Genomic DNA, 72089 nt, shown 5'->3' with positions numbered 1-72089 from the left:
TCCAACTTTCTAGCCTGCTCCATCAAGTACCATCTCAATACCTCTTTTCATCCAGTCCCAAAGGAGGGGATCGAATGTATAATCTCCTATGAAAGGAACAAGCCCTCCAAGCTGATACGGTGTCATACTTAGCTCAGGTCACTCAGTCCTGCTAACCTAGCCATCCCCTAGGGTATGTCTAGACAACGCTGCCTCCCTCAACCCAATGTGTAAGGGTGGGATAATAACGTTGTAGATCCCACCAGTGTGCCTCTGAAGCGAACTATGTTGGAATCCCAATGTGTGGTATCTATGTTGCCCCTCATCAATGGTTAACCTAAAGGATGGTTGCACATCCTTCTCCATCATGGAGTCAACACAAGCCTCTGACTTCTCCTCCATAAACAACCCAACACACGAGACATGTTCACCAGTTAGTTGTAGGTGACTGTCGTCTGACAAATCTGTCACAGATTTGGATGCCTTTGTACCTATTGGCTACTCATCAATAGTGGAGATGTCTCCTGACACCTCATCAACTTGTGGTGCACTACTATCACTGAGAACTCGGTCACAACCCAAGATACCTCAACAACAAATGGCATCTCATTAACGAGTGTATGATCAATTGTCTCCTTGCCAACCATGGCCCATTGAACTACTCTCTCATCCTCTTCCTTAATCCTCCTCATCATCCCTGCATAATTCTACTAAATCCCCACTAATTTGTGCATGCCTCTTAGTTTCATAACTCCCAAAAAGAGAGGGATGCCTGAATGCCATTACCCAATAATTGTTATTCCCTCCAATTTGCTTCCAATAACTCCACACCAGTTGCAATCATGTCTTGCCATCTTGATGCGATACCCATAATTTTGGGCATAGTGGATTTGTTGTATAATTAAGAATTTCCTTGATTCCCAATTGCAGAATGAATCAATTGCTCCCCCACATCAATCATCATTTGTCGCATCCTAATCACCCCATTCAAGGATACTTCCATCTTTTTTATTGTAATCTTTCTTTGGATCCCATGATTTCTTAGCTTTTTATTCTGGTATTGTCATAGAATGAAGGGTTTCCCACAGGTTGAGCCAAGATTATGGCTCTGATACCACTATAATATTCCTAATTGGAATTTAACAGCTAATACCAAGTAATGGACTAGGAACAATAAATAAACTGGAACTCATACACAATAATTAAAACTCCAAAATGTTGAGCAACACAAACTGAGGCATCTTATTTAATTTTATGACAAAAGAGCACATAAAATGAGCTGAAGTTTTGGAACCCAGGTTTGCTATGCAAACCCCATGTAGTACAACTCTAATCTGGAGGAAATATTGGCCCAAACTGGTACTGTGCACTACCTAGAAAATTACTGCTACTGTTGCTGGAATGGAACTGAAGATTTTGCCTTGAAGAATACTTAGATCACCCTAAAATTGCAGCCACGAATTCCCCTCCAAAACAACAAAACTACCCAAAAATGGTTTGGCCCAACTCCAAGCCAAAACTAAGCCCACCAAGTGATGCAGATTCCCTAGTTAACTAGCAATTTGCCCTGCTATAAGAATGAGAATTTTAGGCCTGAATATTGCCCAAAAATTATATAAAATTAGCCAAAGACTCCTCTCAATAAACCCATAAAAACCCAGAAAGGGTTTGGGCTAAATCCAACGTGCCTCGGTGACCCCAAGAAATGTGTATGGTTCTAACTAGTTGGAAAAATGCCTTGTAGAAAGAATCATGTTGTAGAAGGCCAATCAATTACTGGAAAAATCTCCTCCAAGCCTCTTTATTTCTCCTTAGCCCAAACTCCCCAAATCTCCTTGTCAAAATGTATGCACAATAGTTGTTAAAAAACCACTGAAATAGATAAATTTGACCCTCCAAAATGCAGCACTCTCGGCCCTACAAATAACCAAGGAAAAAATCACCCTTCCTATGGATAAATCTATGCAAATTCTCATGTCAAAACTCTACTCTTTGCTAGCTTCTCTCATCCCCTTCGAATTTCCTTATGCGCCCTAAGAAAAACGCGCTCCAGATGGAAATGGTTTGCAATGTAGCTCCTAGTGAAGCCCTGAGATGGACTCCTTCTTACTCCCCTAGGGTGACACTCGAAGTTCACTGAAGGTAGAGGTGGAATTCTCGCTCAGAAATTCCTTGTGTTGAACAACACGGTTGTCTTGGCTAAGCAGCTCAAGAGAACTAATGTTGAAATTGTAAAATGACCAAAGATAATCCACAAAATGAGTCCATCCTCCTTTTATAATTTCTCCTCATGCCTCTAGACTCCTTTTTTTAATATTATTTTATTGGTGGGGGCCATTTTCCACTAAGTCACTTTGCTACCATTTAGTAAAATAATAATTTGCCACTATTCTTGGACAAAATAATACTAGCCACATTTCTCCAATAATATTTGCCCCTTTTTAATTAATATTACTAAAATTGGGCAAAACTCCTTAGTCACTCTCATGCTTACAAAATTGGGGATATTACAAATTGTAGAGTAATGAGGTTCCATCTTCTCATTGTTAATATCACTATTGGGCTCTGCATCGCACTCTGAAATCTTGACAGATCTTCTTAGTTCTTCGATGCCTACCTTCTCTAAAGTGTTGGCATTTTGTTTCTCTGTGTAGTGCATGCTCTTAGCCTTTTTAGTGACTTGGATTTGGAGCGACCAACATTAGCCATGATAGATTAAATGAACTCAGAAGAAGGAAAAAGGTGCCAAAGAACAAGTAACATCTCTAGGGATATTTGACCTCTTTGGGGATCTTAGTCACGATTGGTGTGGTTTACATGACCATAATGGGTTTTTGGGAAATTTACTATTTTGAAGGGAGGAGAAAAGAGGGTCTTGGCCCTAAATAAAGTTAAGTTTCTAAAGTTTAAATAACATGAAGTAACCCTCAAACAACCACATAGATACTCTCTAAGAGATATTCATATTTCAACTTGGATATGGGAGTCATGGCATGATATTCTACATAAAGAGCCACAAAAATTGTTAGTATGTATGGTTTCTAATTATAATGTGTGCACATTCTAAGAATGTGAATGCACTATTAGTATTTGTGCACATTTTTGTAATGCATGTATTTGTAGAATTATTTATTGAATAACGTGGATTTAGAGTAATCTAAATTTATCTTAATTGACCAAGTTTAAATCAACATACTTTGAATTCACATTAATAAAATCATTGTCTCTATCATTCTAGTGCAATAATCAACCATGTTATGTAACAACACCACAAAAAGTCCACAATAAATAGTCTATCGTCTCTCTAAGATGTGGGGAACAAATTCCTATTAACCCTTAAAACCCTTCTATATCAGTTTCAAACTCTCTTTCTTGTCCCTCCTTCCAACGAGAGTATAAAACTATTATATATCGGAAACTTATACGATATTGTATAAAATTGTTATAATTTCCGCATTATAAATGGATTCATTGACCCCTTTGAGGGGGTCGTTGAATCTATTTACTTAAATTTTAACATTGCAAATGGATTTAGAGACCCCGTGAAAGGGGTCTCTAAATTTAAAAATTGTAGAATCTATCTGCAATGTTAAAATTTAGTGAAATGTAACACTTCAATATCAAAATTGCAATTTTCCATTTCCAGAGTGACACAATTAAAAATGACTAGCATAAATGACTAATTCATATACTTGTTGTACTTGTTAGTTGGTCATATTTTTATTCTTGAACTATAGTAGTCATTTATGTTAATCATTTTTTATTTTGTCACTTATCATCTAGTCACATATTTTATTTCTAGACTAAATTAGTCATTTAAGTTAGTTGCTTTTAGTTAGGTCACTTATTATCTAGTCATGTATTTTATCCCTGGACTAAATTAGTCATTTAAGTTAGTCGTTTTTAGTTGGGTCACTTAAAATTGCTCAAATTTAGTAGTAATTCACTTGAAATAATTGTGGTGACTAACTTTTTTAGTCGCGTAGTCACTAATCTCTCATTTTGTACTAGTGGACCAAGGTCATGGGACACATATTCCAAGTTGAATGTTGGGTAAACCATAGTGATGGGTATCACTCGTGATTAATAAATGGCTATGGAAATAGGCAAAGACAAAAATGCATTAATTGATATTTATTTAAGAAAATAAAGGAAAATATGAGAAAACGGAGATGAAGGGTCACAAATTTTCATGAGGAGAAAATTGAAGAGAAAATAGAGGAAAGTGAAGAAAATAGAGGCATCAATAATAAAAAGGCATTAGAGGATTATTTGATGGCTTTTTCCAATTTTGGCTTTGGCTCTCTCAATTCATTCACTCTCTCTTACACTCTAGTACACTTAGAGTATTCTTGGAGCATGTTTGGAGCACGCTAGTATTCACTTAGATTAGAGAAAGAAGGCAAAGGAAGCAACGAAGCACAATGAGAAAGCGGGATCAACAACTGCAACTGGATTGCTTGCAGGTAATAGGTTGCATGTATAATATCCTTGTTGATTTTTGGATGCATTGTATATGCATGTGATTATTTGGTTATGTGTTGTTATTGACATGGAGGATTGTTTAGATTGACAATGATTTGAACCCTGCCTTGCCATTTCCTAGATAGTCATGGTGTTATGGGTTTTTTCCACTTGCTTGTTTTTTTTAGTGGCTCTTAGTTTTTCCCTATGTCTGTGGGTTGGAACAAATGCTTTGGAGCCCTGGATAACTTGAGTTGAGTTACTAGTCCTCGAGCCTAGGTTGGGACAAATTCTTTGGAACCCTTGGTGGGTTGAGTTACTAGTCCCTAAATTTGGGTTAGGAAAGATCTATGGAGCCCTTCGACAAATGTGGGTTGAGTTATTAGTTCGTGGAACCTTGGAAAACTTGGGTAGAGTGTTAGTGATGTTCGGTTGTGGAGGTGGAATCACTGTGGTTAAGGGTTGGGGTGGTTTGGTCTCTAGAAGACCTAGTTTGGTTTTGTTTTGGTTTATTCCATGAGATCCCACATTCATGCTTCGAATATGGCGTGGGGGTGATTGGATGAAAGAGATATTTGGTTCAGCCAAATCTATGGTCGAGTGGTATGTGTAGGTTAACATGAGGTATTTTCCTATTGTGGTTTATGAGAACTTGTGTTGGATATGATGTTGATGTTTACGGCTGGTTTGCCATGGTTTATATGTTGGTTATTAGTTGGTTACATGTTGGTTAGATGATGTATACCTTCTATGGCTCTTGTCATGTTTTGATAAATTAATGAATAGCTAATGAATGAATAAACTAATAAGTGTTATTGCAATTATGTGGAGAGGGCATAGAGCCTTCTTCATGATTCTTTGGTGATCTTATTGAATTAGTGAACAAATATGTATTTATAACCTATAGGTACTATGTACACAAAGTATTTGCATAAATAAGTAATTTGGACCTACAACTTCCTGGGGTCATAAGTTTGGCATATGATCTCCATTTGACTATCATAATACCTTGTTTTGAATATCTCCATGAGGAGTTGAGCAAAATGTGAAAAAAAAAAATTAAACACTTTTTGAGTGTCTTCGTTCCCTAAAAACATTGTTTAGGCTCTCAAAATGGCCTCGGAAGTTTATGACCCAAAAAACTGCCAAAAATAAGAAGTTGTGTTAAATTTAAGGAGACTAAACTTAAAGGTAATAGAGTTGGGTCAAGTTAGGATTATAATAGTGTGACTATGTGTCACTGGGTGTTTGCAGTCAGTTCTAGACATGTGGGCCCATTTTCCATAAGTGCATCTTGCATAGTAACTTTCATCTCATGTTTACCCTGGTGAGCAGGTCAAAGTGGGTAAATGTGGGGTGGGGTGTTAGAAATGGCATGCATGTAGTGATTGATTCTTTTGCGGGTGTGCCCCACATTTGGAATCCAGTAAACAAACTCTCTAGAAACTTTTATATCTAACAAGCAACCTCTTTCTCCGTTGATCTCTTGTTCAACGTAGTCAATTTCTTCCTAAATCTGCACTAACGTGTTTTCCTTATACTTGTTGGTTGCGGTCGCTGCTTTCTCTTGGGCCCGAGATCTTCCCATTTCCCTGTAGTAGATTTCCCCCCTTTACACTTTGGCTCTTATTGTGGTATAATGATGGGTAAATTGATACCCAACTCAAAGGTTCCAAGAGAAAGGAGAAAAACATAAGCAAGAAGGAGGAGGGGCAAAGAAAAATCTAGAGCACAATCTATATATGTCCAGTTAGATTAGAGTTTCCCTATATTCAAAAAGTAGAGAAGCATTGAGGGTCTCAGAGTGAAAACTATGGAAGAAAGGGCATGAGAGGGTGAGGTATCAGGGCAAGAGAAGGAGTGGGACAACGAGGAGGAAACTATGAAAGGGAGAGGCAAAACAAGCAAAGAAAACTATAAGTAGCAATGAAACTTGAAAAATTCAACATAGAAACAACTAGATGTGGAACCTATCAGCATCCAGTTCTTAACTTCATAGTTAAGCCCTTTTATTTGAACCTTGATAGTTTCAAGTGAAATATTGCCTCCATGAATGCTCATTTGTATCATTTGATGCCTAGATGGGAAAGGTAAGTGTTTCCCAACTTGGGTAGAACTCATTTTTGCACTGCTCTTTCACGCTTGTGCATGCAAAGTGAAAATGATGTGCTTCACAACAATTCTCAATGGTGCAGATGCAAGACATATCCCACATCTTCCTGACACCATTCATTGTGGAGTTAATGAATGACCGCCTAGTCATTAAGAGCCACCTTGACTATTAAACCTCTCATGGGTTGAGCTAAGTCCAACCATAATTGTGAGGTGACTAGAGTATTAACATAAGATAGAGGGCATTCTGCCATGCTCGCCAACTATATTGCTTGGTTGGATAGTGGTCATGTGCCCCCTCAACCTTCTCGTCCATACCACCCCATATTGGGGTAATAATTAATTTAAGGACATGGGGGTGGGATTTGATCCACTTATGTGTGCATGAGTCACGAGATCGATGAATATATAATATTAGTACTTGCTAGGAGAGAATCAACCTTGCCATTTAAAAAGCCTTTCCCACACGTGCTTGTCTTATTGACAACCACCAATAAAGACGGGGAAGCAACCTTGCCATTGGAAAAGGCTTCCTCACACGTTTAATGTTTTACACAGTGGGAGCTTGTGGCATGAGACTAAGGAGAAAATCTTGATACTTATGATAAAATAACTCGATTACTTAGGTGAGAGAGAAAAATCAAGTGGTGAAATTGAATATGAAGCCTAACTTCTCAATATAAATGGTTTATTGGAGAAAATGTAGTTCAATGACTATTTTGACTCTTATTTTGAATTCATTTATAACCAACACATAAAACCCTCATATGAAGGCTCTACTTTATGCCCCTGTGCCAAAAAATGTGAAATAACCTAAGTTATATCTAAAATCCTTTAAAAGAAATAATCCTGGCATCTAAGCATTCACACAATCTACAAAATTTTGAGATTATTAAATGAAAACTTATAAATTTAAAACCCTTATAGACAATCGAACACAAACAATTGATTGGTATTACCTTATTAAACATGCATATTGATGGAATGTGTAAGATTTTTACTTCTATATTACTTGACTTTATTTTGCAAAGGAAAGAATGCCCACTTCTTCTCAATTAATTAGAAAAATGGGAGGCCGGTATTTCAACACATCAACACCATGAAAACAATTAGAATTTGCAAATTAGCTATCTAAAAGTGTGCCCATAAAAGATAAAACATCTATTAAAAAATACCAAACAATACCAAAAATGTAAAACTACACACAAAACTAAACAAAAACCATGCCCTTGTTTTCCACAATGAGCATTCACAAGAAGTAGTCAATGGCTTATTAGAAATCATAACATAGCTACCTACTTGGGAATTTTTACTAGGAAGGAAACCCTAAATGACCTCAACTTTACTTGGTCACCCCACATAGGTAAGATATTTGATATAAGAAGGATAAAGGATTCTTGCGAGGTGATCTTACTATAAAAAAATAACATGGCTAGGGAACAACTATCAATGTTGATTTAGAAGAAGTTGGTGAAGAAAATAAATAAAACGATGGATTCTCAAACACTAAATGGTAGTGAGAATGCTAGTCATTCAAATATCTTAGATATTTAATTATTGAAAACCTGACCAACAATGAATCCTAACACATTCACTTTCAAAAAATGAATTTAGCCAATTTTTAACTCCACATTAAAATAGTAAAAAAGAAAAAATTGAAAAAATTGCAACTGCGCTATGTTGATTTAGATCTTGATCCTGGTTCTGATTAGCTCTTGAGACCTCTATGGGGGTGGGACAACCCCCTCCTCCTTCGTCAAATCTAGAAGCCCACGCCTTCATGACTCTCATATCCTCTCTTGGGTTGGCATGTAAATGCCTAGGAGTTTCCATATTTGTCAAGCACCTGGATTCAATCCCTAAAATAGACCTACCTCCGACCATTCCCTACAAAGTAGCTCTCTCTCTTCCTGAGCAAGGACTAGTTGGACAATTCACCAGACTCTGGCCTTCCCTAAAAGTGGTGCAAAAATGGATTGAACGCAACTAGTCTCCAAAAATCCAAGGGAAATTCTCAACCTGCTTTTGTGGAAGAGGATACTACACCCTCTATTCTTAATCCAAGGAAGACCATGATCTAGTATTCAGGAATGGACTGTATTTCATGCACTCGCAAGGAATCTATCTAAATAGATGGACTCCAGACTGACCCTAAACTCGATATCCCTAGTGCAGTCCCAGTCTAGGTTCATCTCCCAGTAGTCCTCTCCATTATTAGGGAGATGAAGCAGTAAAAACCATAGGGAATGAAATCATAAAATATATTGATCGAAGTGAACCAATGGAGAATATACATGCATGCACAAGGATATGCATAGAATTTTATCCAGCTAGAGGACTCCCTGATGTAGTGAAGATCAAACTAGACAGTTGGATGCATATTCAACAACTCGATTACGAACAACTTCCCTTCAAATGCAAGGTATGTCACGAATATGGACATTTTGCTAATAGATGCCCAAATAAAATAGTAAATGAATCTCCGAAGGCCAAAATGAACAACGGGAAAACATCAACGCAAAAATAATAATCCCAGTAGAGCCACTAAACAACCTCAGTGCTCTCACTTTGGATCATCTTCCTCTGTCCCCTCCTCTTCTAATGCCATCCCCTTGCCTCGATCTGGAACCTCTTTTCCTATTTCCTCTAATTCTTTTGGATCCTTAGCTAACCTCCCCTTTGATCCAAACCCTGATAGATCATCCCTATTTACACCTCCCCTTTGGTTGATCCTCCTATTGATCACTATTTAGGCCTCGCTGACTCCCCTTCCCCTCTCCTTGAACCCCTCCTTGATTCCTTGAACTCCTCAGTTCCATAATAACTAGAACCAAAGTTAAAGAATCCTCAACTCCACTAGGAGCTCTTCAAACGAAAACTTGAAGAAGGACCAACAAAGAAGTTTGAGATGAAGCAACTCAAAAATATATGACAATGGGCATTCAACAACCAGTGGACCCATATCTAGGTAAAGGGCCATCATCGAAGGAGACACAAACCCAAGTAGGAAGAGGCAAGGGCTCTACCACCCCTCCCATATCTAGGTAAAGGGCCACATCGAAGGAGACACAAACCCAAGTAGGAAGAGGCAAGGCCTCTACCACCCCTTCACAAGGTAAATAATGAATCTTGTCTCCTGGAACTTCAGAGCCCTCAGGCACGTCTAAAAAAGAAATGCAATAAAAGACCTGATAAAATTAGGGAACCCTGTGGTCCTATTAATCAAGGAGACCAAATTAAGTGAACACGAGATGTCATCCATAGTCAATCATTCAACATGAATTTTAAAGAGGTGACAATCAACGTAAGAGGGGCACTAGGAGAAATATGCACCATATGGGATCAAACAATTATGGACATCGAAAGAGTCCACAAAGAACAACATTGGATAAATATTGATCTTTACATCAAAGCAAGTAGGAAAAACTTCTTAGTTTATAACATTTGTTCATTATAACAATATATTAGGTGGCGACTTCAACCTTGTCATGAGTGTCGAAGAAAAAAGAGGTGGTCTTTTTCTTCCATGGCCTAATAGAGACAAGCTAGAAGCAATCATGATTAAGCACATCCTTCTGGATGTGAAACCAAAAAATGGAAAATACGCCTGGAACAATCAGTGAACAGGAATAGGCAACATAAAAGAAAAGGTTGGATTGATTTATAATTCATATGAACCTCAATCCAAGTGTAGTAGCAACATCTTCCAGAATCCTTTCAACAGTGGTATCTGGTCACAAACCTATCAACTTAATCCTAGACGAAAGCATCAATTTAAGCTCACTTCCATTTCAATATAACCCCCTTTGGTCCTCCAATAAAGAAGTCAAACAATTGATTAAGCAAACTTGACACTCTAGAATAGATGGCTCCCCTAGCTACATTTGGGAGACAAAGCTAAAGCATGTTAAAGCAGCTTTAAAGGTCTGGGAAAAAATGAGCTACAGAGAGCTAAACCAAGAGAAGATTGAACTACAAAAGGAACTGGAAGAAGTGCATAAAAAATGGAAAATGAAGAGGAGAAAACAAAGCTCCAAGAAAAAGAAAAAGAATTATATTGGAAGCCATACTAAATCAACAGAAAAGAAGAAGGGGACTAGAGAATCAAATCTAGAAGTTTATGGATATAAGTAGATGAAAAGAACACCACCTTATTTCACAATCAAACAAAAGCTAAAAAGAATAAAAGTCAAGTAGATTCAAAATATGGAGAAGGGGATGTTCTCATAAAAGGGCCAGGAGTAGTCAAAGAGGAAGCACAACTACACTTCAATAAACTTCTGACAACAGATCCTAAACCGACCAACTTTGAGGAAATTCTTTGGCCAATTCCAAAAATGGTAACATAAGATATCAATGTAGAATCAATAAATCCAGTGGCTAAAAAAGAATTGGAGAAGGCAATATGGAGTTTGCATCCTAACAAAGCACCTGGTCCAAATGGATTTACCATTGCCTTCTACCAATATTACTAGGAACTCATAAAAAAAGACCTTCTCAAGATGATCCACTGGGCTTAATAGAAACACAAAATTGGGGGCAACACTAATTCAACATTTCTTTCTATGATTCCCAAAGAAACCATACCCTCCTTCAACATATTTCGACCCATATCCCTGTACAATTCCTCTTACAAAATTCTAAACAAATTCTTATGAACCATCGTAAGAATCTTCTCCCTCATTTATTCTCTAAAAACCAAGGTGGCTTCATTCGGAAAAGAAAGATCGTGGTCAAGATTCCCATGGTGCAGGAAACAATTCACTCAAGTATCTCATGAGAAGAACAAGGATTCATTCTCTAGCTCAACATGGCAAATGCCTTTGATAGAGTAAGGCATTCCTTCCTCTTTGTTCTTCTAAATTTTTTTGTCTTTGCTAATGATTTTATATATATATTATTGTAGCTCGTATTCACATGCCATGGATAACTACCCTTGTAAATGGAAGACCAATATGCTCCAGAGCTCAAGGGGAATAAGGCAAAGGTGCCTCTTTTCACCCTTCCTACATATCATTACGATAGAAGCTCTCACTAGAAAGTTCGAGCATGATAGACAAAGAGGGTTGATCATTGGCATTCACTATAGCAGAGGAGTTAAAAATTTAAACCATTCCCAATTTGCTAATGTTACATTACTCATAAGAGTTGCATCCCCTACAATGGCTAGAAGAATCAAGCACAATCTAGACCTATTTCTTGAAGTGTTGGGAGGATTTCTCAATCAACTCAAAAGAAATATATATGGTTGAACACTCCTTCAAGAACTCTCAAGTGAATCTCTCAAATTTTTGAAATCCCTTTCAAATCTGAGTGGACCCACTTCAAGTATTTAGGAATGCCAATATTCAAGCAAAATATGAAGGTTGAGATATGGACAGAGATCATAAACAAGATGAAGAAAAACAACATTATTGGGGAACACAATGGTTAAATTTAGCAAGTCAGGTCATTCTAATTAAATTTATTTTAATTTATCTCCCCATATATCAATATGTGGTTTTGCAAGCCCCAACCAACATCCAAAAATAGATAGAACTCCTTCTAAAAAAAAATTATGGCAAGGAGGCAAGACTAACACAAAAAAATTCAACCTCCTTAATTGGAAGAAGGTCATAACCCCGCATGAAATAGGGAAGATTGGCATAAAACAACCAAAACTCATGAATATATCCATGGGAGCAAAGGTCCTATGGAGACTAATCTTAGAAGTTTCAGTATGGTGGAAAAATGTCTTAGAAGGAAAATACTTGAACACCGCTCATCAACATCTCGTTTAGTCCCAAATTCCCCCCAGATCCTACTCTTCAATTTGGAAATTGTGAAAAAAGACCCTCGCTCTCATCAAATTCCACACCTACGAAATCCTTGGGAGTGGACATTAGATAAGTCTTTGGGAAGAAAATATTCTAAGCAGGCCAAGCCTGTCCACCATCCCAGATATTTAACAATTCAGAAAGTGGTGTGTTGAAAGAGGCATTAAAATGTTGGTCCAAATCTCATCTTGGGATCAAAATGAATAAGTTTGGAGGGCCTAGAATCCACTGCCTTCCCTATTAGGGATTACACACCAATGTATCTCTCTCTTCAAACATATAAAAGGCATTTCCCCTATCCAAATCGCTCAAAAGGATGGATTTAAGTGGAATTTGACAGGAAAGGAATACATAGTTAGAGTGGTTACATTGTTCTTCAAGAAGAGAAGGAACAACAACCCATTTGGCCATTTTGGGAAATAGTTTGAAAATCAAAAAGCCTGCCTAAGATCAAGCTTTTCACTTGGAATCCTCTCAGAGGAAAGATTCTGACAACCAATAACCTTAGGAAGTGAAATATTCAGTGTCCCTCAAGGTGCCCTCTCCACATGAATTTTGAAGAGACGATCCAACACTTGTTCCTTTCCTGCCCCTTTTCCCAAATGTGTTGGAAATTACTGCTCCAACCCCTTCTTGCACATCCAAACTTTGATATGAGTCTGGTAGACTTCTTTGCACATTCGAATACTAGTTATCCTTATTCCTTCAAAAACAAAAACCTAATGAAACACTTATGGCTTAGCTTCCCAGCTTCCCTCTGCTGGAAAATCTAGCTAGCAAGAAGCATGAGCATCTTTGATAACAAAAGACCTGAGAAAAGATTTTTTTTTGGCTAAAGTGCAGGGCCTCACAACTGAAACCATTATCTTAAAGTGCAATGACAAACTAGATCCTTAAAGGCCACAGGAGGAATAAATCTAGTGGTTCCAATATGCTCTGGCCAAGACCCCTCATACCACCCGCAATCCTCCCAAAAGACCACCCCTTCTTCAAAAACGGGAAATAAGACTAAAGGACTGTGAATTCTTGGCCTAGATAAAAGAACGAAAACATGTCTGCCTCTTCTTTGATGGCACTTCAAAAAATAACCCGTGAAGAGCAGGTGTAGGGGGAGTCGTCATAGCTCCATGAGGAAAAGAACAAGTATCATTTGAATGGAGCCTTGGACAAGAATCAAATAACATGGAAGAAGCCTATGACCTACTCTTGAGTGCCTAAATCCTCCAAGATCTCCATATTTACAATCCAATTGTTTTAGGAGATTCCTCTTTGCTCATCCACCAACTAGTCAAAGGTTCTAACCCCAAAAATGTTGAACTTTGCAAAATTTTATCTCGTGTTCAAAACCACCTAACGTGCTTGGAGAATGTCTCCTTCTACCACATCTTAAGAGGAAATAATGCAATCACAAACCTCCAAGAAAATAGAGCATGGCAACGTCCACAGGGTGAAACACAAATTAACAATGACCTTTGAACCATCCACAACCCTTGATCATGTGCTCTGATATCTGTCTCTCTTTAGATTCTATACCACCTTCCTTCGAACTCAAGTCAACACATCATTCCACAATTGACATTCCTAGCAGCAATGATACCAAAAGGACTTTCATGGGCCAAATCACTCCCCCCTCAACAAATCCTTTCAACAAATAAGGATGATTTGCTTAGAAAATATTCCAACGTCTATTATTTCCCTGGATCATATGCAAAGATCTTAATATTTCGAGAACTGTACCTTATATGATCCCTCAAGCTAGCTCCTAATTAAACCTCTACTAGTGTTTGTATTGTTGTCCTAATCTAAGAATCCTCCTCCTCCCATCTTATTGCTCCTCTTTGATCCACCTCCCCTCATCGCATGCAAGCCATTCACGATGGACCTATTTGGATCCTCCATCACCCTCTACAATCATTGTGCCAATCTTAAAGTGGAGCTAGAGGAAGTCAAGGAGATACACAAGTGATGGGTTCAAGAATGCCAACAATCTTCCAGCATTGAGATCAGATATCAACAAGTCAACACAACCTCAATCAGGGAAGCGATCAACCAAAGAAATCAACAATGATTCTTTATTGAAAAAGTGATCTCCGCTCTTCACGAAGTCATCAATGCACACCATGGTCACATTGGATCATTAGAGCAACGAGTTTTAGTGCGATAAAGGGAAGCTGCAAAGAATTCATATTCCAATATCAAAGATCATAACCAACACTTGGAAAAGGAACAATCCATCAACAAATAACAGTATGGACAAGCAAAGTGTTACAACATAGAAGAAACAACAATCCAACAAACAACATTTTATCAATCACTGGTTTGAAATACATTTTGCTACTCCATCATGTTGAGAAATGGCAACAAGAAATTCTAGTTTAATTTGTCATTGAATTGAATTGAGAATTAAAATAAAATTCTATTCTCATAGCAACTTGTAAATAGTTAATTAAGTTTAATTAACTTAATTAGCTTAGGAATTTTGAGTTGGAAGTCTTTTTGTAGTCATGTATATGTTCTCCCTAAGTTTTAGGGGTCTAGTATAAGTTTAAATTGAGTTGGAAATTAGATCACTCAGTTTACTGAGTTAAGTTCAATTAAATTAGTTCTAAATTGTTTTTGGAACTAATAGAGGACTAACAGTCAATTGATGCACTAATGCATCCACTAGTGTTACTCTAGTCAACTTAAGATTCCCTCATGAGAAACTCATGCATGTCAGTTCAGAGAAAGACCAAGTTGAGACTAGAGTGCAGGGAGAGTGTACTATCAGTGGTATTATTTACTGGAGTGTAAATATCATACATGCATCAAAGATTGATCTTATGTTTGGATTGTGGAGTTTTGGAAGCATGAATTCCCTTTAAATACGGGTTATTCATCCTAGGAATTATGCAAGAGATTAAGAGCTTGGAGAGTTGTTGAATAAGCTAAGGATTTAGCTTGAGCTAGCTTGTGAGTTGAGAGATTTGAGCATATGTGTGCGGAATTGTTATAGTGAGAAAAAGCTTTGTATCTTCCCTCATATTTTTGATATATGCAATACATATAATGGGGTTTTGAGCAGTGGATTTCCCCAAACACATCTTGTGTTATGTGTCATTGATTTGTCTTCTTCTTGTTCATATTGTTTTCATCGATCTATTGGCTTTTGTTGGTTGAAAGCAGAAGTAGATTATTGTCATGTGCTTTAGTACATTGCATGAGCATGTGAATCTATAGGATTTTCTACATGGTATCGGAGTTGAGAACAATATACTAGAAGAGATTTCAAAGTTTTGAGTTTTGGGTTATAGTGAAATTCAAATTTGCAATACATACTTCAGGATCGGCAGATGCTGTTCTACAGTGTGCGCCTTGAGTATGCCTTGGAAGGAAGCTCAAATTTTATAGCATGGAGGGACAAAATAGAGGTTGTGCTAGAGGATAATGATTTGAAGGAATTTGTTGATCAAGAAATTCCGAAGCTAACAACATTGGATGCACGAAATTTGGCCAAGTGGAAAAAGTGTGTGGCGAAGGCGAGGCGGATAATCCTTGAGGGAGATTGAGACCACATTGTCTCGAGTCTCCATGGCAAGGAAACTCCATATGCTATGTGGAAAGCATTAACAGACTTGTATCAGAACAACAATGACCAAAGGAAATTGGCACTGAAGGACAAACTTTGAAAAATCAAAATGGAGAAAGGCGAGACTATTCCAAAATAATTGACCAAGTTCACTCAATGTCGTGATGAACTTGGAAGTGTTGGAATCACGGTTGCCGAGGATGATATGGTGAGTCTTGCTCTTCTAGGACTCCCAAAGAGTTGGCATAGTTATCAGGACTCTGTCAATGGTCGAGAGAAGTTGCCAGATTGGGAACGACTGTGGTTGGATTTGATGCAGGAGGAGATTAGGAGGAACACCATGGATGGCTCTTCCTCAAAGACTGATGATGAAGAGAATTGTGCCTTAGCGATTATGTAGTGGATATGACCTGCAAATATATGAAAATAGAAAATATGCCCATAAATAACAAGATCGAAATATAGAAATGCTTCTCCTTATTAATCAAAACCCTCTTCACCCAAGAAAGTGCTTTGATACCACTACAAATTAAGGCGAAAAAGGGGAAAGGGAAAGCTTCCCATTCCAAATCGGATTCTTATCAAGCAGGTAAGAAGAAAGACATGACAAAAGTTAAGTACTTTCATTGTCATGAGTTGGGCCATTTTGCTACAAATTGTCCACTCAAGAAGTCCACGAAGAAGTCCTCAGGGTGGGTGAGGATTTGGCCTCTCAATTCGAATTGGACTTTTCCATAATTGCATGCATGGTATCATCGATGATGGGAAGTGTGTGATACTTAGAGAGTGGAGCTTCATTCCACATGACTGGCGACAAAGAGTTATTCAGTGACTTGGAGGAGAAAGATCTCCATATGCATATCAAGATGGGTGACGACGAGAAGTATAGTGTTATTGGATTGGGCACGATTACTTTTCAGAGGGAGCATGGAGCTCCAATCACCTTGAAAAATGTTATGTATGTGCCCAGGCTAAAGAAGAACTTGTTATCCGTTGCCATTCTTGAGAATAGAGGCTATGATGTGATATTCTCAAAAGGAAAGGCATTCCTTCGACACATAGCCACAGGTCAAGTAAAGAAGATAGGGATTTGGGTGAAGAATCTCTATAAGTTGGAGGTAGAGGAGTGTGCTGATTTGAGCACAAAAGCAGAAAGGGTGCAGAGCTGAGACGTTGGCGAGTTGTGGCACAGGTGATTGGGCCACTTGCATCATGGAGCTTTGAAGATATTGCAGCAGATCTCTACCGGTCTTCCCAAAGGTATGCTTGAGCAAGTTGATACATGCAAGGGGTGTACTTTGGGAAAATACACCAAGTCTTCCTTTCACGACAGAGACAATCAAGTAGAGGCTATTCTAGAGTGAGTCCATTCAGATGTGTGTGGACCATTCTCGACAACATCCACGACCAAACACAGGTATTATGTTATATTTGTTGATGACTATTCTCGTAAATGTTGGATATTTTTCATGCAGAAAAAGGATCAAACTTTCACAAAGTTTTGTGAGTTTAAATCATTGGTGGAGAAAGAGTCAGGCAAGAAGGTTAAATATCTATGGAGTGATAACAGTGGTGAGTATGTCTCAAACAAGTTTAATAAATTCTGTGCAGCGGAAGGGATTAAACGGGAGTTGACGGCACCCCATAACCCTCAGCAGAATGGGGTGGCCGAGAGGAAGAACAAAAGCATAGTAGGGGCAACAAGGGCGATGTTGCATGATTAGGGCCTACCACTACACTTGTGGGTTGAGGCATGCAACACAATGGTTTATGTTCAGAACTATAGCCCACATCAAATACTTGAGATGAAGACACCAGAGGAGGCTTATTCCGGTAAGAGGCCATATGTTGGTCACTTCAGGATTTTTGGGTCATCGGTATATTTCCATGTGACTAAAGATGCATGGAAGAAGCTTGAGCCGAAAACAGAGTTGGGGATATTTGTGGGGTACACTGATACACCTCACAACTATCAGGTGTACTTTCCGACCAGCAGGATGACAATGGTTCGCAGGGATGTCAGATTCGATGAGGAGAAGGCCATGTGAGTTTCCCTTGAGAGGGAGCTTGAGCTACATGCAGATGAGGAGCTTTTAGCTCCTAAGGTTGAGGAGCTTTTAGCTCCTAAGGTTGAGGAGCCTCAGATTGATGTGGAGCAGCCACATGCAGAGGATCCGAGAGTGGAGACATCCACTTAGGCAGAGTCTTCCAGAGAGGGAAGAAAGCGCACGAGAGAGGCTGATAGATTGTTGGATGATGAACGAGAGAATGTGGGAGCACCCACTTCTTAGCACAGGTAGAGGATGTCACCTGAGAGGTACACTGGATACATGGTTCTTATGGGCGAATATGTTGTGACAAAACCATCTTCCTTTAAGGAAGCAGTGCAACAACCGATTTAGGTTGATGTAATGGTGGAGGAGTATGACTCCATACTTCGTAATAGTGTTTGGGATGTGGTCTCAAGACTGGAGAACAAGTCAGTGGTGAGGTTCCATTGGCTTTACAAAGTAAACCAAGCTATAGATGGTAGTGTGGAGAAGCATAAAGCTAGATTTGTGGCCCGTGGCTTTTCACAGGTAGAGGGGATTGACTATGATGAGACCTTTTCTCCTGTTGCAAGGTACTCGTTAATCAGATCTATATTGGCACTATTAGCACATATGGGTTGGAAGATACATTAGATGGATGTGAAGACAACCTTCCTTAATGGCATGATTGAGGAAGAGGTGTACATAGAGCAGCTTGAAGGTTTTGAGACCTTTGACCGTGAGTCGCATGTGTGCCGGCTCAATAACGCGTTGTATGGGTTGAAGCAAACACCCCGTGTTTGGTACACCAGGATAGATAACTACTTCATCGGGTTAGGCTTCATGAAGAGTGAAGCGGATGCGAACTTGTACCACATAGTGGTGGAAGGTAAGTTATTGATCATTGTACTTTATGTTGATGATCTCATACTGACAGGTGATGATCAATTGATCAAGTCTTGCAAGGAGGACCTTGCAAGAGAGTTTGAGATGAAGGACATGGGGCTCATGCATTACTTTCTTGGCATGGAGGTATGGCAGGGAGATGGGGAGTTGTTTGTGTCTCAGGGCAAGTATGCCAACGAGATACTCAGGAGATTCCGCATGGAGAGCAGCAAACCCATGGAGACTCCTTTAGCAGGTAACTGGAGGAAGGAGGATGCTACTTCAAGGGAAGTAGTGGAAGCTATTGTTTATAGGCATCTTGTGGGTTCACTCATGTACTTGGTGAACACATGACTGGATATGTGCTATGCAGTTAACCAGCTTAGTCAAGCGATGGTTAGGCCTACCAAGTTATATTGGAAGGCGACAAAGCATGTGTTGAGATACCTCAGGGGCACTTCTCAATATGGATTATGGTATAGACGGATAGAGGGAGTGAAGCTTCAAGGCTTCACCGATGCAGATTGGGCAGGCAATCCATCTGACATGAAAAGCACATCAGGAGGGATATTCAGTATTGGGTCAATGACAATTTCTTGGTACAACAGGAAACAAAGATTGGTTGCACTTAGTTCGGTAGAGGAAGAGTACATGGCTACGAGTTAGGCAGCAGGTGTGGCCATCTGGATGAGGAAGATCCTAGTTGGTTTGGTTAGTCAGCAGATGGATACAATTGTGATTTACTGTGATAATCAAAGTTGTATCAAACTCTCTGAAAATCCATTTTTCATGATTGGTCCAAGCATATTGATATTCGATATCATCATCTCAGAGATTGTGTATTGAGGCAGATTATGTTGTTAGAGAACATTCCCACGAAGGAGCAAGATGTTGACATTTTGATAAAGGAATTATCAAGATGTAAATTCGAGTTTCACAAAGACAGGATCGGGGTAGCTGATAATCCCTTTCTTGTTGAGAGTGGGTGTTGAGAAATGGCAATAAGAAATTCCAGTTCAATTTGTCCTTGAATTAAACTGAGAATTAAAATTGAATTCTATTCTCATAGCAACTTGTAAATAGTTAATTAAGTTTAATTAGCTTAAGAATTTCAAGTTGGAAGTCTTTCTGTAGTCATGTATATGTTCTCCCTAAGTTTTAGGGGTTCAGTATGAGTTTAAATTGAGTTGGAAATTAGATCACTCAGTTTACTGAGTTAAGTTCAGTTCAATTAGTTCTAAATTATTTTTGGAACTAATAGAGGACTAACAGTCAGTTGGTGCACTAATGCATCCACTAGTGCTACTCCAGTTAATTGACCTAGTTGAGACCAGAGTGTAGGGACAATGTACTATGAGTGGTATTATTTACTGGAGTGTAAATTTCATGCATGCAAGAGAGATTGATCCTATGTTTGGATTGCACAGTTTTGGAAGCATGAATTCCCTTTAAATACAAGTTATTCATCCTAGGAATTATGCAAGAGAATAGGAGCTTGGAGAGTTGCTGAATAAGCTAAGGATTTAGCTTGAGCTAGCTTGTGAGTTAAGAGAGTTGAGCATACTTGTGCGGAATTGTTCTAGTGATAAAGAGCTTTGTATCTTCACTCATATTTCTGACATATGCAATATAGATAGCGGGGTTTTAAGCAGTGGCTTTCCCGAGATACATCTTGTGTTATATGCCATTGATTTATCTTCTTCTTGCTCATATTGTTTTCATCGATCTATTGGCTTCCGCTGGTTCAAAGTAGAAGTAGATTATTGTCCCGAGATTTAGTACATTGCGTGAGCTTGTGAATATAAATGATTTTCTACAATCAATCTGCAAGAAGGTACACTAGTAGCACAATAGGAAAAGGTAGTCCCTCTATAGTCACTAGCACTTTTGTAATGGAAATTCTTCCATTAGAATTGCCCTTCCTCTTTGCAAAATGTATCAAGGCTCTTAGCCTTAGTTTTTTGAAATTAGTATAAAGATAGTCGCTTATGTTAAAAAGAAACAAAGCAAAAATTGAATTATAATTCACAGATTTTTTTTTTGTGAAATTTCGAACTCTCATGATTTTCCAAACATAACATGTGTGGAAATAAGTTTTAAAAGAAAAATATGCAAATGCCTAAAAGACACAACATAGTTTTCAAAACCTTGGAAATAAAATAAAGTATAATCAAGCAAGGTCAAAAAATTAGTTCACACTCGTTGAAAATCCTTGTAGAAAAATAAGTTTTGCAATGTTAGTGTAAAGCAACTAGAAACAAAAATAAAACAACATACTCCAAAGAAATGGGCAATTTTTTCCTTAATAGAGGTAGATGAAGTGAACCCTTGACCTAAATAACTTTGAACTCTAAAACTCCCTCCATTGACATCACAATTGCTATTAACCATATTCATCATATGCATTTCCAGACTACTACGAGATCAATTTCTTATGGAATGGGTGGCTGAAACAAGAACAAATTCTCTATTGCACATGTAATGTCACATAAGATAAATCCATTCCTCTACATCAAGTTGTACAAATAAGGGAGGGAATGATAACTACATGCATGGGCGATGCCAAATAATAGTGTTAGTGTGACCAATGTTGGGGAATTGTTTAAACACCAAGCTACCCTCCACAAACTATATCAAATATTCAATCCAATAACTAGGTGAAGAGCAATGTCCCAATTGCTTGAAGAGAACACCTTCATAATGAAAGTAGCATTTGAGAAATTCTGATTTAGTGTCTATCTACAACAATCTCATGACATTTGTACCATTAATACAAATGACACTCACAAAAATTTAGATCTATATAATTATCATATTACTAAAAAGAAAAAAAAGAAAAAAACTTTGTATATTTTTAACTACCTATCATGTTGTAGAGAGAAAGATTCTACAACCCAATACGAGGTAAATGTTGTAGTAGTGCATAACATGAGGCATGAGATCAAAAAATAATAATAAAACATAATATCAACTAAATTAAAAAACTAAAAATAATAATAATTCTATTCAATTCAATTTGTTATATTATAATATAGTTTTTATTAATAAAATTACAAACATATTTTTAAAGTAAAAATCATAATATCACACTAAAATAAATTTAAAGAATGATGATTCATATTCCTAACCACAATATTTCAGAACATATAAGAACTTAATAAATTTAATTATAAACATATGATTAAAAATAATAATATTTTTATATCTAGATGTGATATATATATATAAAATATAAATAATAATTCGTATTCGTAATCATTATTTTTCAAAACTTGATTTTTAAATTTAAATAATAAACATATAACAAGTTAACACTTACAATAAAATATTTTGTCTAAGCGTTTTCTATAAAATCAATGCTATCTATATCACATAAAAAATCAAATAAATGGGTGGTAGGAGGGAGATAGGTGTTTTAGGATCCCAAGGAAACTAAATTTCTGAGTATTCATGGGGTTCAGGACATTTGATGAACAACCAAGCATAAGCCTATGGTCTCTTCCAAGGCCTTCAATTGGCTAAAGAAAATCAAGTCCATTCACTCACAATTTTGGGAGATTATCTTCTCATACATCAACCTATGGTTAAAGGTCCACTCTGAAGGATAAATCTTTAGAGATCCTTATGAAAAGAATAAGTGGCAAAAGAAATACATTCAATAACATATTTTCATGTTCTTTGTGACTTGAATAAATAAACTAATTATTTTATAATGAAGGTTGTAAACCAGGGATGGGGGAGTTGAGAGTTAAGGGTTTTTTTCAGACCTTCTATAATCTCCTGATTAAACTTGAAATCAATCTCTCTTGATTAAAAAAAAAATCACTACATGAAAAAATTGGTGGGGGGGGCATGGGCAATGTGGCAATCCAAATGATTAGTAAACATGCAGACAAGCCAAACACTTACATCCCATTCACTATTCAAATTGTGTAGTACAAGATTATAATCCTTCTCTGGCATCGAAGTACAAAGTTCCCTTCATTTCAAATCTAACATAGGTGGGTTGATATCATTCTCTAGCAAGGGATAATTATGAAGAGTAATGTTTCTCAATGGTCTCTCAGATGTGGGATTCATGCGAAGGGTTGGCTCGGGATTAGCTCGTTGCCACCCTTCATTGGACATCAAGCAACAAATGTAATAAATTTATAACTAAGGTGACAATAATGAGCGTTTTTTCAGCGTTGGAAAGTTTCCCCGAGTATTAGTGATTTTTGGTTGACGAGAGGACAATTTTCCTTTAACCCAGGCTCATGCTACGACAACGATAGGGAGACGACAAACTTTATTTCTATACATATTTGTCCTCTTTGTAGTGTAAGTAATGCACATGTTAGTTATAAAATTATTCTCTTAACTGTTCAATTAAATGCATGTACTATGGAGAGTAATCTGGAATGAGAAAAAAACTCAAAATAGGGTGAAAAGAGCCTCTAGTGCCTATTTGAAATTATGGAATAGTGTTCTATATTGAATTAGGGGTGTTCCTTGGTCGAATTGGGGAGATTTTGGTGGTATATTTTGTTCAAGGAAAATTATCAGTTAAGGGAATCGACTACCAACCTACTAATTGGTTGGTGGTGAGATTATGAAAACTTCAACAAGGTTTCACCTGATTACACGTTGGCTTTGGTGAGAGGCCTCAGGGGCTCACACATTTTGAATGTTCCTTAGTTGATTTGAGGAATCTATTCAGGTAGAAAAATTACATTCTTGGAAAACTTGTGATCGGGGAAGTCGACAATCAACCTAGTAATTTGGTGGTTGAAGAATTGTGGCAAACATGGGGTGTTTCCACCAATTTGCTTGTCGGGTTCGATGAGAGGCCCCAAGGGCTCTTATCTGATACAATTTCAAGCTAGGTTTTGTGGGCTTTATGTTGATCTCATAACATTATTCAAAAAATTGGATTGTTGTATTTTCTACTTGATGAAAGTCATTGTTGCTCGAAATATTCAGGGAATATTTTAAGGATGGAAAATTGTCTTGAAGTTTAAAAGCATTAGCGAATCTCACTAGTCCCTAATATGCAAACTATAAAATGTTTATTGATGTGTTTGTAAATTAATTCACATTTATAATGATTTTATATATAGTCTCTATATAATGTTGGCGATTTTTAAGCTAAAATAATTTTATATTGTCAAATTTGGGCAAATCATTTTTATAAAAAATGGAAATTGGCTATTTTTGTTGTTGTTGAAAAATCATGGAAAATTAACCCACCTGCGAATATTAGCCCCTAAAATTTTCCATGGACATATTGTCAGTGTAATCATGGGGTGCAACCATAAGAAGCTGATAGCCCAACTTGTAGAGAAGATAGATTCTCTGCAACTGGATGTCTCGACTCTTAAATTAAAACACAATAAACACATTGCATCAAATTCCTGGGTGATGGAGGATCTACAAGGAGTGAAAACAAAAGTAGCAAAAAATGGAGAGGAAGTGGATGCTTTGCACTGACAGATTGAGGAGCTTCAAGCACATGTAAATAGTTTAATTCCTAGTTTGAATGACACTGCCACTTCATGCAAACCAACATCTATCACCTACCTGGACTTAGATGAACTCGTTGAGGACTATAGTAGATTATAATGATAAAGGATTATAATTAATCAATAGTGGAATGGTATGTAAAGTTTGTTTTTTGTTGGGGAAATTTTGTAAGATGTACACCTACAAACCCCCACTTTTTCATGTTCAGAATAATGATCCTCTAGAGGAGGTTGTCAACTCATATATGTACTCGACGTATTTGTTGTGATCTAGACACATAATTGAATATAATACAAAATCCTAGTTCTGGTTAAAAAAAAAGTAAATAATTTTTTTTACAAAATTTGTTAAAAAAATACCAAGTATTCACACACACAAAATTAATTATATATAATTAATAAAATGTATTATTAAGTTTTGATAAAATTAAAAATAATAATATTTCTCTATATAGAGATGTGAAATTTATATAAATATAAATAATATTTTTAAGAACTAGCATGGATCCATCTTAACTCTTGATCTACCAAGTGCAAGGTGCAAACATTTTATTGAGTTTTGCATTTGCATTTTGAAAGATTTAATCCTTTGTACGCTTGATAGATCTGAAATTAAAATAAATCTATATAATTGATTTGTGTGGGGTTTAATCCCCACCAGGTCATAGGTTCAAATATCATGGGGAGGGGTTGAATATGGGAGCCACCTCTTGGAGAATTAAACTATCCCAAGGGGTGTCCAAGCTTGATCAAGGTTTGCACAATTTTTGTTGAGCCGAGAGCCTCATTCTACAACCTAGTATGAGGGGATGTGTAAGTTTGTCCGTCCTTCCGTTCCCCTTGAAAAAAAAAAAAAATATGTTCTAAACAAAAAAATAATGTCGACTATAATAAAAAAAAGGAATGAAGGCAAAAAAATGTATGGGTAAGATGTTTAAATCTTATATTTTTCAAAAATATTTCAACAAGAGATTTAAATAAGGGCTACATAGTAGCTAGTACATGCCACTTAGCTTAAATATAACTTAATTAAACAAAAAAATAACAAAGACAAATTTATTCACAAAAATAAAACAACTAATAAAATATTGTATTGCTGAATGACATCACCTAAAATTAAGAAATGTGATTAACTAATATTGATTATATTAAGGTACACACACACACATATAAGCGTTTATAATTAAATTTATTAAAATATGTTTTTAATACAATAATAAGTCATCATGCTCAAAGCCCCACCAAGAAGTAGGCTGCTCATGTGGACCATTCTAAGAAACAAAATACCCACGGGAGACAACCTCCTCAAGCGATCACAACACGGCCCATTCTGGTGTTGTCTCTGCAAATGCTGCAATGAATCTGTCTCACATTTATTTTTGGAATGTTCTGCGGCAAAGAATCTCTGGAATACTATTTTACCTTCGACTGCTCCTCACAATACTTGGGAGGGCGCATCTATCCTTGAGGCATGGACGAACTGGTGCACCTTTGCCTCCCCTACCAGGCTACATAATATCCCTCTTCTTGTCTGTTGGGCCCTTTGGATCGCCCAGAACAGACTCACCTTCCGGAATGACTCCCCTCACTGGCCCTCCATTGCTGCCTGCGTGCTGGCTGATTACTCCCTCATCCCCAAAGATGCACCACCCCCTCGACCGTGCAACATTATACCTGAGACGATTGATTATCAAAGGTCGTGGGCTTACTTTGACGATGCTGCACAGGAGAATGGGTGTGGCAAGGGTGCCATCCGTCATATTAATGCACATCACTCATACAATATTATTATGGGATTCGACAGAGGCACTAATAACTATGCCGAATTATCCACAGCAAAATTCCTCATTCAATTTGCATTGGAGAAAAACTGTAGAGATCTACAAATATTTGGGGATTCAAAAGTTGTTTGTGATTGGCTAAATAAATCTTCTAGATGCAATGCTTATACTTTGAGTCATATTCTAGACGAGGCACTGAGATTGATTACATCATTTGACTCTTTTACATGCCATCATATTTACAGGGAGCAGAACACAGCTGCTGACAGGCTATCCAAAGAGGCTGCGAACAGGGATCCGGACAACTGGTTGATCTGGGAACAGCGTGATGGTGCACATTACCAATTTTACCATCGACCATTTATGGATATCGCTGTATAAATTTAATTTTTGTTGATCTCACAGGAAGAACAAACTTCATATATATGTCATCTGTAAATATTCATAGTTTCTTTTTTGACATTTTATCTACACTCACAAAGTGCCAGATTAATATATAGAACTCCTATTCAGTATATTTATAGCCATTGATACCTCCCTACGTGGACACAAGGTATCAATGTTTTGATCACATATGTCCCTGAACATAATTTTGTTGAAGATAGGTAGTGCCTCTCTATTTGAATATGCTTAAATGCATTTACAAAATGTAATTTCCTTTTAATAGAAATTACGATTTTTCCTATGGGAAACAAAAAAATAACAAGTCATCATAAATTGAAAATATGGTGAAAAAATTATAATTCATGAAAATATAAATAATAGAAAAAAAGGAAAAAAAAATAAATTTAAATAAAAAGGAAATAAAACTAAAAACAAAAAATTAGTAACTAATAGAAATGGAAGTTACTAAACAATCTTACCTCAACCAATCATCTTACAAATAAATAAATTTAAATAATAATAAAAAAGTAACAAAAATTGAATTCTCAATATTAAACTATGGATAAGTGTCATAATTCTCAATGTTAAACTTGGATGGAGTTCCATACATGTTGAAAGGGAAGTCATGGCTATTACCCCAACGGGGGGCCGAGATTTTTTAAATATTGCCTTGTTCCTTGATAGCCATATTTGCCAACAGACATACTTAGGAAGAGCAGACCATATTTCTTTAAATTTTCTTTTGGCTTGAAGGGAGCCCAAATAAGATTTGGGCCAAGAGCTAAAGAAGATCAGGATGTCTGAAGGCCAGGCAGTTATGCAGTATAGAGGCCCAAGGACTACAAACCAAACTTATTTAGCCACATGACAATGGAGAAAGAGGTGAGGGATAGATTCCTCCACGGATTCACATAGCGAGCATCTTGAGGGGCCGATTTGTCCCTCTTCCGAAGATTTTCCATAGTAAGAATTTTTTTATGCAATAGCAACCAAAAAAAAAATTGACTTTTGGGATGGCATTTGTTTTCTAGATTTTTCCCCAAATAGAGTTTTTGGAGGTAATTGGGAGTTTAAGAGCATGTGAAAATACCCTTCTTTGACAGTATAACTGGAATTCTTCCATCCCCACTTGTCTGCCTCTGTAAGAGCTATGGGGGCACAACCTCTTAACTTCTTTAATAGATTATCTCTTTGGAGGAGAAGAGCCTCCGGGATATTTTCGAGCTTCCAGCCCTTCCAACCTCCTTGCTGGTTCCACTCTACAATCTGGCCCAGATTTTCCTCCCCCTATGTCTCAAGAAGTTTTAAGATCCACCAGGGAAAGGTCAAACTCCAAGGGATGGAGTCCCAGAATCGAATCGGAAAAAATCTTGGTGGAGGCTCCATTTCCTGGAATTTTGGTGATAATGTCCCTGGAGGAGTTATTCAAACGCCAAATCAGGGAACCCAATCCAGGGGCCTCGTGTCATTCATGGTCAAATTTGAGGTAGATATTTAGCCCGAATCACTTGGGACCACTATTGGCTCAAATTTGTGATCAAACTCCAGTACAATTTAGCTCCCATTGCCATATTAGCTATCAACGAGTCCCTGATTCCTAATCCCCCATGCTGTTTCGGAGCTCTGACTGTTTTCCAATTCACTAAGTGGTATTTATTTGTTTCTGTTTTACCTCCTTCCCACATGAATTTTCTTATATACATACCCATTTGGTGAAGCACACCCTTGGGGACTTGTAGGGCGGTGAACTAATACAAAGGGATCGTTGACAGGACTGACTTAATAAGGATTTCTCTACCTGCATAATTAAGCCAAGTCCCACCCCAGTTTACAATTTTGGTTTTCATTTTATCTTGCACTTTTTGCCAGGCATGGGGAGCAACTCTTCCAAGGAAGATTGGGATCCCTAAATAGTTGAAATCTTTCCACTCATGGACTGCTTTAAATCCCAGGATTTATTTGATCTTTTTTTCCTTATTTCTTGAGATGTTCTAGCTGTAGATGTGGCTTTTGCAGTCATTCGTAACACCCCCAGATGCACGAAGGAATCTATCTAAGGTTTTCTTAAATCACCGAGTGATTGTGGTCAAGGCTCCGCCCATCAAAATAGTATCATAAACAAACTGACCATGATTTATACTTCTGATGCCATCCTTATAACGTATGCCCGAGAGGTTGAGGGAAGCTCTTTCTAGTTCCAATTTCCTGCTCAGGGCATTAACCATGATGATATATAAGAAAGGAGAGAGGGGGCACCCTTGTCGAAGGCCCCTCAAGGCTTTGAAGAAGCATGCGACCCTTCCATTCACCAGCGAAGCAATCCAAGGAGAAGCAATACAAAGATTTATCCATCTAATAAAGGTCTCATCCAACCCCATTTTTCTGAGGACTTTTAACAGGAATCCATGCCTAACACGGTCAAAAGCATTTTCCATGTCCAGCTTAATGATCATTCCTTGGTCTCCCCTGCGCCAACTTGAGTCTAGAGCTTCTTGGATTAGGATAATATTATCGAAGATTTGCCTACCTGGGACAAACCCCCCCCTGATTTTCAGAGATCAGAGAGGGAAATAAAGGTTTAAGATGACAAGCCAACAACTTCAAGAAGATTTTGTAGGAGACATTACAAAGGGAAATAGGGCGGAATCCGGAGAACGAGGGATTCAATTCTTTAGGGATTAAGGCCATGAAGGAAGAGTTTATGCCGCCCCCCATAACAAAGCATTTGAATGAGTATCCCACCAATCTGCAAAGGTCCTTCTTAATAACATCCCAAAAGGAGTGATAGAAGCTCATCGTGAATCCATCCGGACCTGACGCCTTATCTAGGGGGAAGGAGAAAATCACCTTTCGAATTTCCTCCACCGTTGGAGGGGAAATCAGAGAGCGATTCCACTCCTTCGACACCATTTGAGGGATGTTCTCGAGAAAGAAGTCTTCGCTGGCAAGATCCCAAGTATGATCCTTAGTGTACAGATTTTTATAATGCTCAATTGCTACTCTTTTGATTTCCTCAAACTTATTGATGGTCTCCCCCCCATGAATAATCTGAGTTATATTTTTTTTTTGATTCCCCAACCCTAAGCCATTTATTTCTAGATTTTAGTCTCCAATACTCCTCTTCCTTTCTTAGGTTTGTGTGAAGTGTCTTGAAAGTGTCTGCTTCCTTATGAAAATTCGATTCTTGTACTAGCATTGATTCCATTCTCCCTTGGATTGCAACAAATTTTCTTCCATATCTTTGATGTTTTCCTGTCTTTCAGATTTATGATCCTTTAACCACTTTTTATTGTCGTCTTTCAGTCTACGGATCTTGGACTCCTAGATGGTTATTGGGCTTCCATCAATCCAACACGACCAGGAAAGGGAGACCACCTCCAAGAAATTGGGGACATCCAGCCATTGGGGAGAGTAGCGAAAGGGGATAGGGCCCAGATCCAAGGGATGATAGATAACCAGGTTGATTGGTTGGTGGTCCAAACTGGTCCACATGAGGATGGAAGATTTGAGGCTATAACTCAGGATTAGGAGATTGTCAGCAACAGGGAAACGTTACAGTAGGGCCGCAATATGGTTTACACCCACTCTTTTGTTAGTCCAGGTATACAAGAATTTTTTAGGTTTGACATCGAAGAGGTTCAGGGTTAAGATGAGGTCCTCCATATATTCCTGTTGGACATTAGGAATGATGGAGCCCCCTCTTTTTTCATGATTTCCCATTGTTGTGTTGAAATATCCAGAGACATCGAGATGCTCCTCTTGAACTGATTGTTTCTAGATTTCCAGTATTCCAAAAGTTGTTTTTAATAGAGTTGATAGACTCCTCGTCCAACTTGGTTTCCTGTAGGAGAGTAACTTATGGTCTTTCTTTACTGATGAGGGATTTCACTTCCGTGATTCTTTTTACTGATCCCAGACCCCTACAATTCCAAGATATGATATTCATTAATCACTTTTTTGAGTTCCTCGCCCCCTTGCCAGGGCCCGTATTATTTCCTTTTTTCCTCCACCTCCTTTGTTCCCTGCACTTGCTAGCTAACGAGGAATAGTGTGTTGGACTCCCAATTCTTTGTCTTTTTCAATTTTCTCCCTTTTAACTTCCTTATTTCTTTTTCTTCCTGCTTTCTTCTCTTTTCTGACAGGCTGCTTCGGTCTTGCACCCTCTGGTCTATCATCAGCAGAGCTCAGCTATGTGGAAGGCCCCAGGCCTTCCGTAGATGTCATGAAACCATCAAAGTCTTCTTCCTCCTTCGATGATTCATCTGAACTGCTGTCAGTGTCAGGGCTAGAGCTAGACTCCTTATGACCCTTTTGCCCCCTCGGGGGAGCAGAACGAGTGTCTGGGGCCTCCTGAGAGGATGGGGGGGGCGGGGGTGTACTGGACCTTCTACAATAGTATCATAGTCCAAGCACCTAAAATGATTCTCCGATTCCAAATCAAGATCGCCCCCAACAGGCGTGGGGTGGGGGGGGGCAGATTCAATATCCTTTGTGACTGGAATAGAGCCAGGGGTGCCGGCTTGAGGCGAAAATTTCGAAGACTTGTGCCGCTTGACCTACTGCCATTAATATTTGGGGTCCCTAGATTGTTTCTCCACGGAGTCCCCTCCTTTAGGGAAACCTTTTGCAAAGTGTCCATATTCATGGCACAGCTTACACTTGAAGGGCAGTTGGTCATAATCGACTTCTTGCACATGCGTCCAACTATCCATACAAAGATTGACAGTTGCCGAGAGACCCTTCTCTAAATCCACCTCCACACAAATCCTTGCACATGAGAAGAGGCCATCTTTTGGTTCAGAGCAATCGATATACCTCCCCAGGGAGTTCCTAATGAGTCTGAAGGTCGCATCATTCTAGCAATGAAGGGGGAGGTAAGGTAACTTCACCCAGACCAGAACCGATGAAGGAACATCACATTTTGGATTGAAGCTGGGGCTCTAGCTGTCTAGATCGAGCCCCTTTGCCCCCATAAAATATGGACCACTCCTAAACATTAAATCACGGTCCAATCTATTCTCAAAATAAAAGTTATAGAAAAATTTGCCACAAAAGGAGGAGATGACTGCACCTTTTATAAGAGGATTACAGTTCTTCTCAACCCAGGCCTTTATTGTCCAAGGGGACGGCCAAAGGCCCATGAACTGGCCAATAAGGCCCTTGTCCACAAGTTGCAGAGTACGAGAGCGGGCATGCGGGGCACATATTTCTATCTCGGGGATCTCAACAACTTTCTTCATGAACTTGGAATCCCCCTGCTTACAGAACTTTGGAGCAGAGGCCACCAGAATATTGAAAGCAACAATCCCTGCCTGTAGCGATGCTTCTTGGGATGGTTCAGACATCAGACACCCAACCCCAAAACCAACAAGCCGGGTGGCGAAAGAGACACAAACGACTGAAAACCTAATCGACGAGGGCCAACCAACAAAAGCAGGAAAGGGGGGTTAAGCCCAAGCAGAGTGAGGACCGATAGTGGGGACTTAGCAGACGGATACAATGCCAGACTGACGCACGAATCAAGGGCGCTAAAGATGCAGAGCACATGAAGAAGTCAGAGGATTTAGATGAAAGAAACCTAGACAACTGCAGATATGACCAACAGGGACCAACCAACACATGTAGGAAGGGTCAAGCCCAACGGAGGAGGCGAGGACCCGCCGCGGGGACCCAACGACCAGTTACAACACCAGAACTTCACTCCATAGGTCAAGGCGCCATAGTTGTAGAGCAACTTCTTTTTTGAAAATATTCTTCTCTCAATTGTTTCTGAAAGTTTTTCTGTGTTCCTGCCCTACACATGGATTTCTACTTAAAAATATATTAATAATAAAAAACCAGTTTAATTTGTGTGATAAAGTGTCTTGATGTACATGTGATATAAAATATATAATGTAAATTAAGTATATATTATATATCATCATGAAAAAATTAAGTTTTTATAGTTAAAACCTTTATTTGTTCCTATATATACTCCATTTAGCATTCAAAAACATAATTTAAACAATGAAAAATAACACATTGTATTTTACACTCTAAAGAAGTTTGCACTTAAAGAAATGTGATCCCTCTCTGCTCATGTTAGATCCCTACTTAAGATAGATCTATGCTGGTAATAATATCCCACTAGTAGGTAAATCATTCTTCCATCCAATATTAGAACTTGCCCTAACTTAGCTTAATTTGAAGAAAAATCAAATATAAAAAATAAAATATTTATTATAATTTTAATAAGGTAAAATATAAATAATCAAAACATAGAAATATTTTAAAAATATATAATTTAAATATAAATTTCAAATATCTTTATAAACTTTATTGAGAAGTGTTTTCGGTGAAAATCACATCATAATTCATTTGTTGACGCGTTTCAAATCAACAAGTGTGTTTCATGGTTAGGACAAGTGACCCAGATCGGATCATCGCTGCATGTTAAATAGAGAGAACATATCATTCAACCACTACATTTGACCAAAGAAACAATGATATTGGACTGGGCAACTAGATTGAACCAAGAAATAGGAAAAATAATTTTTTATTAGTTAGTTAGTTTTTGTTATATTTATTTCCATCTATAATTAAATTAAATGGGAAAATTTTATTAATTAGTTAGTTTTTCTTATATTTATTTCCATATGTAATTAAATTAAATGTTAATTACAGGTTACTGCTCATATTTAATTAAATTAATCTAAACTAAAAACTAATTAATAGACTTTTTATTATTTTAAAACCACATAAACTATATAAAAAACATATACCCTGTAGCCTCTCCCCTTGGGGACTACCCACATCAATTCTCCTATAGATCATGATACAAACTACATGAAACATAGGTTGACCCCCTTCACTCCCCACCCTCCTCCCCCACGCGAAATAAAAAATAATAATTAAAAATGTTTTTTAATCTTTTAGGGTTTTAGGGTTAGGGTTTTGTACAAGTCTGGGTAAGGGCCACTAGAAGTTTTCTTTTCTGTTGGTGCCAGAGGAGAGCGGAAGGAAGGTAAGGGAGAGCGTTTGCAGGCGTCCGGAAGAGGAGGAGCGAAGATTTACAAGGTGTGTATGATGATTGCTGATACTCTTATTCTTGCATATCTATAGAAAACCCTTGAAAGGTTTCTGATTGCATAACCGGGGAATCCCAATTCCCTGTTCTAAACCGTTTTTTTCCTTTAATTGTTTTGCATCTCCGTTTCTGGTAAAATAGATGTCGATGATCAAATAATAATCTGCGCTGACAAAAAAAGCTCATGTCGTATTCCATAGTGCGATTCACGAGGGATGTCACTTGTTAGTGTTGCGTGTGCAAGAGGGTCTATCGTTTCCTAAAATGCTTTATGATATCAGATGTAGTTCAATGTTAGAGCGCAGCTTCTCAGATAGCTTGTTTGGCGTTCAACATTTGTTCAGTTTATATAGCAATAGGAATCCCAATTCCCTGTTCTGTTTTTTTTTAATCTCCGTTTCTGGTAAAATAGATGTCGATGATCAGATAAGAATCTGCACTGACAAAAAGAGAAGCTCATGTCGTATTCCATAGTGCGATTCACGAGGGATGCCACTTGTTAGTGTTGCGTGTGCTAGCTGGTCTATCGTTTCTTAAAACACTTTATGATATCAGATGTAGTTCAATGTTAGAGCGCAGCCTCTCAGTTAGCTTGTTTAATATTCAACATTTGTTCAGTTTATATAGCAATATGATTGAGTTGGCTCGGAGGTTTGAGCCATAATGTTCCAGTTTTCAGGTTCAGTTTCTAGGCTCTCCAGTTTTCAATATTCCTAGGTGCTGTTGGACTCTCAATGTCTACCATGCAATTTTTTACCCAAGCCCTCCTTACATGGTAAACTTGATGTAGCAATATATACATTTAGTTCGCTTGCTCATCATGAAGGGGCAATCAGATGGCTGGTAGAGCAGCTCATTGACTATGGCCTGTGGGCATCTGCTAAATTATGGGTTTGATTCGTTGCCCATCTATTTTGTGATATCCCCAGGCACTCTTCGTTGCCCATGAGTATATTATGTAAAGCTATTACTGAAGCCATGCTGAAATGCTGCAAATTTTGCAAATTAATAAGTTCTTTCTATAAGTTGTGATCTATGTCTTGCCAGCCTTAAAATTAAAATCAGAATTGAAACTCTGCTCCCTTCCTAGGGAAAGATGCCCACTTTTATCAAAGTGGATAACTATGTTGGGTAATGATGCTGAGTTTTGGTTAATATCCAAATGGGCAGGTATGTTGCATTATGTCTCAATTAAATGTCTATTGACTATGGTTCTTTTCGTGCTTTCTAGACAGAATATAACTTTTGTAGGACTGAGCGGCTTGCTGCTTCAATATTAGGAAGATTTTTGAGAGATATCTGAGTATAATAATTAGGGGACTTCCCTTAATATGTTTAAAATTCCCAAGGCTTATTTATTAATATTTGAGAGTATACATAGATTTGGTGAATCTTCTGCAAGATTATAAAACCAGTGAGCAAGCTACCTTATGCAAGTAACTACCTTAGACACTGATGTTGATACATGCGAAATGCTATTTTATTTCAAAAGAAGTTGAACGCCCATGCATGCAGACGCGCTCGCGCACACATACACACACACATATATATATATATATATATATATAGACAGAGAGAGCATGCTTAATCTTGCAATAAAATAAGAATGATATGTGTGTGGTGTGTGTGTGAGTTTCATTCAACAAAGCCAAGAACCTGTGGTGAATTTCAGCTTCCATTACGTAGAATTGGGCAACCCAAGAACCTGTGGTGAATTTCAGCTTCCATTACGTAGAATTGGGCAACCCAAGTGAATTTCAAATTGTAACATGACATGTTTAGGGTGAAATTCTGTTATTGGCATATATATATATATATTTATTTATTTTTTAAGGTTGCTTGATGAACACAATATATTTATCTTTGAGATAAACCATGTAAATTGTTATATCAATAAAAATTCACTTCAACATCTTATTGGTTATAATTCGCTTCAAGTTTTTTAAGAGATGTTTGAGTATAATAATTAGGGGACTTTTCATAACATGCCTTAAAATTCCTAAGGCTTATTTATTAATATTTTAGAGTACATATATTATGTAAATCTTCCGCAAGATTATAAAACCATTGAGCAAGCTACCTTTTGCAAGTAACTACCTTAGATACCGTTGTTGATACATGGGAAATGCTATTTTATTTCAAAAGAAGTTGCATGCCCATGCACACGCGCGCACGCACACACACACACACACACACACACACAGAGAGAGAGAGAGAGAGAGAGAGCTTAATCTTACCATAAAATAAGACTGATATATGTGTGTCTGTGTGTGAGTTTCATTCAACAAAGCCAAGAACCTGTGGTGAATTTCAGCGCCCATTACATGGAATTGGGTAACCTAGGTGAATTTCAAATTGTAATGTTACATGTTGAGGGTGAAATTGTCATATATATATATATAGATATAGGTTGGGTGATGAACACAATATATTTATCTTTGAGATAAACCATGTAAATTGTTATATCAATCAAAATTCACCTCAACATCTTATTGGTTATCATTTAGCATATGGATGAATTTTTGCCCTTTTTTTAAATGAGCAGGAATTCCATTAGGGGTTTTGTAATTTACCGCTGGTACTTACCCTGTTTCTTGCCAAATTTAGGGACCTTTTGAGATATTTTAGGGATTTCCTAGCCATCATTGCATTATCTTTTACTGATATTCTAAAACTGAAAAAAATTGTGGTTACTTATCAATTTGCATAATGATTTGGCACATATTATTATATCTAGGTTTTACACAATTCGTTTCTAATGTTGTTTTTATTTAGAAATGTACTTGTTATGATAGATTCTACGTAGTGTGGCCAAAGGCTTCGAAAGACTAAAACATGATGAAATCTATTAAAAGAGCAAGGTTAAGTGGATGGAATCAATAGAATTTTCCTTCCATCTACAAAAGGCTATTGTGATGTTAATGAAGGAACCATTTCCAAAAATAATTTTGGTCTTGAATAAATATTGATTATTGATAAGTTGCAAAGCCATACTAAAAATGATTATCTCGCCTCAAGATACAAGTGTTGTAAAAGGACTAGAATTTCATGCTACTGCAAAGAGGCTGCAACATTCTTCCACTAGAAGCACTATAAGTAAAAGTGATCATATAAATAATGTGAGAATAAAGAGGGATATGCCAAGACAAATGGATGAAAATAAGACACTCTATTTAGCTAAGTTACTAGGATACGGATACGGATCCGGATCCGGATCCGCTAGTTTTTTGAAAATCTAAGATCCGGATACGGCAAGGATACGTCACGTACAATATATATATATATATATATATAAACTTTTAAAAAACACCTTAAAGCTAAAAAATCAAATACTCCATGAAACCATCAAACATTTTTAGAACATTGAATGATAAAATCATAAATATGAAGATTAAAACATTGAAATGGTGCATCGTCCCTCATACAAAGACTAAAGTAACAAAAAGGTCCAAGGATCATGATTCATAATATCATGAATGATAATAGTAAATACATTTACATATCCTCAAATGGATCTATATCTTCTGCATATTGCAACTCTACATCATGAATAGATGATGGGGGTCCTGGAATGTAGGAAGTTGCATCAGTAGGCTGGACTGGTGGTGGAACAATATCCTCAAGTAGGTTGAGGTGAGTCATGGCATTCAGTGTCAGGTTCAAGTCAGAGATCTCAGGCTCCACATCCCACATCCTGCTCGGACCTTTTTTATACTCTGGTTCAACATGTGATAGAAGACGAAGGTTGGAATGAACATAAACAAGGTCCTCAGCCTTTGCCGCTCCCAACCTGTTTCGCTTCACTGAATGGATGAAGCCATATGTACTCCAATTCCTCTCAACTGATGAGGAACTAGCAACCTGTGATAACAACCTAGTGGCTAGAGTAGACAGATGAATGCTATCCCCACCATGGAAGCCCCACCAAGTAATAGGATCAAGATGTCCTCGATCATCCATAGCTACTGGATCTGAAAAGCTACCAGTAGACTGTACAAACCCTCCAAATTCTTGGCGGACTTCCATTGCAACTCCCATATCTCTATAAATTTTCTTCAAGGCTGTCTTGTATCCTTGTACCACTTCAGAATCTTTGTTTGGTGCTGCTCTACCAGGTAAAGACAAAATTTTAGAATGATAGTATTTAGGGTGCAATGCATATGCCAGAAGGTGTAATGGCGTGGTCATTTTGTTCCACCTTTCTATAACTATGTCCTTCACTAAATAATAGAATGTTTCATGAGGGTCATTTTCACTTGCCCTGATAATTTCCCTTATCCTCTCCAACATACTATCAATGTTTTCATAAACTTCCCCCAAGCAAGGTGTATCTGTATCAAATGCCCTGATCAAGGTCAAGATTGGTTCAGTGAACCGTAGAAGATATTGAACCTTGTCCCACCATGCATCATCAAGAATGATGGACTTGATTTTTTGCCCTCTATCAGAAGTGGAAGTCCTCCATGATTCCCAAAGAGGGTCAATGACCATTGCTTGTAGTGCTTGTCTCACCTCCACAAGTCTCTTTATGACAAGAGTGTGGGAGGCAAAACGAGTTTCAGCAACCTATAAGTTTCAAAAGGCCAAATCTCAAATGATAAACCATATATAAATTTGTAATTAAAAATAAGAATTTCATTATTTCTAATACAAATAGTAATGATCAAAAAAATTACCTTCAGTAGCTCCAACTTTGCAAAACCCCGATAAATGGCTTGGGACATTGAATGATTTGTTATGAACATTTGGATTTCTTTTGATGCTACATATATTTCATTAATCCATTCAATCTCACCAATCTTGGCAAGCATAAGGTTCAATGAATGGACTGCACATGGAGTCCAAAAGATGTGATCATATCGACCCTCCACAATCAAACCTGCAGCTTTACAAACCTGTGCGTTGTCCGTAATGACTTGGACAACATTATGTGGCCCCACACTTTCTATTGCATCAATAAGAATTGTGGATATGAAAGATGCATCTTTCTCTATTCCACTACAATCAACAGCCTTCAAAAACATTGCCCCTTGGGGGCATACTGCAACAACATTAATTAATGGGCGGTTTCTTTGGTCTCTCCATCCATCAGAAATGATGGACACCCCTGTTTCTGCCCATGTATCCCGGATTGCCTGTAGCTGTCTATCCACGGATTGCCTTTCTGATGCCAACAAGGTAGTGCGGACCTTTTCATATCCAGGGCTTTTGTACCCTTTCGGCGCTTCATTAACTGCCTTAATCATTTGTTGCCAGTAAGGGGAACGCACCAAATTGAATGCTAGCCCATTTGCATAGATGCAACGAGCTACGTGTTCATCAGCGATGTCTCTACCTTGATTATTGAAACATGCTTCAAGAGGGCCTAGAGTGGCCCTTTTATTAGATGTAGCAGCAGGCCTAGATGGCAATGGAGGCCTAGTTGTAGAACTTTGCACAGGGTGTTTTCCCTTAGCAAGTTTCCTATCAGCAGCTTCTTGCAAAGATGCATAGAATTTCATTTTTCCAGGACTCAAACCTTGGCCAGGTTTGCCATTTGCATCTTTTGGCCCAGTGCATACTTGCACCCCTGTGTTAGTTTGACCGGTGAGATGGGCCTTCACTCTAGTATATGAGCCATTTTTTATATCTTGGCATTCATTGCACTTCCATTTAAATGAACCACCTCCGGGATTTTTTCCAATAATCTCCACATACTGCCATAGAGGAGATTTTGGATCTGTTTTGATGATTTCCCCTTCACTATGCTCATGATGTGAATCTTGTGATGGTTCCATTATGATAATAATATAGACTCTATTGGTTACTTGCAAGTTGCCACTGCATTTAAAAGTCAAGTTATAATATATTAATATTATGATTATCCATAAACAATTAAAAATTAAATTGTAAAATTAAATACATTAAAAAAAAGTAAATTTAAATTTTAAATACATTTTAAAAATTTGAATAACATATATTAAATATTAATATAACTATTAACTGTTATTATAATTTATTATGTTATATAAGTTATAAGTTATAACATATATAATTATATTATATAACATATATATATATATATATATATATATATATAAATATTAAATAATATATATAACTGTTAAATATTAAATAATATATATAACTGTTATAAATATAATTTTTTTTTTTTTCTCTGTAAAAACTATCTAAGTAATATATTATATGTACAAAAAGATTACAAACTGCATGACATGCCTTCCAGAGCCTGAAGAGTAGCCCTGGGACTCCTGACTGTAAACCTTATAGCTCCCTCGCAGGGGCAGCTTCTCCAAAACCAAACTGAATTATCCATGAAAACAAAAAACCCATACAGGGGCAGCATCGAACCAAACTCTTAAGACAATAAACTAGACACATGATTGCCCACGCAGGGGCTAGCAGCAGAGATAGTCTGACCTTTATATCTGACAAATGTAAGCGTGACTGTGTTACTGATGTCAGCTATCCAATTCGACTTCCCAATGATGAGGCAAGACCATAGACATGACCAAAGACTCAGAATTAACCAGGACCAAGAAGTAAGAAGCGAATGCCAAAAGACTGAGACAGAGGAAGCAAAAGCCAGAGGACCAAAAGACAAAATCAAGACGTTACCCGCCACAGCTTCAATCTTGGGGACGAACTGAAGATGGCTGGATGGACGCGAAGTATGCATCTGCCGCCTCAGCCAGGCTCGGATCTTCCACGACATAAGCCCACCCGTCACCTTCCGCGCGCCCTTCCCACATTTTCCGCCATGTATCTTCTTCCACACTTGGAGGAGGTGGCCCCATCGGAGGGAAGCGGTCTTGCAGACTTGATTCCCCCTTGCTTCCAACAACAGACGCTGGAAGCACCTCAGCAGCGTTCTTTTCCGCAGACGAGTGTTCTTTTCCAAGACTGATCTCTCTGCCCGAGTCTTCCAGTTGTTTTTCCTGCGGGTCCTGGAGATGTTCTTCATCTGGAATTTTTGTAAACATGATGGAGATGTGGGCGTTAACGCCTGCATTATCCTCGGTGCTTGGCAAGGTGAAAACCACGGAACCGAAAGCCGGGAGCTCCGTTTTCCTTTCACAGGAACCCCCAACCTCCACATATTGTCGAATGGGAAGCGGGGTTGCTCTAGCTCTCCTGTGACAGTAGCAGCAGCAGCAGTGGTGGTGCTCATCTGCTGCAGGTGATCTTGAGGAGGACCCTCTAGATGGGCCTCTTCTGCATGGCTGTCGTTCGCGAAGTTTAGCCATTGTAAGTCTAAAGCTACCTCTGTATACTCGATGGTGAACCTGGAATTGGTAGCAGCAGCAGTTTCCTTCCAATTCACTCTCAGATGCCCAGCTTTCCCCTTGGCTACCTTCGCTTGAGAGCCAACAATTTCTTTTCCAGACTTGATGCTGCAAAGCATCAAATTGCCATCTCCTCCCAACCCAGCAACCAGAATGGCCACCAAGACAATTCTCCAGGCTGCAGGGGAATGAAACGGTGCTTGGCCGGAGCTTGCTATGCTTCCACGACCGCCAACTTTCCTCAGGCCAAAATGCCTTGAACGAGCCATCAAACCTGTGATATTTTCCCCCAAATTCTCGTTGCAGGTGCACATTAATGCCGCCCTGCTCCTCCATCTACCCCGCCTCTTCTTCATTGAATGCATTATCAACTTGGGTGGCTTAATTGCCATACGACGGCCTCCATCGGGGAGCTAAAGGATTTACACGAGGCAGCCCATGCGCTGCATGTGGCGTGCCTGTACTTCTCGACTTGACACCCGCATCCGGGGTTATAAATATAATTATTTACAATTATACCGGTTTATAATTATTTACTTTCTCATGTTTATATATATAACTGTTATTTAATATATATAAATATTAAATAATATATATAACTGTATAATATATATAACTGTTTAATATATATATAAATATTAAATAATATATATAACATAATCTTAAATAACATATACGAAATGGTTTAAACCGATATATATATATATATATATATATATATATATATATATATATATATATATATATATATATATATATATATATATATATATAAGCCGGATCCCATCCACTTCTGGGTTTATCGAAACGACGAAACCATAATGCAGTTTTTAACTTTCTGGGTTTATCGAAACCATAATGCAGGGTTTATCGAAACCATAACGTATATAACCATATAACATATATAACTATTATAACATATATAACATGTATTATATATAACTGTTATTAAACATTAATATAATAATATATTAATATTACATTACAATGTTACATTAACATATATTAAACCGAACCGTAAACGTTTACCTGGTTAACGCGGAAGCCTGAAACCCTCGGCGTGACCGACTGTGCCCACAATGTGTGCTGCGTGCACGGGAACCAGTAGCAGTGAATGGTGCTGCGTGCAGTGGGGCCGGCGGTAAGCCCGCAACGCAAAAGTCCTGTGCAGGAGGGGCCGACGGTGAGCACTGAGCCCGGAACGAATGGCGACAAAACAAAAGGGTCAAAGCAGACAGAGCAACGCAGAGTCCGACAAAACTAAAAGTAATGTTTTAATATATCGGGACCACAAAATATCTAACCTTAAAACCTAGAAAATATCTGCGTTTTAACTTTTTCGGCCACCTATCACCGCTTCCGGCAGCCACCGTCCGGATCCGTATCCAAAATCCGCTTGCCGTTTCCAAAACCCGCGTTTTTAAAAATATACGTATTTTAAGCGTATTTGGGAGTATCCGTATCCGGATCCGGTTCAGATCCGTGGATCCGGCAATACTCCACTTGCCTGAGTCGGATCCGGTAACATAGCTATTTAGTCTTGGAGATTAGAGAATAATTCCCTCTGGGCGTTACTCCACAGATGACGTTAGGAAGATTGATGCTTATGATATTCTTACAACATTCAAGGCTACAATGATTAGTCTGTGAAAATGACAAACAATAATACAACTAGTAGATCTCACCTTGGAGTGAATCACCAACTGATGAAGAGGGAAGATATGGAAGAGACCAACATAAATTATATGGTACTGGAATTGAAAAATGTCATGGTGCTTCAGATTGGGATGGAGTGATGGAATCTTGGAAAAGCAGGTGCAATAAAACAAAACAATTGAAGAATAGTGAAAGTTGACATTTATGCAGTAAACTAGTCCTTTTTCATCATTAATGTGTTTTTTGAATTTATACACACACACACACACACACATATATATAGATATTGTTGGCTTGGCCTACGGGGATTTTAACCTCAAATCTCATTGTTTACATAATACTTCATATCACGACGATTGCGAGTTTTATATTCCTTCTCTTTGTTTAATAAATATATACATATTATTGGTTCCCATGACCTACAATACCTCGGTTCATTTTACTTGCTGTTTGCATCTTGCTTTATTTAGGAGCCACCATATGGGTTTCAACCATTTATTAATGCGTGTACTCAACAATCCTATTTAATTACTTTTATGGTCATTTGTTGGAATTTAATAAATTTTCTATTTTTTTTTGAAAAGAAATCGTAATTTTATTCAATTTGAAACAAGGAAAAAATTACATTTTGTATATCTTGTTAAGCATCTAGTTGTATCAATCTTTCAGGATGAGCAACAAAAAGAAAATTGTATTAAATTACATAAGTTTTGCGGGGGTTAAGTGTGATAAAAATCACTTAACTTCTCCTTTTTGGCTTTATTTTTTTTGAAACGTTTGACAAACCCCATAACTGGCCTCAACAATCACCATTGCCAATTCATTGCCAGCTACCTGTAAAGCGACTTCTTTGTCCGAGTATGAGCTCTCAGATACATGGGTTCTCTTTATATCCCCCATGCCCTTTTCATTTGGTATTTCCTCTTTCTACTGCTATGATGCTTTTGACCTCTGCTAATTTAGTATTTGTCGTGGTTCCTGACTAATCCACTGTTGAAGAATCTAGGGCAATTAGATATAGTAGGATTCTTCTAGACTTGATAACAATTTGTGAAGCTCTTTTACAATTTATCTTGTTAGCTTAATCTTCTTTTCTTCTTATTAATGCATGTGTGTTTACTTCATCAAACTGCTACCAAAAACATAAGAACACAAGATGTTGGCTCTCTGCCAGGGCAAAACCTCTCTCTCTTAGAGAGGAAAACCCTTTTGTAAATTTCTCTTATTGAAGCTTCTTATTGATCATTGCCAAACCCTAGACCCTTGACAAAAATATCCTCCAAGCACAAGTCAAGTCCTTCCTCCTTCCTGCACTTCGTTCTTCGACACTTTGTCCTCCTTTCAGCTCTTCGTTCTTCTTACAATTGATGATAGTCCTTGTTGCACTTGCTCTAGAAGAGACACTTATCCTTGATCTTTAGTGAGACCCTTTACTTGTGATGATCCCTTCCTTCCTTTTGACCAATTGAGCTGCTTCTTCAAAGTGTAGTTGCAGACTTGATATGACTGTCTTGTAGCCCTAAATTATCGCACGTGTGGGAGGTTTCCTTGAGTATTTGGTTCCTTTCTTCTTCGATTGAGAGAGTCTCTTCTTCGTTGTAGTGGGAGGCCTTATAGGCCTAAGTTTCGAGCCCAAAAAATGAGAAGTATGAGACTGTTACGTTGCTGCTGTTATGACCGTAGAAATGCCTCCTTTCCTCGCACATGTGACTATGTTTTACTCTAGAGACAATCCTCCAACCTTCGGTGATGAATTCTCCTTCTTCGCTAAACTAGAGGCTCCTTATACGTGCCCTTTTTCACCCTTTTTCTTGGCCTTCCTTGCTCCCTGATCTCAGAGGTAGTTTACTTGTCGTTTGAGGGAGTGGACAACCTCTATATATAGAGGATTGTCCCTCGTTTAGGCCAACTAGAGGCTTACATGATGACTGTAGGCCGAATTGAGTTTCCTTCATCGTTTTTGCTCCTTCTAGTGATGTTGTTGCATGGAGAGAACTTGTCTTTGCTTGGAGGGATATTCTTTGACTCTTATACAAATATATACATGGTGTAACCTGCCCTTAAGAGTCTTCAACATTTTATTTTTGATTCTTTGACTCACTTATAACACTTTGACATGTGCTAGACCTATTTCAATGAGCAAGGAATTCATTGATAAATATAACAAAAATAATGTTTCTTTTCTTGAATAAATACAAATATCAAAAGTACATATATGAAGGCCGAACCTAGTTACACTTTCTTCAACATCCACAACATTTCCCTTTGCTTGGTTAGGTTGCTATACTTGTGCATCCATATTTGAATTGTTCTCCTTGGTCTCTTCTTCTTCTTCTTCAGAATGGTAAGGGTCAGATACGTGCCATCCCTTTGGCTTATGGGCCCACCTCATTCTTTTTTGGTATCTATTGTGCCTATGTGCATGTGTTCAACAAGTGTCTCGTTTGAAAACAAATTCAACATCAAAATGTTGTGTTCTCATAATCAAAAACTTGAGTCCACTGAAAGTTTTTATGTTTTAGTTGGATACGATCAGGTAGCCCTTTACTGAGGTTGATCTCTACACAAATTCTGGCAAAAGTGAAGATACATTTTTTTTGTATTGTCAATGTCCATCTTTTTGAGTTTTCCAAGAGTATTTCTGATATCTTCGAGGACCCGATGGTGCCAAAAAGGAAGAGGGAGATTTGGCAATCTCACCCAAACCAACATTGTTGTGACCACCATGCTTGCGGCATCAAAATATAGGAACGATGGGGTCATGAAGAGCCCAACTCTACCCCACATCCATGGCCCATAACTTGGGACTTTCTCCAAGTCTTTTTGTGTATCAAATTGAACTATGAAGAAACCTTTAGAACATAGGTACATGTCGCAATTGGGGGTCCAAGAAGAAAAAGCCCACTAGTGTAAGTCTTCGGAAGTTCGGATCTCGGAAATTGCATATTAGTGCCTTAGATTGAAGATCAACAAAAAGCAAGTTGACCTTTGTATGTTTAACTTCCATGGCTGGCACTTGTTTTGTTTGTTTGACAATGTAGGGTCTTGGCATATTTTGGAACTGGTTGAAAGGAATAACAACCTTCCCTTTCACTGTGTCCTTGAAAGAGATAGATCCATTAGGGTTTTTGAAGCACGAAGCTCCACCCCTCAACCTCAAATTTAATATGATCATTGCAATATCGTAATCTTTCACTTGAAGGGAATCCTGTAGCAATGTCCCCTCATAAAGAAAACTTTGAAAAAGTGCAGGTATACCAACCATGTTTTGAATGCTTTGCTTCATGTTTTCTACTAGATCTGAGCCCCAGATCTGGAAGATGGATATCTTCTTGTTGAAATCTGGAATTTCTCAGCATTTGCCTGTCTTTTGGCCATACCTGGGAGTAAGAGAGAGAACTTGAGAAGGGCTCCTTTGGATCTGATTTTTTACTTTGATTTGCTATGATCCGGGAACTGAAGAATGAAAATAGATCTAAAACCCACCTTCATATAGAAAAAGAAAGTGACACTTGCCGACACATGCCCTATGCTCCAAGGGGGCCGCCTTGTCCAAACAAAAACCAAATCCCATAACATTATATAAGTGGGAGAGCCTTGATTTGGTGGATGAGGGGATTAGTAAGCCAGATCTGAAATAATCTAGCTGCACTAGCCTTGATAAACAACACAACCACCCAAGATGCACCAATGGTGTGTGTGATCTTTTTGAAAAATCACCCACTTGACCTCGAAAGATGCTTTCGACTTGCAGCGAAGATGGTTCATAATCACCCATTGATTGTTGCCGAAATAGATCCAAAGGACTGCTCCGTCTCCATACTTGTCTGAATAGATGCAAGGGGCTTCACATGCAATCCAACGCAAGCTCGTGAACTATCTTACAGACTCTGGATCAACGATGGTGCCCTGAAAGGAACCAGAGTGATCCAAAACCCTAGCACAATTCACACTCTCCATCGTTTTTTGAAACTGTTCATAAATTATCTTATCTTACCTAACAGTCCCATTTAATTACTTTTATGGTCATTTGTTGGACTCTAATAAATTATCTTATCTTACCTAACAGTCCTATTTAATTACTTTTAGGGTCATTTGTTGAACTTTAATAAATAATTCTTATCTTACATAATAAACACCCATTCCCTTGTTCTGGAAACTCTTGCAACATAGCTTTAAAGGTTGTTAGTTATTGTGTCAATACAGAATATTCCTCCAGCAATGTAAATTCATGTGTCATCATATACATCTGACTCACTTTTTCATGCTGGAGATCTTTTCTCATGAAGTGCTAGACAAAAGGTACTATTTTTGTCACAATTATTGGTTAATGGATCAGGTGCTAATGATAATTTGTTGTGACAGTGTTTGTTAATGGCATACTGATTGTTTCAAGTTCTCTTTCATAAAGATGAAATAATTTTATTAGTGTTCGACAAATGACAACAAACGTAGGTCGGAGGGACTGAAGAGTACAACCAATATGCACATGATGTGGGAGTGCAAGCACAATTCCAAGAAAATACTGAAAAATAATATAAAGAAAGAAACCTAGATAACATCAGAACATATGTAGAAATCTGTGACAAAGGTATGGTGATGCAAAATACTAAATGAGTTTGTCCAAGACTAGAAAGTTGGACAACCCAAGAATCTTTCAAGAGAGAGAGAGAGAGAGAGAGAGAGATCAGATGATGAGGTTGATGATGTCAAGGTCTCCTGAGTCTGATGGTGGAGGGTGAGGGGGGTGAACAGGGCACTGGCTTGCTGTCTGAGTCCTTTGGAACTATGGGCGGTCCAGCTGTATGATCGTATGAGTGAGGGAGACTCCTAGCATCAAAGGTCGAAAGAAAGAAACTCTGAATGACTCTTTGGCTTCCTCCTCTAGAACTAGGGGGTAATCTAATGAGCAGTAGGCAGTCTACTCTGGATCCGTATGGAGCTGATCTCTCTAATGCTCTGAGAATGTGTAGGTAAATACTAAATATAGTTGTTAATGTTTTATCATTATAGAAACTCTCTTGAATGGTTATATCAATACAGTTGCAGTTTGCAATATTTCATTGTCTGAGATTTACTAGGGAATGGGCTCATGATTAGATGACCTACTAGTGTTGACATATTTGAACATGTGAAAAATCATTGTCAGAACCATTTGATGCTCATTTAGTGAGAAATTTAGTTTTTTAATTCAATGCAAACAATATTTTAATTTAATTTGTTTAGTGCTTCAGGTAAGTGATGGTGAAGCACAACAATGTTGTGCCTAATGGGCATTTTAAGAAACACTGGCAAAATTATGTAAAAACATGGTTCAATCAGCCTGCCCGCAAGAAAAGGAGACGGATCGGTAATGCCATAAAACATGCTTGTTTCACTTTTTTTCTTTGTTGAAGATGAACTTTGTGTGTCCAACATGCTCATTTTCTTGTTAATAATGCCTTCTTACATGAGTGTTTGACCATGTTTATGCAGCTCGTCAGAAAAAGGCTGTAAAGATCTTTCCCCGCCCTACAGCTGGCCCTCTTCGACCAATTGTACATGGCCAAACTCAAAAATACAACATGAAAATTCGTGCGGGGAGAGGATTTTCACTTGAAGAGCTGAAGGTGAGATTATACTTTCCATATGCAATTGTAGTGTAAGGAGTAAACAGCTTTTGCTTGATTTTTACATATACTTTGTTGATCTTTCTGGATGAAGTTGCACTTGTTATGTTTGGTCAGACAATATCATCTCTCCTATCATTGCCATCAATTTTATGGTTCTATCTTTTTGCAGCCTTTTTGTCTCTTATTCATCACGCTTTTGTTTGTAGCCTTCTATTCTCTTATTCATCACCGAGCGTTTGTTATTTTAAAATTGTATATTTACTTATTGCCATTAATTTTATGGCTCTATCTTTTTGCAGCCCTCTGGTCTCTTATTCATGACTCTTTTGTCTGTAGCCTTCTGGTCCCCTATTCACACTCTTTTGTTTGTAGCCTTCTATTCTCTTATTCATCACTCGAGCGTTTGTTATTTTAAAATTGTATATTTACTTATTGCCATTAATTTTATGGCTCTATCTTTTTGCAGCCCTCTGGTTTCTTATTCATGACTCTTTTGTCTGTGGCCTTCTGGTATCCTATTCATCACTCGAGTGTTTGTTATTTTTAAATTTTATATTTACTTGATTTTCAGCATATTGAGCGGAACAAGTTAGATAAACATTGATCAGCATTAAATTTTGCTTCGAGTAAGAAGTTTGCTCGAAAAAATTTGAATAAATTCAAGGTATCATACAAATATATTTTCCCAAAATTCCAAAAAGGATGCATACTTCACTGTTCCGTGCATGTTTCAGTTTCATTGTTCTTTTCCAAGGGTTTTCTTTGTACATGCATATTTGTCATTATCTGTTATCAAAGAAGCATTTTTGAAGGTATGAAGTCCCGTTGACCTTTTCACTTGTCTGCTTCATTTTTGTATCTAATTATGCTGTCAGAAGCTTTGCATAGAAGCCTGACGGTAATTTTCTTCTGCTTAGTTAATTTGTTATTGCAAATGGCTTAGAATTGGTCAAGATCTGCTTAGGAGGGCCATGGAAGGTTTTTCAATTTATTTATTGTGTTCTCACAAGTTCTTTACAGTACACACTAGCATATACTTGCATGGAAGTTTAACTTTAGTTCAATTGCACTAAAGGCTAAAGCTACTTAAATAAGAACTATATAATTGTGATGTCAAATATATTTAATTCTTAAAACCTGTTGTAAGCAGAAGTGGGAAATTTTTGCTGGGAAGAGCTTAATTCAACAGAAATTTGGTATAATTTTTAAGGAGTGTGATTTTATGTGATGTATGTGAGTTGCCTCGACATAGAGTTATTCCCAAGAAGCATAGTCCTTTAGTGGCTAGAGAGATATATATCCATAGGTATATTTTTCATTTGACTAACATTATTCATAGTAATGGTAAAACTATTTTATTCCAATGTTAACACTGTATTTGTTCTACAGGCTGCAGGCATTCCTAAGAAATATGCACCTACAATAGGTATTGCAGTAGATCATCGCCGGAGAAATCGCTCCCTGGAGGGTCTTCAAACTAATGTTCAGCGCCTGAAAACATACAAAGCGAAGTTGGTTGTTTTCCCAAGGAGTGCTCGCAAGCTTAAGGTGGGATTCTTTCTTTGAATTTTACTTAGTAGTTTAAATTCTGAAACACTAGTCTTTTATGATGGTCTTAATCTTTAGGTTTGATGGAATAATTATTGCATATTATTGTGCAGGCGGGTGATTCTAGTCCTGAGGAGTTGGCTACAGCTACTCAAGTTCAAGGAGTGTATTTGCCAATCAGCCAAGAAAAGCCATCGGTTGAAATTATCAAGGTTACAGATGAAATGAAAAACTTTAAAGCATATGCTAAATTGCGTGTCGAAAGAATGAACAAGCGATTGGTAGGAGTTCGGATGAAGAAGGCTGCAGAGGCAGAAAAAGATGAGAAAAAGTAGATGTCCATTGTGGAAGCAGTGTCAGAGATATATTTCTGAAGTTTTGAACGTCCTTTTTTCGCGTTTTTCATCTTCAGATGAGAAATGCAGTTTGTGCTGCATAGAAAGCCAGCAAACAAGAACCTTAAGGACTTTCGTTAGCAGTTGTAGGATGCATTACTTAAGATGAATGTTTTGATGGTATTGATGTTTTTTTATACTTGGGCGCTTTTAATTTTTCCCTGCTTTAAAAATATTTTTTATCATTATTTTCAGCTTACACAACATGATTAAATGAAGGTAAAAGAGGCCTGTTATTTTTGTTTTCTTGTTGCCTTCATCAGTCTTTCAGGTTTTGTATTTCTGTTTGTCTTTTACTTGTATTAAAAGTTAAAACTAAGATGGGTCTGTCTTTTTCTTCCCTGTGTATCTTTCTCTCCCTGCCATATATATGTTTTTTCACCAAAATGTATTGTTCACAAGGAAATATTCCTTGCAGAAACATATATTCAGGTAAACTAATAAAAATGTATTGTTCACAAGGAAATATTCCTTGCAGAAACATGTATTCAGGTAAACCCAATGAATTGTTTCCATCAATTCAGGCACCATACAAGGTTGCATATTAGAGTGAGTGAAAGCTCTAGTGAGTTAAACAAATTGATGTACACAAAATGAATACAAGTCTAAAACAGAGGCAGACTATCTTGTTTCTAGAGCATGCAATAACCTAAGATGACCAATGATTAAAAATGACAAGCTGGACCAACCTTAATTGTTCAATCAATTGAATGTAAATTTTCAAATAGTGGTCAGTGTCAATGTTTACAGGCACATAGATGCAACTATAATATATTCCACCTCTTGTTATCACATGACTGTGTAATGTAATTTAGTTTTCTTGTTAAGTGAATATTGGGGGACTTCATGTCATTGCAGTTTTCTTGTGTTGCATATTCTCTCACCTATCTGAGTGCAGACCTTCCGTAATTTGTTTGGCTGGTAGCGTGTGGTGTGCTTTGGTCCCCAGCAACTCGTTTGAGTGAGAATCAGGTGCTATCTATACAATGGAAATAGATCTCCAAATTTGCTTGTGGGAACTTTCCCTAACAGTTTTTGAATTGCCTATGATGCTTTAGTGCCTTTCTATTTGAATGCAAGGTTTGCAAATAGAATGTTAAATCTGTCATATATCTAATTAGTTGTGTGGGATTAAGTGGCATGCCTGCTTTTTTTGCCTCTCCTGAATTGTTCAATCATTTGAATGTAAATTTTCAGATAGTGGTCAGTGTTGATGTTTACAGGCACGTAGATGCCACTATAATATTTTCCACCTCTTGTTAAGTGAATATTGGGGGACTTCATGTCATTGCAGTTTTCGTGTGTTGCATATTGTCTCATCTATCTGAGTGCAGACCTTCCGTAATTTGTTTGGCTAGTAGCGTGTGGTGTGCTTTGGTCCCCAGCAACTGGTTTGATTGAGAATCAGGTGCTATCTATACAATGGAAATAGATCTCCAAATTTGCTTGTGGGAACTGTTAGCTCTGCTATATAATCCAACATTTGAGGATCAAATACAGTCCTGATCGGGTTGTTTGCACGCAGAAGGATGCCCAAAAATGGATCCCAAAGTGCCCCAAAAGCCTTCGAAATCCTCTTAAGGATCATTCAAAGTCAAAACTATCGCAAGAGGAGAGCCCTTGGAAGGGCGGAAATGCACTATCGGGAGGCAAAAAACACTTTAAAACCATGAAAAACCCACAAGCGCGGGCTTAAACAATGGTTACACAGCAGCCGTTCGATCTGGCTGATCAATGGTCCAGATCTAATCGGCGGATCGCATCGGCAGATCTGATTGGCACAGGCAGGCAGTGGCAATCGGCACATGACACCGCCGATCAGCGATCGCCGATGATCGGATCGGCGGGTCGCAATCGGCAAAGGCAGATCAGCGTTATCGGCACAGACCAGGGGGAAGGAGCGATTGCGATCAGCGATTAAATGAGGATTGTCGATCGCGCACGCGGATCGACGACCCACATCGTATCGCTATATCGCATCAGCGGGTCGCATCGGCGGATATCGCATCGGCATTTCGCTATCGGCAAAACCAAAGGGGCAGGGCTTTCACATAAGACATGCATGCGACCCGATGGGTTGGACCCGATGGCGTTATAAGTGATTTTTGATAAATTTTCAGGTCCGCGCTAAAGTCGTTTTCAATGGTTTTTGGCACATTTTCGTTATATAACAAAATATAAAAAAAGGTAAGGATCGGTTGGCTATTATATGCGATTGCAACTCGAAAGGCGACCAAATAGAGGAGTTATGCATGCATTGACTGTTGAAGTTTAAAATGTGGCAAAGTGGGCAAGGTCTCTCAGCGGCACAGAATATGCTAAGGCAGGCATGGAGCAGTGCAGCGCAGCAGGCAGCTGCGTTCAATTAACAGAATAGCCAAGAAGAAAAGGACGAGCCTCGAACAGTTAAATACATTTATCAGTGATGGGTTTCTTTCAGTCAACATTCCACATGTTCATAAAGGACAACAAAATATCAGAGAAGATCAATTTTGTTTACTGACACAGTCACGCTATAGCAGAGACCCATACCAAGCAGTTAGAGCGGGTGGTGATCCATTATGATCCCTCCACGCGTAGGTTAGCAGAGATATTTTGTAATGAAGCACCATATATACCCACAACAGAGATGTAATCAAGTGATGAGTGTTGATGAAAGTTACCTTGCTGTAAGGTTCAACTTCTGGACACTGTAACTACCTTGTAGCCTGTAGCGTCTGGTCTTCATTTCCAGCTAATACAAGCTTCTTTTGATGTTAATTGCTCACTTTCCACTTTTCTTTCTTGTTTCAGGCTGTGCCTATTTGCATTGTTTCATGTTCTGTTAATGTTTAGCATTAGAGGGGCTGTCATCCCACCTCTGTGTTAGGATTGAGCTGTATCATTGAATGTGCATGCTGGTTTCTGTTGTTTCAATACCAGAGAGCTGTCATCCTGTCTGGGTATTAGATAATAGATTTACAGACCTCCTAACTGGTTGCAGCGGGCCATCACAGGGTCCTGTGCATCTGCTGGTGTGGTCAGTCTTCTCCATTCTCACCTTATCCTCAAACTGTGAGTAATTGGTGGTTAAAAGCCTTGTAGTCTGGGGGTGTTCACCCATGTCTGGGGTCAATCATAGTAGAAGTGGTTATCTGGCTTGAATAGGCAGCATTTGTTTCATTTGTCCACCATTTATCCAACTATTTTGTTGAATTTGTAATGTTCCCGAGCATCACCGATATGCAACCTAGGTGAGTTTCTTGGGGTGATAACTTTAAATGGCGCCGTTGTCGGGGAGAAGAGAATCGAAGCTCAGCTTCCCTGGGAGACGACACAGCTTCAAGCTTTGATGACAGACAAGGTTTGAACATAGATTTTGGTTGTAATTATTTGTCTGGCGACTCCACTGGAGGAAGGCCATCCTTTGGCGACTCCACATTGAAGTTTTGGTTTAGTTCGTGAAGCATGCTCGGAGAAACCTTCAGAAATTACTAGCCGGCTAGTCCCTGATCCTGAGAGGATCGATAAGTAGAAGAAACTTTGCGGAAGGGAGCATCAGGATCAGGTAAGCCTTAAAGAATTTTTATGTGTCTCTGTTAGTGAAGTTCACCTTCAGAGATTCATACCGCTCCCGGTTATTCATTTCCTTTTCGGACCTCAGTAGAAAAGTATCCCATACTGTCCATCAATTTCCTCTGTTTTTATTATCCATTGCATCACTTCATACCATTCAGTCTACCAGTACCCTTTCATTTAGGCTCAGTCATGGCAGGCCAGGTATGGACCTTTGGTCTTGCCTTCTCCTTTAAGTACCATGCATGCAGGAGATTTTCGAGAATTCATGCTTAAGTTTACTGGTGCAGAGGGAATATCAGTTGAAGAACATTTATAGTCCTTTTATAGCTATGTTGATAACCTGGATATCTATGAAGAGGATGTGTGGATGAGGGTTTTTGTCCAAAGCTTAGAGGGGGAGGCTAGAAATTGGTTCAAACAATTACCCCCTAGGTCCATTGCACACATTGAGGCCCTAGATGATGTGTTCCTAAAGCACTGGGGGAATAACTCAGTGATCAGTAAGGGAGAGGAAAGCTCTCCATCATTTTTGGTTTCTTTGTATGCTCAAGTGACAAGCCCTCTAAGTTGCCCCATGAACACTGAGGCAGGAAATAGCTCAATGCCCAAGCTTGAGACTGATCACCTCAATCTTGATACTCTAATGCCTGCTCAGATGGCCCTCACAAAAAATGAAAAGGCAGCTTGCCAGATAACAGAGGGAGAGGATGTGCAGTTTTGGGAATCCTCCTTGGAAGAGGACTGTCCTAAAGAAGATGCTGGAGCAGGTGATGTCTGTGTGTCCTCCACACGAGAGTACATTGGTTTGCCATTCATGTTAACGGTGCAGGCCACAGATAGCACAAAGAAGTACACAACATTCATTTTTATCCAGCAGGTGTACAAAGGCTCCTCTGAACAACATCCAAGGAGAAAAATACGCAGAAGGGAAGTGAAATATGATCCCTATCTACCTATCAAGCTCAAATGTCCCAAACTGTTTGAGGTAGGGGATCAAGTAAATCCAATCTTGCTGATATATGGTGAACCGGGCTGAGAGCAGGAGAAACAATATTGGTGGTCCAGCAAATGGGCAAATTTTGAAGTTTATGTTTTCAGGCTTTAATGTTTGTAATTAAGTTCTTTTACAGTTTTATGTTGTATGCTTAGTTGACTCCATGCCCAATGGACACTAGGCAAATGTTTTTAAGCTTGTTTTGTATGAAGGCATTGGTCTGCAGTTCTTGAGACCTCACAGGGAGGATCTCATCCCCAGAAGGAGCCAGTGTTAGCTCTGCTATATAATCCAACATTTGAGGATCAAATACAGTCCTGATCGGGTTGTTTGCACGCAGAAGGATGCTCAAAAATGGATCCCAAAGTGCCCCAAAAGCCTTCGAAATCCTCTTAAGGATCATTAAAAGTCAAAACTATCGCAAGACGAGAGCCCTTGGAAGGGCGGAAATGCACTATTGGGAGGCAGAAAACACTTTAAAACCATGAAAAACCCACAAGCGCGGGCTTAAACAATGGTTACACAGCAGCCGTTCGATCTGGCTGATCAATGGTCCAGATCTAATCGGCGGATTGCATCGGCAGATTTGATCGGCACAGGCAGGCAGTGGCAATCGACACATGACACCGCCGATCAGCGATCGCTGATGATCGGATCGGCGAGTTGCAATCGACAAAGGCAGATCAGCGTTATTGGCACAGACCAGGGGGAAGGAGCAATTGCGATTAGCGATTAAATGAGGACCGTCGATCGCGCACGCGGATTGACGACCCACATCACATCGGCGGATATTGCATCGGCGGGTCGCATCGACATTTCTCTATTGGCAAAACCAAAGGGGCAAGGCTTTCCAATAAGACATGCATGCGACCCGATGGGTCGGACCCGATGGCGTTATAAGTGATTTTTGATCAATTTTCAGGTCTGCGCTAAAGCCGTTTTCAATGATTTTGGGCGCATTTTCGTTATATAACAAAATATAAAAAAGGCAAGGATCGGTCGGCTATTATATGCAATTGTGACCCGAAAGGCGACCCGATAGAGGAGTTATGCATGCATTGACTGTTGAAGTTTAAAATGTGGCAAAGTGGGCAAGATCTCTCAGCGGCACGGAATATGCTAAGGCAGGCATGGAGCAGTACAGCGCAGCAGGCAGCTGCGTTCAATTAACATAATGGCCAAGAAGAAAAGGACGAGCCTCGAGTAGTTAAATACATTTATCAGTGATGGGTTTCTTTTAGTCAACATTCCACTTGTTCATAAAGGACAACAAAATATCAAAGAAGATCAATTTTGTTTACTGACACAGTCATGTTATAGCAGAGACCCATACCAAGCAGTTAGAGCGGGTGGTGATCCATTATGATCCCTCCACGCGTAGGTTAGCAGAGATATTTTGTAATGAAGCACCATATATACCCACAACAGAGATGTAATCAAGAGATGAGTGTTAGATGAAAGTTACCTTGCTGTAAGGTTCAACTTCTGGAGACTGTAACTACCTTATAACCTGCAGCGTCTGGTCTTCATTTCCAGCGAATACAAGCTTCTTTTGCTGTTAATTGCTCACTTTCCACTTCTCTTTCTTGTTTCAGGCTGTGCCTGTTTGCATTGTTTCATGTTCTGTTAATGTTTAGCATTAGAGGGGCTGTCATCCCACCTCTGTGTTAGGATTTCGTTGTATCATTGAATGTGCATGCAGGTTTCTGTTGTTTCAATACCAGAGAGCTGTCATCCTACTTGGGTATTAGATAATAGATTTACAGACCTCCTAACTAGTTGCAGCCGGCCATCACAGGGTCCTGTGCATTTGCTAGTGTGGTCAGTCTTCTCCATTATCACCTTATCCTCAAATTGTGAGTAATTGGTGGTTAAAAGCCTTGTAGTCTGGGGGTGTTCACCCATGTATGGGGTCAATCATAGTAGAAGTGGTTATCTGGCTTGAATATGCAGCATTTGTTTCATTCGTCCACCATTTATCCAACTATTTTGTTGAATTTGTAATGTTCTCAAGCATCATTGATATGCAACCTAGGTGAGTTTCTTGGGGTGATAACAGGAACTTTCCCTAACAGTTTTTGTATTGCCTGTGATGCTTTAGTGCCTTTCTATTTGAATGCAAGTTTTGCAAATAGAATGTTAAATCTGTCATATCTCTAATAGTTGTGTGGGATTAAGTGTCATGCCTGCCTTTTTTGCCTCTCCCTGAAGATGACTTCCACCCGCCACTCCCCACCCCACAATCTCCCCCCACTCCCCAGCCACCCCCCTGGCCCTCCCCCACAGGTTATTTGTGAGTTCAATATGATGATGGTGCCTTTCTGATCTTATTTTTTTTATATTAGAAAGCCCAATATGATTACTAATTAGATGATGGCCCCTTACTTCCTTTGGCAAGCAATGGTCCTTGGTATCCTTAGGCAAACCCTCTCTCTGCTATATTTAGTGACTTGGCAAAATTAATGGATCCATATTTTTTCCGTCACCTCGTCTGTAGTTGGAGGGGAACTTTTATGTGCTAGAGCCATCAACCATCTTATTGCGCTGGCTTGGAGTCATCCTGTGCACTCAGGCAGCTACCATTCAGTGTCCAAATTTTGGAATCATTTGCACTCTCATTTGGTAGTATCTTTCTGCAATTGTTATCTGCTTTATACATTGGATTGCAGTGCTATGCATTACCTAATAATAGTAAAGCATTGATTTTGCAAAATAGTTAGTCATTGTGTGCAAGTTTTGGACCTTAAGTCTTGGTTTTGGTGTCTCCCCTTCATCCGATGGTATCCTTAGTCCAGATTTTGCTTTAGTTATTTTCACTACATTTGTTGGTATCCTGCTTTTTCTCTGCTAGATAAATTGGAGTGCAGTGTTTTGCATTAGTTCAGGGGTAAACCCTTGTTAGGCAGTTTTTCAAGAACGATTTTGCAAGTTCTGTTATGCAGCTAAGATACATAATTAGATTAGATAAATAACAGTGGGGGAGTCAAAATTTGTTTTCCTTATTAGCCTCACAACCCCTGGGATATCTAAAACACTATTTTGCTCACTATATACACCATATGGCTTGTTTTCTTTTGTTATGTTGATTTATTTTTTTTGCACTAAGCATAGTATTTAATTAAATATACTAGATTTCACGATACTATTTTTACTTTGAATTTATAAATCAAGCCGTTGAATTCTGAGGAGCCTTTCATAATAAACCCGTCATTATTCGGGATTGGTTTTCTTCAATTTCCCACCTAGGATTAATTCCTTTGACTCATTCGTAAGGTTTCCAAATTTTGAGGATTTGCAACCAAAGATTTATAGGCTGAAACATTATACAAGTTCTAGGCATATGATTTCGAGATTGAGTATGTGAAGGGCAAGAACAATGTATTAGTAGAGGCCCTTTCTAGAATCGCCGTCCACACTCTCTCTTATGGAGATTTCTGGTGACTAGAAATCCCTTTTGTTGGTGGAGTATTCCAAAAACAAATTTGCTTGTGAGATCCTTGATGGGTTAATCTAGGATGATAGGGACTGATGACAATATCTATTACAAAGATTGGATTTACTTGGTACTGTAATCTCAACTCAAGGAGAAGATTATGCATGCAACACTAGCTCAGCACTAGTAGGGCACATCGAGTACTTGAAGACCTATAGACAGATCAAAGAGAGGTTCACATGGAAGGGCCTTAAGACAAATGTGTTGAGATTTGTTATAGAATGTCGCTTCTCTAGACAAAACAAAGTAGAGCACACTCACCTCGCAGGGTTGCTATAACCGCTTCCCATCTTGGAGCAAAAATGGGGAGGCGTTTGTGGATTTCATCACAGGATTGCCCTAGGTGCAGGGGGAAGATTGTCTTTATGTAGTGGTGGACATGCCCACGAAGTTTGCACACTTCTTTGTTGTTCTCTCCAAATATTAAGCATCACAAGTGGTAGAGTTCTTCTTCAGAGAGGTATTATGATTACATGGGTTGTCGAAAACCATTATGAGTGACATAGATAGCAAGTTCATGTGAGGAATTTGGTAGGAGTTGTTCAGATTGGTTGGGACGAAGCGAATGTCTAGTACTAGCTACCAACCATAAACTGATGGACAAACTAAGATAATCATCAAATCGCTGGAGGGCTATTTCAAAAACTATGTATCTAGCCATCAAAAAACATGGGTAAAGTGGTTACACTTGGGAGAGCACTATTATAACATCACTTACAACATGTCAATTGGAAGGACACCCTTCAAAGCTTTGTATAGATATGAAGCTCCAACATTCGTGGATTGGGTATTTGGGTATGACCGAGCTCCTTTGGCAAAGGGTTGAGTTCAAAAGAATCAGGATATACTACGGGTCCTCAAAGACAATTTGTAGATGGTGCAAAAACCAATAGAGAATCTATGCAGTTAGGCACAAGATAGTGCGTAACTTTGAGGTTAGGGATTGGAGGTATCATCGTCTACAACCTCACAGGGAGTCATCGCTCAAGAAGGGGTAGAGAAGCTTAAGCCCAGATTTTATGGACCTTACTAGACTGTGAGGCGTGTAGGGGAGGTGGCTTATGAGCTAGAGGTCTCAGAGTGGTGTAAGATTCACAATGTTTTCTATGTCTCTTGCCTCAAAAGGGCCTTGGGTGAACATGTAGTTTGCTTCGAGAGAGCTTCCACCACTAGATGATGAAGGGGAATTGATTCTAGTTCCAAAGGAAATTCTAGAAGTGAGGGAGCGAAAGTTGAGGAACAAGACTATAAAGGAGTACTTGATGAAATGGAAATATTTCCTAGTTGAAGATGCCATGTGGTAGGGGGAATAGGTGCTCCAACATTGAGGACTAAAGTTGCTTGAGGACATAATTTTTGGGAGGGAAGGACTCTAATGTCGCCATCCACTTAGGAATGACGTCGTTTACTGGTGCCACAAATTCGCTTGGACGGTAGTTTTCTCGTTGGAATTCAGTAATTTTTTTTCTTCAAAAAATCAGAATGTTGGAGTGTTTGAATTGTTTTTTTTTATGGTGGAAATGGATTCAGCACCATCAAGAACCCTTTGGCCACCCAAAATCTTGAAGTTTGACAGTTGTAACCGATATAAAATCTTGAAGTTTGATGGTTGTAATGCATATTTTAAAAAAATTATGCTTGATTTTGTCATAATATTGCTGGAATTTCCATTATTTTCAGGGCTAATTTGTGAGTTCTTTAGACTACGCTCTTAGAAATCATAAGGGGGCTCTCTTAGCCTAATAAGGTTCCCATAGGCTAGGGTAGGGAAAAAACAATCAAGGGAACATGATTTGCTTAGAACAATGTAAACTTTGAAACGGGAACTATAAACTCAAAACGGGAACTCTAAACTCAAAACGGGAACTCTGGCCAAAAAAACCCCAAAAAAACATCAAAAACAGTGCTAAAAACGAAAAGTGTGTATACTGGAACGGTGTTTTTTTTTTAGGTGTCAATTTTGAACGTGTTTTAAAAATGGCAGTGACTACGAAATTTACTACGAAATTTTCGTGCAAAATATAGCTTCAAAACGAAAGTGTTGATACTGGAATAATGATTTTTTTTTTTAGGGTCAATTTTCAAACTTTTTAAAAAATGCTAATAAAACCAATTTTTTATGTCTCAAACAAAGTTAAATTTTAAGGAAAAAACACATTAATGTTTCTGGTAGAATATCATTTTTCTTTCCTAAGTATAAATTTAACATGTTTTCAACCACAACATGCTAGATACAAAAGAAATTGAAATTTTTTCAACTATAAAACTAAAAAAACATGACATTATGAACAAATTATATCATTGAATGAATTCAAAAGTCTTTATTTGTATACTGAATAAAACAGACATTATACCTCTAATTTGATATTGCATTGTAGATATTTAAACAATAAAATTTATCATACTTAGTACATAATCCAACAACATAAAAATGCTTCATAACTTCTCATTTAACAAAATATGGAAAACATTAATTTTATTTGAAGATACGATGCATACATCAGTTATATAAATTGTCATAAACAATTATTCAAACTCAATCACCCAATAACCGTGGGTAGGTCGTCGTCGTGCCCCCTTCCCCCAACCCATTACCGATCTTTCCCATTCACCCATGCCCTCTTCCCCCTTCTGCCCTACCCATGCGCCAGCCCTTGCTACCCCCAACTCACCCACCCATGCACCATTTCCCCAACTCTTCCTTCCCTACCCCACAACTCTCCTCCCCATAAGCCCACCCCCTAACTCCCATTCCCCTCCAATCTCAACTCCTCCCCCCCTTCTTTAACGCCCGCCCCATGGGCCTCGCGCCCTACTCCCCACCCCCAACCACTACCCCCCCCCAAACCACTACCCTCCCCCCCCCTACCCCACCCCCCAACCCGGCGCGGCCCCGCCCCGCCCCGCCTGTCGATTCCGGGAATCGACCCCCCGTCTGTCGATTCCGGGAATCGACCGGTCGGGTGGCGCTGCTCCGTGATAGTTCCTGTGTGATAATGCAATGTTTTACATGCTAAAAACGCTAATAAGATTGTATTATTAGTCTCGTATTCTTTTTTAACATGGGAAGGAATAATCCCATGCCATGGGAATGCAAAGAAAGGGACGAGAGTTGAAGGACATATATTACATCAAACAATCCATATTCATTTAAGAAGTAAAACCATCCAGTCTCATTGTTAACTGGCCACAATCGTGCTTCATTTTCTTTATTTCTTTTCGATTGGTCATGAACTCTTCCAATTTGAATTGAATATTTCATTTAACATGAATTTAAAATTTAAATAATACACTAATTAAATGTGAAAATATAAAGAAGAAAAGATTTCATTCATGTAATTGAAAACGTTGATTCACATTTTTATGGTAATTCAAAGTGAATAAAAAATCAATCATTAGGTGTCCCAAAGGAAGGAATTTATTTATTGATAAAAGATATATGGTATAAAAATGATATAATTGCAATGCGAAATAAATAATGTGATTATATATATAATTATATGATTTTAAAATTTTGAGTTTAATTTATTTGATTTTCAAAATGGGAGTGTTTTAGAGTTATTAATAAAAATGATATAATTGCCATGTGAAATAAATAATGTGATTTATAAATGATATAATTGTAATGCGAAATAAATAATGTGATTATATATATATATATATAATTTTAAAAATTTGAGATTAATTTATTTAATTTTTAGAATTGGAGTGTTTTAGGGTTATATATATATGAAATTGAGTTTAATTTATTTAATTTTCAGAATTGGAGTGTTTTAGGGTTATATATATATGAAACTGAGTTTAATTTATTTAATTTTCAGAATTGGAGTGTTTTAGGGTTATTAAAAAGGTATTCTAAACAATAAAAAATCACATTTAAAAAAAAATCATTTTACTCAATTCCAGTAAAAAGTCTATTTTGTCTATAAGTTAGACTACACACACATATAAGAAAACAATTGATATAAAAATTAAAACACAAATTAACATAGAAATTGGAATGTACACTAAAATCAAAACAATTATTTGAATGTATATTTTCTATCATTTATTTTTTAAGGCACACTAAAATCAATGTGTTAAAAGTTGACTAAAAATAGAAATAGAAATAAATTTTACATTGAATAATATATGAATAGAAATTGATATACAATGGAATTAATGCATGAAAAATTGATATATACATTGAAATCAAAACATTTAAAAATTGAAATATGTATTCAAATAAATGTATATGTATTGAATTCAATATGCATTTTTCATCATTGAAAATTGTTACTTTATTTTTGGTCAACTTATTCCTCATGTAACTTTTGAAATATACTTTTGAATAATATTATTTATGTTCTTAAAGATATGAGAAAAATGAGTGAAAATGATCAAATCTATCTCAGAATATACATATATATAGTTTTGCTGATATGCATATTGTGTAATTATACTAAAAACTAAATAAGATAGATTGACATTAATCTTTCTCAACAATGATAGATGTCTTCATGATTAAGTTTGGGTTAGTGTGTTATGGTGTGTAGTTATTGGAGTCCAAGAAACTTAAGAAATGGTTTACCTACTATATTAATATGTACACTATGTACATCATTCTTAATACACAGTTGAGTTGTTTTCCAATTTGTATGTCTAACAGTGATATGATAACATGGTTAATCTGCTCTCTCAAATAAAATGAGCCATTTGTGGCATGAGCTCATGAGTATGAAATCTCTTGGTTTATACCGTGCCATGAGAGGTGGTTTCTAAAAGCAACATGGCAGGGAGAGGAACATAGTTGAACATTCATATATGAAAATCATAGCATTACATAAATAAGAAAGGCATACTTATTAGTGGATTGGAGAAGCAATTATTTATATACTCTATCTGAAACCTTGAAACAATACTATAGAGTTGTGTCTCATCGATTAACACAATCCCAAAAGTAGTGACATTATGCCATTTTTCTTTGAATGACGATTTATAAAGCAAATGATGTGTTTACTCTTGTTGAATAATCACATCGGAATTAATGTTACATGGCTCCCTACTCATCAATGTGAGGATAATATTAAATAAAACACATGTTTAAAAATAAGGTCTTTACATTTATGTGTTGGAAAAAATGCATTTATTTGTTAGTATGTGAATTTGATGTATGCATATGAATGTCTAGCAAAGGATAACATTTTATATTTGAAATTTGAGAAAACACTGTTATTTTAGCATTCCTAAGTGCATTTGAAAAAATTAAAAAAAAAAAGGTCATGCTCAAAAGGAATGAAAAGTTGAGAAATTCAAATTCCAAGAAATGTTTCTCAATGCTTGCATATCCATATTCTATATCTAATACATGGACCATACATGGGGATTCCTCAATCAAGGTTGAATACCATCATATTTTCTAATTATTACGATTATCACTGTTAGAGTGAAGCAGGGCTTCTAATTGTTGTTCTGACTTTTTCTAATAAATAAATAAATAAATTTGTACACATGCTTACACTGAAGGAAAAATGGCTTAGAAAAGACACAATGGAAACCCAGGTGGAACTCCAAAATAATGGAAGTATATCTTCTAATATTTACATTTTTAATAGAAGGATAAATGTTGTCAAAACATTTCATACAAAATTTCTTCAAAGGCCAATCTTTGCAAAAGGTAATAAACCATGCACTATTCATGTTGATAACTCAATAAACAAACCATCTATGCAAAGCTTGATGTTTAAATGATTTAAGTTTGAAGGAAATATTTACTCATTTTATGCACGCAATCACATTACTAAAATTGATTTCTACACAATAAGGAAGATATGTTAAGTTGTTTTAGATTGCCACCTACTTATCCATATTTATTTAAGTCTCAATTATCTCCTCACAAATGACTCCTTTTGTGATTGTTGTGTCCCTCTATGGTAGTATTCATTGCTCTATAGCTAATAGCCCACAACCTCCCTTGCATGTGCCTTTTGACACTTTAACTACTTGTAAAAGACTTGAGTTTAAGCTATGTATCAATGTAGAAACAACATCTTTACACTAGAATATGATGTCAAACATGTGTGTTCTTATCACAACGGAAGACCTAAAGATTAAGTTGAAATTCAATCATAAACAAAATATCATTAATTAAATATCAACAACAAATCACTCTCTATCCATGCATTGAAAAAACCAAACACCTTTTCTATTGTTATTCAAACAAGTTTACTCCCTCATGGAGGGGTTGGGGAGTGTAGGGGGTTTGGGGGCCGGGGGCGGGGGCGAGGGGGGATGGGGCGCGGGAGTGTGGGGGGACGGTAGGGGGTAGGGTGAGGGAAGGGGAGGGGGGCCGGGGAGGGGGGCAAGCTTAGGAAGCTTCGTTCAAACAGAAAATTCAGCTGAAAACAAACATCTAGCGTGGCATGCAAAAGATGGACTACGAAGAAATACAGAGTTGGCGAGCGAAACAAAGAGAAAACACAGATTTGATGGATGCAAGGAGTACAATAACTTGGTAATCATATCGAGGGATTTGTCATCATCATCATTTTCGGAGATTGGATCAGGCGTGTTACTTTAATTATTAATGTGTAGTGAATCCAGACAAGAGATCTCTCGTGAGAGGAATAAGTTAATGGGGCCGGGGCTTCAATGTAGTCGTCAGGGGGTTGTGGGGGGCGCATGGGTAGGGGCTCGCCCATACTTGCCTAATTGTGCACTTAGTCTCATTATCCCTCACCTGACCTCCCGCTCGCCCATCGACCCGCCTGCCCGTTAGAGGTGGCTGGGCAATTCTGATTATACAAATAAAAAATTTATGGTATATTTTTGTTGTTAATTTAAGTTAATATGTTTTCTTATTTACTAATTTATGTGTTTTTTTTTTAGGAAAATGGCATCAAGGAAAATTTCTGTGAATCTTTCTAGACCAAAGAGTCTTAAAGGTGTATCTTCAAAAAACATTGGTGAACGAACTCCACCTGAGCTCATGCCTACAAATATTTCAAGTGCTTTAAGTGATAAGAAGCTAATCTCAGATTGGAAAAGTTCAAAAGAGGTGAAATTTCCATCAAGAGTCTGGTATGTGAAAGAAAGAGAGAGCACAACTGTGATTTTCGCATTGATTTTTAAGTTAATTATTATTTTTTGAAAAAAAAGTTGTTATTATTATTTTTTTGACGTGAAATTCATAAAAAAAACTATTATTTGACCATTTTTAGTTAATATTTTTGTATAAAAATTGTGATTTTGACATGTTAATTCTAGCAAAAAATTATCAAAACGTTTAGTTTTTTTGTTATATTTATGTTAAAAATGGTTATTTTTATGTCCATTGTTAAAAAATGTTGTTTTTTAGAAACAATTATTTCATGTGGATTGAAAAATTAATTAAGGATGTATAAATATGTAGATTATCTAAAATTCAAACTATCAACTTTCTAATTTAAAAACGCAAAACAATAAAAACCCCCCTAAAAAAAAAAAATTAAGATAGAGAACAAGAAAATATGAATAAAATGACGACTTCAAAAACTATCAAATTTAGAAAATAATTTTTTACATTTCACACACTAGAAAATTAAAAGTCAAAAAATAGGTCTTTTAAAAAAAGGGTGTGATGCAGAATACTCACTTTTTAAAATCAGCATGAAAATCACTACCATTCTAAAACTTAAATTCATCCTTGAACATGAAAAAAAATTAAAGTTCCAAAAACCATGTTCTAAAAAAAACATGTGTATTCTGCATCACCACTTTTGAAAATCGGGTCATTTTTTTGCTATCTCTACGAAACGGGTAACAGTATCAGTTCCCGTTTCAAAGTTTACATTGTTTTAGGAGAAAACACTAAAAAAGCTAAATTGGTGAAAAAAGAATAAGGGTTCTAGGCTAATGAGGAGTTGTTTTATCAAAGATTGCATCAATTTTATTATATTGAATAGTTTTTTAAAATTATTTATTACAATATGAAAGTTTTAATTATTCGTTTGAACTTTTGTAATAAATATTAATAGAGGTTTATTGAATGAACAAGGTATGTTCACATACATGGTTTATATATATATATATATATATATATATTCATATTCGAAACATTGTTGATATGTATACTTTGACGTTGAAAGACTCTACAATTCAATATGATCAATTACATTGTTGATATATATATTTATTGTGTTGAAAGACTCTACAACCAATATGATCAAATACATTGTTGATATATATATATATATATATATATATATATATATATATATATATTGCATCGAAAGACTCTCTACAATGCAATATGAAGGATTTTTATTTTTGAATTTAATAAATTTAGGTCACAGACACAGAGTGGCTGCTACAACCACGGGAAAATTTAGATAGATCAACTTGAAGGGATCTACCCGCCAATCAAATTAGCGATGCTGAACCCCAAGGGTGTCGAGGAGATTTGACCCTATGACCTCTTGATAGGCGAGATACTTAGCAACAAGAGCTCGACCAACTAAGCTACTCGGGGCTATTCCTTTGTTAACACTTACATTAACAAATTTATAAAAATATTAATAATAAAAAAAGCCATTGTTGGGCATAAATAAAATATTTCAATTTCCATTTCAAGCTTACAACAAACCTTATATAGAGAGAGAAAGTGATTGAAAGTAAACCAACATAGATCCATTTTAATCCTAGATCTATCAGGTACAGAGATCTATCGGAGTGCAAAGCTCTTTTTTTTAGTGCAAAACTAGAGAAAAGGTTTGTACCTCGAGAGATTTGATATCTCTCGGGGCTTGATAGATTTGGAGTTAAGATGAATCCATGTTGGTTTCAATTGAGTGCAGCCATGGAAAATTTGTTGAACATCTAATTATTTTGATAATTTTTATATGTTAAATATGGCTAGGATTAATTTGGTCATTTTAATTTTGAATTTGCTCGGTTACCTCAGTTTGTTGAAATGATAGACGCGATTAATAACTTGAATGATGAAATAAATTTTTTGAATGCACAATGACAATGTAATAGTGTTGAATGATACTAAATGTGAATAATAAAAATGTAGTCAATTACAAATAGTTTTCACTGTGATCGATCTCAAACTGTTTTTTTCTATTTTTTTTATTGTCACACTTGTTAGTTTTTTCATCTTAATAGTGTTGAACAATACAAAATGTGAATAATAAAAATGTAGTCAATTACAAATAGTCTTCACTGTGATCAATCTCAAATTGTTTTTTTCTACTTTTCTCATTGTCACACTAGGTTTTCCATCTTTCATATTGATCATATGAAAAAAAATGGTTGAAATCATAGACCATTAATTTTTTTTACTTGATTTATTGTAGTAAATGTCATACCTTGTCTCTCTTGCTCTTTGATAAAAATATTAGCTTTCTCCAATGTCAATCATTGTGGCTTATGGAGAATTAAACCCTAAGTGTGGGTCAATGGTAGTTGTTTTCTATTATTTCATTTGAATGCAAAGTGACTAGCGATGTTGAATGATGGGATATGAGAATAATAAGAATGCAGTAAATTACAAATAGTTTACCGTTTACCGTTTCAAGAAGCAAACATTTCAGGTAAGTGAACATTTTATTTAAGATGAAAATTCAAGTATTTTATATATGGTTGAATTATTGTAACACAGAAATTAATGAATGTCGTCAATAATTTTTTTCTTTGCACTAAAATCAATGTACATTAATCTCATTAGTTTGAAATCAATGTACATCATACATCTAGTTACATCAAATCAGAAATCAACATTTACACTAAAATCAATGCTTCTATTGCAAACAATCAAATAGGATTAGAAATCAACGTATACACTAAAATCAATGCATTTAATGTAAGAAATCAAATAGGATTAGAAATCAACATTTACACTGAAATAAATGCATCTAGTGCAAGTAATCAAATAGGATTAAAAGTTAGCAATGATAGTGAAATTAATTCATCCAGTGCAGTCAACCAAATAAGATTAGAAATCAACATTTACATTGAAATCAATGCATCTATTCTAGTGAACAACCAAAATTTTCCTAGATTGCTAAATTCAACTTTTTTTACCTTCTTTAAAAGCCTTACTTCCTCTTCCTCTATGGTTAATAACTTTCAATATTATATACTATTATATAGTAGCTTTATTTGTTTATGTGCATCTCTTTCTTTTTCCCTCTCTCTCTCCCCACCTCTGTGTCTATCTCCCTTCCCCTTTCTCTACTCCTTTTTCTCCCCCTCCCTCTCTCCTTGCCTTTCCCTTCCTCTCTCACCCCCCACTATCTATATCTCCCTTAATCTCTCATTTTTCTCTCTCTATCTCAACTCCCCAAACACACATGCTTTCTCTCTCCATATTTGTTTCCCATCCTTCCCTCTCTTTGCCTCTTTCTTCTTCCCTCTGTCCCCACTCCATCTATATCTCTATGCCCTTCCATCTTTGTTTCTTTGTCTCTTTATCTCACCCCCAAACATAGACGCTCTCTCCATATCTATCTGTCTCTCTCTCTCTCTCTCTCCCTCTTCTTCTCCCTCTCTCTCTCTTCTCCTCTTCTCTCTCTTCCCCTTTTTCACTCTCTCACTCCCTCTTCTTCTCCCTCTCTCTCTTCCCCTTCTCTTCTCTCTTTCCCCTTTTCCCTCTCTCTCTCTCTTCCCCTTCTTCCCTCTTCTGCTCCTCTCTCTCTTCCGTCTAGCTCTTCTCTCTCCCTCATTTCTCTCTTCATCTCTCGCTTGTCATTTGCTTTCTCTCTCTCTCTCTCTCTCTCTCTCTCTTTCCCTCCCTCCTTCCATGTCTTTCTTCTTCCCTCCCTCCCCCCCCCCCCTTTAACTCCATCTCTCTCTTTCCCTTCCTTTTTCTTTCTCTTTCTCTCTTCCTTCCTCTCTCTCCCTCTCTCTCACCTCCCTCTGTCTCCCCCCCATCACACTCTCTCTTTGTCTCTCTCTCTACTCTCCAACTCTATCACTATCTCCCTCCCTCTCTCCATCTCCGTCTCTCCCTCTCTCTGCCCTTTATCTATGTCTCTCTCTCTCTCTCCCTCTCTCTACCCTTTATCTATGTCTCTCTCTCTCTCTCTCCCCCCCTTCTCCTACTCTCTCTCACTCTCCTCTCCTCTCTCTCTTCCCTCCTCTCTTGGCTCCCTCTCTCTCCCTTGTCACTCCCTCTCTCTCTCTCCACCTCTATCTCTCTATGTCTTTGTACTTCCCTCCCTCTCTCTCCCCCTCCAACTCCATATCTCTCTTTCTCTAACTCTCTCCTTCTTTCTCTCAAGTCCTTTCTCTCCCACCTCCCTTTGTCTCACTCTCTTACTCTCTCTCTACCCTCCAACTTTCTTACTATCTTCCTCTCTTTTCCTCCCCACTCTCCTCCCTCCATCTCTATGTCTCCCTATCTCTCTCTTCCCCTTCACTTTTTTTCCTCTATCTTCCCTCCTTTTCTCCTCTCTCCCTCACTTTCCATCTCTCCCTTGTCACTCCTCTCTCTAACTTTATCTCTTTGTCTTTGTTCTTCCCTCCTTCGCTCCCCCCGTCCAACTCCATCTCTCTCTCTCTCTTCCTTTCTTTGTCCCCCATCACTCTCTGTGCTTCTTCACCCTCCAACTTTGTCACTATCTCCCTCCCTTTCTCCTTCTCGCTTTCTCCCTCTCCCTCCCCCCTCTTTGGGTCTTCCCCTCTTCTTTTTCCCTCTTTTTTCCCCCTCCATCCATATGATTGAGAATGATTACTTTTTGTAATCATAATCAATATTATTGATTATTATACCAATAATAATATATAACGAAATAACTTATTAAAGAAACACTAATATTTTAACCTTTTTTTTTTCAAAAAGAAAAAACCAACAAACTTATATTAGATAGAAGTTGTTTACATATGTCATGTGACCTATATTCCACAAAAAATATTAAAATATAGTATAATGGTTTTTTGTTATCTCATCACACTACATGTATGCTATGAAAAGAAATCTAAAAAAACCGTCACGTCTTTCAAAATAAACATATGTCCATCCAGATGTATCATTGATGTGGTCTAAGAGATTTAGAATTCGCGAGGAAAATAAAAAAAAGTGACAGAGCTCTGTCAAAGACGATAAACATCTTCGCCCACCCACTAATATCCATTGTTGTTATATGAATGTCGAGACTTGTTAATAAAGTAAAAAACCAGAGTCAATTATCCATGGATATCTAAAAATATATGTTCCCTGCCGTGCAATCACGAAGAACTTTATAATGCCGACATCTTGTACACCAGAAAGAAAAAACGCCCCCAGACAACCATTATAGAACCAATGCAACAACCATCATTATGTATGTCATGTAATGAGAATCTTTCCAGCACTCTAGAGTTTGGAATTTTCAAACTTGGTATAATATATTTCACTGAATATACGATTGAGTCCTACTTTGGATAGAGAATCCACTATTTTATTCAGTTCCCTATGGATATGAATGAAAGTCACCAGTTGGAAAAGTTTAGTTATCTACCTAATTCTCTGTAACCAATTGATCCGTACTAGAGGGTTAAAAGATGTCCTCTTTGAAACCCACTCAACCACCACCTTTGAATCACTAAATGCGTCTGATGTGTCACTTGAGAGCCATTTAGCACATAATAAAGTACCCCATAGTTCCAATACCTTGGCACATGCATTAGAACTAGAGCTCCCATTCTAGCTGAATTGGTAACGAAGTTTGGGATTTATAGTAAAGACGGCACCACACTCACACACACACATTGTCCTTTGAAACACCATCAAAATAAGCGAGAGGGAATCTATCCATAATGTTTAATGGTAGTAACATCCTCAAAGATCCCTGTGCAATCATAAGACCAGATTCATTGTAGTTGGCAACTACCCCAATACACATGCCGGTTATATTCAGATGAGTATTTTCAAATATAAGTAATTTCCTGCTTCTCCAAATGCCCCATCTATTATAATGGAAGTGAACAATATATATTGTATTCAGATATCTAATCCATCAGTGAAGTAGTATTCCAAATAACATTAATATTTAAGATATGCATAACGCCCAACGAGATTGAATGTGCAAAAGAACATTTCAGAAAAAGGTGGGTCACATCCTCCACTCAACATCCACATAAAACACATCTACTTGGACCACAAAATCCAATATGACAAAAATTGTCCCACGTCAACACCTTATTTCACCATGCCAACCAACGAAAACATTTAAGTTTGAGAGGAATATGCCAACCCCAAATTATCTTGAACCAACTATAGGTCTCTGAGTGTTGAGTGATATACCAGTATGCTTCCACCACCAAGAGATGATCCTAGTTAGATGTGCCTCCCCACGAGAAAATATCATCTTTATCTCTAAGTGCAATGCCAACCAATGTAAGATTAAGAATATACATGTCCCGATATTGAGCCATCTCACCAATTAATTCTAGGTCTCGAGATCAAGTATAGACCAGAAAATGAACACCATAATTCGTTAATATCTGATTTAATGTATAAACACCACGATTATGAATAAGATGAATAAGTGGCACCGATAACAAATGGTCACTAGTGAAGCCACATATAGGATCAAGACCAATTTCAATTATGTACCATTCTCTAGCTGCCACTTAATGTTACCCAATAACCATTGTCTAACCATCATCATACTCTTTCATATATATGAAACTGCATATGGAAATCAAACACCGTCCTTAATCCAATTCACCATTGATTGATTCCTCATGTATTTCTCCTTAACGATTTGATTCCATATTTCTTTTCTAGTGAGAGCCCTCCATAAAATTTTCATCAATACTGCCCTAGGTCCTTCATACCCCAACCCCCATCTTCTTTTATGAGTGATAACACCTCCAAATAAGTCAGATGATATTTTTGTGCATATATTGAACCCGCCCAAATGAAATTTGAAATGATAGAATTAATCTTGTTGATTATGGATTTGGGAAGCATATATAGATGAAGCCAATATACCTTTATGCTTTGTAGAATCCCC

At 37.7% G+C, this 72089-nt stretch overlaps 1 protein-coding gene across 2 annotated transcripts; it reads left to right on the top strand.

The window, feature by feature from the left end:
- Positions 1-33420: 33420 nt before the first annotated feature.
- LOC149254411 (large ribosomal subunit protein eL13z-like) lies at positions 33421-50329 on the top strand. Of its 2 annotated transcripts, none has more exons than XM_089460150.1 (5): positions 33421-33576; positions 47763-47878; positions 48004-48137; positions 49530-49688; positions 49802-50329. In XM_089460150.1, exons 2-5 carry the CDS (start codon positions 47770-47772, stop codon positions 50021-50023), a joined length of 624 nt encoding a protein of 207 aa, XP_089316276.1. In that variant the 5' UTR covers positions 33421-33576; positions 47763-47769; the 3' UTR covers positions 50024-50329. The 2 variants fall into 2 exon arrangements, with proteins under 2 accessions (XP_089316276.1, XP_089316277.1); XM_089460151.1 differs by having other exon boundaries at positions 33439-33576; positions 47755-47878.
- Positions 50330-72089: the final 21760 nt, after the last annotated feature.

Source organism: Pinus tabuliformis, chromosome 7 (genome assembly GCF_031772625.1).
Source record: "Pinus tabuliformis cultivar Carrire ecotype Pingquan chromosome 7, CPIR1, whole genome shotgun sequence".
Classification (NCBI taxonomy): Eukaryota; Viridiplantae; Streptophyta; class Pinopsida; order Pinales; family Pinaceae; genus Pinus; species Pinus tabuliformis.
This window is presented reverse-complemented; position numbering and strand designations above follow the sequence as displayed.

Coding starts and splice junctions, on each gene's coding strand:
- LOC149254411 (XM_089460150.1), top strand. CDS start 47,770: ATGGTGAAGCACAACAATGTTGTGCCTAATGGGCATTTTAAGAAACAC. Junction 47,879..48,003: donor CAAGAAAAGGAGACGGATCG/GTAATGCCATAA, acceptor ATGTTTATGCAG/CTCGTCAGAAAAAGGCTGTA. Junction 48,138..49,529: donor TTTCACTTGAAGAGCTGAAG/GTGAGATTATAC, acceptor TTTGTTCTACAG/GCTGCAGGCATTCCTAAGAA.